Source organism: Pelodiscus sinensis, chromosome 7 (genome assembly GCF_052426305.1).
Source record: "Pelodiscus sinensis isolate ZL-2025 chromosome 7, ASM5242630v1, whole genome shotgun sequence".
Taxonomy (NCBI): domain Eukaryota; kingdom Metazoa; phylum Chordata; order Testudines; family Trionychidae; genus Pelodiscus; species Pelodiscus sinensis.
The window spans coordinates 2,227,804-2,296,127 of record NC_143058.1 but is presented as its reverse complement, the minus strand read 5'-3'; the positions used below and the strand labels follow the sequence as shown (position 1 = coordinate 2,296,127).

The following is a 68,324-nucleotide window of genomic DNA, read 5'->3' as shown; positions in this document are numbered from 1 at the left end:
CTGTCCTGCAGAGGAGAAATGGGCCAGTGACCCGGCATGACACCACGAGGGGCACCACCCCACGGGCTGCACCCATCGCCAGCATCCCCGGCTGCCTTCTGCCAGGGCAGGGGGCTGCCGTCAAAACCCAGCGGGGCTGCTTGGATTTTGTTCCCCTAAATGCCCTGCCTTGCCCCAGCAGTTTCCCTCAGCCAGGCTGGAGACCCATTTCCACTCCCCAGCCCGAGGGTTTGCGTTGCTGTGAGCGGTGACACGGCCGTGGTGCTCCACCCCAGAGGTAGCTGCATTGCGGCAGGGCACTCCCGGTGCTCAGGGCTCTGGCGTTGCCCAGGAGAGAGAGGGTCAGGCTGCGAAGGCCTCGGCAGCTGGAGGCGAGTGAGCCAGCGAGGCAGGTCCCAGCCCAGAACGGGAACAGCGGGAGGCTCGGCGGGGCCTGGCGGGGCCGTTCCCCTGCTCCCGGGGCAGCTGCCCAGCCCTGCTCATTCCTGCGCGGGTCCCTGGCCAGGGCTGGGGAGGAGGGGCCGAGGCCAGGGGCGTGGCGTGTTAATTATAGTCCCCCGGGTGTGCAGGGGGACAGGCTCGGGCAGATCCGGGAGGGAGCTCGCCAAAGCAGTAGCAGTTTGGCAGCATTTTTCTCGCTCCCTCCCCCCCCCACCTGGAAAAGGGAAACAACTCGCTGGTCCCGGCATCGGCCCCTGGTGCCAGGCAGGAGCCCGGCGGAAATGAACGTTGAAGCGCAGCTCCTGCACCGTCCTGCCCTGCCCTGCCCCTCGGTCGCGGGGCAGCAGCCTCAAGGGGGGAAAGGCCTTGGGGGGGGGTAGTGCTGGGCTCTGGGCTGGGCTGGCCAGGAAGGCGGGGGGGGGGGGGGTAGCGCTGGTCTCTGGGCTGGGCTGGGCTGGGCTGGGCTGGCCAGGAAGGCGGGGGGTGGGGGTAGCGCTGGGCTCTGCTCTGGGCAGGCCAGGACGGCCGGAGCCCGACGGGGGCTCTGAAGACCCCAGCCCTTGCCGGGCTGCACTTTCCCTCCCCGCCAGCCCAGCCAACCCAGCAGGCCGGGGTGAGCTACAGTTCAACATTTGCTCCCGCGGCCCTCGGGCTGCTCCCTGGCTCGCAGCTGAGCACAAAGAGGCCTCTTAATGCAAGTCCGGGCCCCGCTGGTGCAGCCAGCCAAGCCTGCAGAGCCCCTGCCAATCCCGAGGGCCTGACCCCTGGGCCACCGGCCCCCCCCCAGCTCACTCCAGCGCCTGCGCTCGCTGGGCGGGGCAGCCCCGGGGTTCGTGACTCGCAGAGAGACCGCGGGCCAGAGAGGAGTGAGCAGAGGCCATTTGTCCTTCCAGCCCAGAGCTGGGGGGCATACGGTGCAGGGCTGAAGTACGCCGTACGGCAAGCTTGGGGGACATCAACCCCCTCTGTGTGCCTCAGTTTCCCACCTGCAAGCCGGGGATCGCCATGCTCTGGCCCCATGCTTGGGAAGTGGAGTCTCTGTAAGAGAGGCAGGGTGCACTTTGGGGGCCCTGGAGGAAGGATGTTTGGAGAGGACAAGGCATTGTATGCATGTGGCCACTGTGCACACATGTGTGCATGTGTATTTGCACACAGGTGTGTGTATGTGCATGTGTATGCATGCGTGCACATGTGTATGTTCATGTGCACATGTGTTTGCATACCGATATATGTGTGTGTGTGTGTGTGTGTGTGTGTGTGTGTGTGTGTGCAGGTGCATGCGTGCGTGTGTGTTCACGTGCACGTGTGTGTGCAGGTGCGTGTGTGTGCTCGTGCGTGTGTGCTTGTGTGAGTACATGCCACTGTGCTGGGCAGGATAGCCTCAGAACGGCGCCGTTGTGGGCCAGAGGCCCCTGTACTGGGATTCTGTGATGCAGGCGCCGCGAGTACAAAACGCTTCTTCCAGGGCAGCTGCCTGGTTCTTTGCCCCAAGAACTATCCCATAGCCTGGCTCAGCCGGCCTGAGCACTGCAGGGGGAGCGGGGGTTAATCACCTCTCCCTTCCTGCCCTGTGGCCCTAGTCCCTCCTGGGAGGCGGTGCTGAAAGGCAGCCGCCGCGCCCCAGCCCAGAAGTGGCTGCATTTTACTGGGTGCAGGCGGGACGGCGGCACTCGGCGTGTTACTGGCCAGTTTGTGGAGGGCATTGGGTGTCGCTGGACCCTCGCGAGAGGGGAGCCACGCCGCCTCTGTGCATTTAAGGAACTAGAAATGTCCATGTGTCGGCCAGACCCAGCTGGGGGCCGTGCCTCAGTTTCCCTACAAGGCCCCCAGTTTGCAGTCTTGTCCCGGGTAAGTTGGTGCCTCCAGCGGGAGGGCAAGCGCTCCCCTTCCCAGGCAGCATCACCCGCTCTGGGCCTCTGGCACAGCCTGGGAAGTCCTGGACTGGCATGCGGGGCCTGGGAAGGGGGTGACGGCAGAGGGCTGGGGCAGGCGCTCAGGGTCCCTGGCCTCCCCCACGCTGCTGCCAGGTGTGGCCTGGGCACCGTGACTCCAAGCTGCCACACCCGGCTTGTCCCATCCCCGAACACCCTCTTGTCTGGGACCCCCGGAGTACACTCAGTAATAACCCCCCCCCCAAGGGTCCTGCCTTGGCCGGTGGCTGGGCAGCTGATGGCCCAGGAACCGCCAGGCTGGCCGGTCTCTCCCATCACTTGCTCGCCCGGCCGCAGCATCCCCTGACCTTGTCGCTGGAGGTGGATGCTGGGGCATCGGGGACTGGGGCGGGGAGCAAACATGGGAGCTGGGGAGGGACCTGGAGAGCAGCCAGGGGGCTTCCTGGGGCGTTATCGCGGGGCAAGGTCGTTCACTCTTCTCCCACAAGGTAAACAGAGAACAGCCCCTGCTGCAGGCACGCTCCCTCCCCCGGGGAGGAGACATTCCGGGAATGCGTGGCACGCCGCAGCCCGTCCGGGCGCTGCCCACCTGGGGCTGGGACCCAGACGCCATGGAATCCAGGGCTGGGCTGCACTGGGCCACGGGGTCCGTCGTGGTCGCCTCCACCCCCTCAGGCTGTGCAGCCCCCTGGGGAGGCTCCTGAGTGAAACAAATGGGGCGGAGAGGGGAAACTGAGGCACCGAGCCGGGACAGGTCTTGCCAGGGGCAAAGCTGGGCCCAGACGCCAGTTCTCCTGATGCTCAGCCTGGTGCATGCGCCATTGAACCAGGCTGCCACGCGGCATACCCTGGTCTCTGCCGTGCCTGGCTAAGGGCCTGCAGGCCAGGAGCCTGAGCATATGGCCCTGCGCAGCTCTGCCGAGAGAGGCCAGGCCACGGGCTGATCTCAGCCACACTCGTGTCTCTCCGGGGCATCCCTGTTATCCAGCAGGGGTGGGTGCCACGCACGGAGCAGCCCCCCCTGCGCCAGGCGCCCTCGCAACCCAGACCGAGGGGACTGGCACCGCAGTGACGCCCCAGTCACGCCCGTCCGGCAGAACCGGATCAGGCCCTCACCAGCCACTGTCTGCGTCAGATCCGGGGCCGTTCCTAGTGTAACTGTCTGGCTTGGGAGGCCTTGCACCACGTCTGGATTTGGGCCTGTGGCTGGTGGGCGGGGAGAGCCCCAATCCACAAGGGCTTCCTGCTACCGTGGAGCAAATATGCAGGCAGGGAGGGGCCAAGGGACCAGGCAAGGTCCCCTCGGGTCAGGCGGATCCCCCAGCGCAGGGCGGGACAGGCGCTCCCTGGCCCTTTCCTGCCCCGTCCCCTCGCTCACTTGGCACCTGCTGCAAACTTCTCGGAGAGACGGGGGACGGGACGACCAAGGGAGCCCAGCTCCAGGGGGAAAGCTGCTGCTGTGAGCAGCCCAGGTGCCCCCAGGGAAAGATGGCACCTCGCTACCCTGCCATCACCAGCCCGGCCTCAGGCGAGGGGTCTAGGGGCTGTGCGGGTTCTTGACTGCCCCCTGGTACCCACGTGGCATCAGCAGCATCCCCCGTCTCTGGGGAGTCGAGGCGTCGCCCCTCGAGGCCCTGGCCATGTGTCCTGCAGAGGTGGCTGGCTCGGGGAGTGGACTCCGGGCACAGGGGAAGGAACATGGAGGTGGGGCGGGCAGGCGGCAGGCCTGGTGGGTGACACGGTGCGAGGTGAGAGAGGACGCGCTGGGAAGGGTGCTGGACAGGAGGGCAAAGGGGGTGCCCTGCACTGGGCCATGGGTGGCTCTTTGGCTGAGGAGGGCTGTGGCACTGGGTCTGCGCTAGCCCACTGGGGAGTAGCCCCCTGCCCCGCACGTGGTCCCCGGCTGCTAGAGCGCTGGCCTCCCGCTCTCCCCCCTGCAGGGCAGTGGGCAGCCCCCTGGTCATGGACCCCAACAGCATCTGCCGGAAGACGAAGCGGCTGGCGGGGAAGCAGGCGGAGCTGTGCCAGACAGAGCCTGACATCGTGCAGGAGGTGGCCAAGGGCGCCCGGCTGGGCGTGCGGGAGTGCCAGCACCAGTTCCGCTTCCGCCGCTGGAACTGCACCAGCCACAGCAAGTACTTTGGCCGCATCCTGCAGCAGGGTAAGGGGCACCCTGGCCACCCTCCACCCCCACCCTCCTTGGAACCCTGGGATCAGCTGGAAACTCTTCCAGGCCCTCCTCTGCAAGGCTCTTCCCAGCTCTCTGCTCCTAGGGCCGGGAAAGGGGCTGAGGGGAAACGGGTCCCCACCTGTCCAGAGGCCATCAGCCAAGGGACGATGTGCTGTCTCGGGCGCGAGCTCTGCGCTGGCTCCCTGGGGTGAGCCGGGCTGGGGTGCCGGCTAGTGCTCTGAGGCAGGGATTTACCGTGCCCTGAGGAGGCGCCCTGCTCCCTGCCTGCATCTGCATGAGGGTGGGGACAGCTGGGGATATCTTGCCTGTGGGAAAGGGAGGGTGCTGCTAGGGAGCCGGGGGTGGGCAGGGGATCTGCCATGAGGAAGGGGCACCGGGCTGGGCAGTGGTGGCTTCTTTCTTGCCCTTGGCTGGTGCCTGGCCCAGCTGTAGCCAGGTCTGCCCCTCGCCCCCCCCCCCCACTCCCCAGTCCAGGTGCCACATAGGCAGTGGGGTGGGCAGAGTTCTGCACCAGATGGCAGGCCCTGCAGGGGGGCTCGCCCCCTCCCCACTATGCCATGCTGCCCTGGCCCTGCCTGGCTTGGCTGTCCTTCCAGGGTGCCCAAGCACATGTGGGACCTGAGTTGATATGAAACCCCTGTGGGGACCACAGGGGAATTTAGTGCCCCCTGGCTGCAGCTCAGCTGTCACCTGCACTGACCATACTGCCAGGAACTAGCACACAGGCCCCTGCCTTTCCAGACACTGCCCTTTACTGGTGGAACTGTGTGTCATAAGTCCTATAGTGCTAAGAGCTTCTGGGGATTCTCCTTTGCTGCAGAAGTCTGGGTCACCTGGGTTTTATGAACAGACTCTTGTTGACTCTACCAGGTGTTGGACCAGGCAGAGCTGCGCTCCCTGAGCAGCAGTGGAGGCGCCATGTCCCAGCATGCAGTGCAGCTGGGCTGGCTGGATCAACATGGAGCATTGCATGCTGGGAGCTGTCACCTCTGCAGACCTCAGCAGCACCTTAGGGCTGCCCCACCTAGCCAATAGCCAGCCCATCCCTGCAGGTGCATGCAGGCCTGTGTGGGGCTGTGCATGGCACTGCCTGGCATGCCCAGCGAGGTGCCCACCTTCCCGGGGCTCCTGCTCCCTCCAAGGACCCAGCTCCTTGCAGGGCCCGGGGCATCTTGCTCGGGTTTGGAGCACCCCCTGCTGTGGAGACGTTCGTCCAGTGGGGCCAGCTCCCAGGCTTCTCAGGAGGTGTCCATCCCTGCCTGCTCTGAGGCCAGTAAGTTCTCGGGGTGGAGAGGGGGAGGGATAGTTGGGGAACAGCAAAGTCCCCACCAACGGGCCTCAGAACACTAAATGTCCCAGTGCCCCGTGTGTAATGCCAGCTCTGGCTCTGACGGCTCCCCCTGCAGCTGGCCTGCAGGGAGTGGGGGGGGTTAGCTGGCACCCCACAATGTATGCAGTGGCCCGATGCACATGCACCATGCTGGATGGGCATAGTCTCCACCATCTGGCTCCATCTAGAGCAGGGCTGGGGCCCAGGGGCAGGATCCGGCCGCCCGCCTAACACTGTGACCCGGCCCGTGGACTGCACCTGGCTGTTTTCTGTTTGTATCCTGCTGCCCAGGCCACCGAATTTCCAGGCGGTGGCTCAGGCAGCAGGATCCTATTGAAATGGCTCCTGGTCACAGCAACCCCGGGCAGCTGCCAGGTGACATGGTAGTGGCGGAGCCAGGAGCCCGTTGCTGTTTTAACTTCAGAGTTTCTAGCCCCAGACAACTCTGGGGGGAGGCAGGTCCCAGGCCCCTGCCCCTTCGGGGGGTGGAGCTGGCCCGGGACCAAGTCCCACCATTCATTAAGTGCCCCCCCTGCAAAACTTACTGCTCACCCTGGGTCTCGCTGGTGAGAAGCCCCTTTCGGCTTGTGCCGGGCCCCTCGCCGGACAGAGCCAGGCGGCTCTCACTCTCAGGCAGGTTCTTCAGCCCTCGCCTCCCCGCACCCTTCTCCAAGCCCTGTCCCCGGCCGCGCCATCCTGAGCCTCGGGAACGGGCCCGGCGCTGGGCTGGCGGACGCTGCAGGAGCTCACCAGGAGACCTAGGTCCTTGGCAGAGTCGCTGCATTGCCGGGAGGCCACGAGAGGGCACAGCAGAGCCAGAGGCAGCCCGCTTAGGCAGGTTGGGGTCTGGAAGTCAAGGGGTCTCCTGCTTTGACCACAGCTGTCTGGGGGCGGATCGCCGGGCAACTGCTGCCGCGTGTTCATGGCCCAGATGCCCTCTCCTGCTGCCCCCTGCTGCCCCCAGCCCCGCCGTGGCCCTCCCTGCCCACAGGGCAGGTGGCCTTTAGCCAGAGACAGGTCCCTCCCTGGGCATCTGGCCATGGGGGCAGACACCCTGAGCACAGCAACAGGGCGGGGCCCAGGGCTGCCCCCCACTGCCAGCCCACAGCCCTGCCAGGCCCAGGAGCTGGGCTCCAACGTGGGCCGCAAGCGGAGGGTGGGGGCTTTGCTGAGTGCTGGATGGGCCCCGAACCCTGGCGCCACAGCCGCTGGGCTAAGGCGGCGGAGCCCCCCCGGTGGGACTGCCAGAGCAGGTCCGGGCAGGGGAAGGATGCTTGGAATTCGTGTCCCGGAGCAGAGACGGGGAGAACATGCTAATAATAAATAATCCTGTAGGGCGGAGGCTGGTGCCAGGGGAGCGGGGGGGAGGGGAGCGCCCCGGCGTTGCCCCACCGGGAACAGCTGCAGGAGCGGGAGATGGGCCCTAGCAGGGCCTCCCCAGCTCTGTCGCTGCCCACCCAGCCCCCGTTGGACTCTCGGGGGGGGGGGGGGGGTTGAAGCTCTGGGCGGGGAGTGGCGTCCCACTGGGCCATTAGCTCCCTGGCGCCCCCCAGGGCTCAGAGTCGGCACTGTCCCGGTGCTGACAGGGAGGCAGGTTACAGCACGGAGCTAATCACCCCGCCTGCTGTAGGCTGCCCTCAGAACTCTTCAGCTGTGGTCAAAAGCCCTGTACTGCTTGCATCCAGTGGGGAGTCGCTTAGCTGGAGGTGGGGACCCAGACTTTTCGGGACTCAGAGAGGCAGGGGCAGAAGGGCAAGCGATGTGGAGATTCCATGTGGCGGAGGTGCTGCACAAGGGGGCGGCCTCTGGTGACATCTGTCTCTGGGCTCCCTTGCTGGTGCTAAAAGGTGCCCTGGGGATGGGGCAGGATTAACCCTCCCTGGGGGGGCAGGGGCTAGGAGAGCAAAAGAAACCTGGGCGAGGTGGACAAGCTGCAGCATCGCATAGCTGCCATCCCATCTCAGGGCATGAGTGCAGCCCTCCCCACAGCTCCAGCCATGAGCCCCTGCCCCCCGTCAGCCTGCCCCCCAAACAGCCCAGGGCTAAGTGCAAGGAGTGATCCCCCTGGGGGGGGGGGCACAGGCCCTGCAGCTTTCCCAAGTACCTTTCTTGTGGCACATACCATTGCAAACCAGACACAAGGGTCCCCTACCCCTCTCCTGGCACAGGGGACAAGCAGCCACCTCTGGGGCAGCGCAAAGGACAGGTGGGAAAGGGGGACGGGTGAGTGGCACTGCCCAGGCCAGGAAGCAGAATCACTTCCCAGCCCCTGGGAAATTGCCCAGACCGTCAGCACCCCCTGTGGCACAGCACCCCCTGCGATATGGAACCCCCTGCACCATAGCACCCCCTGTGGCACAGCACCCCCTGCGGCACAGCACCCCCTGCACCATAGCACCCCCTGTGGCACAGCACCCCCTGCAGCACAGCACCCCCTGCACCATAGCAGCCCCTGTGGCACAGCATCCTCTGCTGCACAGAACCCCCTGTGACGTGGAACCCCTGCACCATAGCGCCCCCTGCAGCACAGTGCCCCCTGCTGCACAGAACCCCTTGCACCATAGCGCCCCCTGCAGCACAGTGCCCCCTGCGGCACCGCATCCCCTGCAGCATAGTGCCCCCTGCGGCACCACATCCCCTGCACCATAGCGCCCCCTGCAGCACAGTGCCCCCTGCGGCACCACATCCCCTGCACCATAGCACCCCCTGCGATATGGAACCCCCTGCACCATTGCACCCCCTGTGGCACAGCACCCCCTGCAGCACAGAACCCCCTGAACCATAGCGCCCCCTGCAGCACTGCGCCCCCTGCGGCACCGCATCCCCTGCACCATAGCACCCCCTGCAGCATAGTGCCCCCTGCTGCACAAAACCCCCTGCACCATAGTGCCCCCTGCTGCACAGTGCCCCCTTCACCACAGCGCCAGCTGCAGCACAGCAGCCCCTGCACCATAGCGCCCCCTGCAGCACAGTGCCCCCTGCGGCACCGCATCCCCTGCACTATAGCGCCTCCTGCGGCACAGTGCCCCCTGCTGCACAGAACCCCCTGCACCATAGCGCCCCCTGCTGCACAGCGCCCCCTTCACCACAGCGCCAGCTGCAGCACAGCAGCCCCTGCACCATAGCGCCCCCTGCTGCACAGCGCCCCCTTCACCACAGCGCCAGCTGCAGCACAGCAGCCCCTGCACCATAGCGCCCCCTGCAGCACAGCCTCCCTTGTAGCACAGCACCCCCTGCAGCACAGCGCCCCCTAGTGCTACTTGCCTGCTATCCCAGAGTAGCCAGCTGATGCTGCTTCCTGCCCGCAGACATCCGGGAGACGGCCTTCGTCTATGCCATTACGGCGGCGGGCGTGAGCCACGCCATCACCCAGGCCTGCAGCATGGGCGAGCTGCTGCAGTGCAGCTGTGCGGCGACGCGGAGCCGGGCGCCTCCCCTGCCCACGGCCGGCCCGGGTGCCGAGGGCTCTGCCTGGGAGTGGGGTGGCTGCGGGGACGACGTGGAGTTTGGCTACGAGAAGTCCCGGCAGTTCATGGACGCCAAACGGAAGAAGGGCAAGAGCGACATCCGCACCCTCATCGACCTGCACAACAACGAGGCTGGGCGCTTGGTAATGCCCCCACCCCCGGGCCCTGCCCTGCCCCCGCTCCCTCCTGCCAAGGCAGGAGCTCCATGGAGCACCCCTGCCACATCCCGAGATGCCCAGGGGGGCTGCCCCTTCCCTTGCCACTGCCAGCCTGAGCCACGGCCATTTCTCATGGGAGTCACAGCCCTGCCCCATACAGCGCTGTGCCCCTCGCGCACCTGCCCTGCTGGGTTACAGGACGATGGCGGTGGCTGGCCCAGGGGGAAGGAGCTGTTCCTCCCACTGACACACCCCAATTGCCCCTTCTCATGTGCCCCTCGGGGGCTGGCATCCTGCTAGGGTTTGATCAAAGGCTCTGGGTAGAGGCCGGGCAGTGGATCCCCAGGGCGGGGGGCAGGGTGGTGCCGGGGGATGGTCAGTGGATCCCTGGAGTGGAGGGGGGCAGGGCAGTGCTGGGGGACAGGCAGTGGATCCCTGGGGCAGGGGGGTGGTGCGATGCCGGGGGACAGGCAGTGGATCCCCGGGGCGGAGGGGCCAGTGCGGTGCTGGGGGACGGGCAGTGGATCCCCGGGGCAGGGGGGATGGTGCGGTGCCGGGGGACGGGTAGTGGATCCCTGGGGCAAGGGGGATGGGCAGTGGATCCCCGGGGCGGGGGGCAGGGCGGTGCTGGGGAACGGGCAGTGGATCCACGGGGTGGGGGGGCAGGGCAGTGCCGGCGGACAGGCAGTGGATCCCCGGGGCGGGGGGCAGGGCAGTGCCGGCGGACAGGCAGTGGATCCCCGGGGTGGGGGGGCAGGGCAGTGCCGGCGGACAGGCAGTGGATCCCCGGGGTGGGGGGGCAGGGCAGTGCCGGCGGACAGGCAGTGGATCCCCGGGGCGGGGGGCAGGGCAGTGCTGGGGGACAGGCAGTGGATCCCCGGGGCGGGGGGCAGGGCAGTGCCGGCAGACAGGCAGTGGATCCCCGGGGTGGGGGGGCAGGGCAGTGCCGGCGGACAGGCAGTGGATCCCCGGGGTGGGGGGCAGGGCGTGGATCCCCGGGGCAGGGGGGCAGGGCAGTGCCGGCGGACAGGCAGTGGATCCCCGGGGCGGGGGGGCAGGGCGGTGCTGGGGAACGGGCAGTGGATCCCCGGGGTGGGGCGGGGTCTGTGGCCCATCCCCGCTGAGCAGCCCTGTCCCCCCAGGCAGTGCGGAGCTACATGCGCACGGAGTGCAAGTGCCACGGCCTCTCGGGCTCCTGCACCCTGCACACCTGCTGGAAGAAGATGCCCCACTTCCGCGAGGTGGGCGACCGCCTGCTGGAGCGGTTCAACGGGGCCTTCAAGGTGATGGGGGCCAACGATGGGAAGACGCTGCTCCCCGTGGGCCGCAGCATCAAGCCCCCCGACCGGCAGGACCTCGTCTACTCGGCCGACTCGCCCGACTTCTGCGCCGCCAACCGCAAGACGGGCTCGCCGGGCACGCGGGGCCGGGTGTGTGAGAGCGCGGCGCCGGGCGTGAGCGGCTGCGACCTGCTGTGCTGCGGGCGCGGCCACCGCGCCGAGACCCTGGTGCTGGAGGAGAACTGCCTGTGCCGCTTCCACTGGTGCTGCGTGGTGCAGTGCCGCCAGTGCCGCGTGACCAAGGAGCTCAGCCTCTGCCTCTGAGCCGGCTCCCGACACCGGGTGCCCGGCAGCTCCCTCTCTCCGGACGCGGGCGCTGGGGGAGGGGCTTGGCCAGGCCCCGCCCTGCCGGCTAGAGGCACCTAGGCCTGGGGGGTGACACACAGACTCGGCGGGAATGAGGACCGACTTCCTCACTGGTTAATCCTCCTCAGGCCAGGCTGGCGCCCAGGCTGTCCCCTCCCCCGTGGCCTCCTCAGGCTCCTGCGGCCACCAGCCCCGGGGCGCTGCAGGCAGGGGGGCGACGCTAGTAAAGGTATTTGAAGAGAATCCTGCCCCTCTTGCTGGAGCCGGCACAGAGCTCAAAGGCCAGGCCAGCGTGTACCACACCCCAGAGGGGATGCTGGGCACCCAGCCACTGCCGCACCCCACAGGGGAGCTCTGTTCGGGGCCCAGTCGGTTCGTGGTCTGCATGTGTGCTTGGGTTAGGCCCAGGGGCTCTGACCTCTCTGGCCATGCAGAGTCCCCAAAGGCAGATGAATTGTAATGTTGATACATGCAAAACAATGCACATGCCATGTACAAAAGGGTGGGACGAATTTAGCTACAGCCACTCAAGCGAGATCTTGGAGTCATTGTGGAGAGTTCTCTGAAAACACCTGCTCCGTGTGCAGTAGCAGGCACAAAAGCAAACAGCATGTTGGGAATTATTAAATAAGGGCTAGAGAATAAGACTGAGAATATCTTAGTGCCTCTGTATAAATCCATGGTGTGCCCACATCTGGAATACTGCGTCCAGATGTGGTTGCCTCATCTCAAAAAAGATCTATTGGCCTTGGAAAAGGTTCAGAAAACGGCAACAAAATGGTTAGGGGTTTGGAACAGGTGCAGTATAAAGAGAGATTAAAAAGACTTGGACTTTTCAGCTTAGAAAAGAGGAGACTAAGGGGGGATATGATAGAGGTCTATAAAATCATGACGGCTGTGGAGAAAGTGAACAAGGAAAAGTGCCTGGCTTGTTCCTATAACATAAGAACTTTTGGGCACCAAATGAAATGAATAGGTAGCAAACCAAAGGAAGTTTTTCTTCATGCAATGCACAGGTAACCTGTGGAACTCCCTGCCAGAGGATGTTGTGAAGACCAGGACTTTAACAGGATTCAAACAAGAGCTAGATAAATCCATGGAAGACAGGTCCAGCATTGGCTGTTAGCCAGGCTGGGCAGGGATGGTCTCTAGCCTCTGTTTGTGAGGGGCTGGAAATGGGCAGCAGGGGTGGATCACTTGGGCTCCCTAGGGGCTCTGAGGAGGCCTGGACCCTGCGGGTTGCTGGAGATGTGTTTTGCTCCAGCAAACAATTCAGATCCTTCCCCCTGACAGTCCCACTATGTGGCTCATGCCTGCTGGGCTGGCCACAGGGCGAGGGCCGGTCCCACCACCAGATAGCACCCCTCTGGCCACGGAGCCCCCAAGCGCTGCTGCACAGAGGGGGCAATCGTGGCCAACCTGCTGGAAGGTGGCCCAGGGCTAGTGGCAGGGTCTGGAGCTGGACCCCAGCGAGATTTTCAGACCAGTCTCTTGGGCTAGGGAAACTGGTTTCTGGCCATTGAGACAGTCTGCAACAGCCAGAGGAGGTGACTGGGTCCTGCCCCCTGTACACCCATCAGCCCAGTGCTCCGGTCTGGCTGCGGTGCAGTGAGTCGTGGGCAGCTGCCTCGGGCTGCCAGGGCTCTGCCATGGGGCTGTCGAACTGGAGCTCCGGGACCCTGCCCTGCATGAGGGATTTTCTCATTCCCCCAGATCCTGACCAAATTGGGCTCGACATGAACCAACGTTGGCTTGTTACAATTGTTGCTGGTTCTGCCCTGGCCTGCCCCTCAGCTGTTCACCCAGCTCTGCCTGGGCATTGGGACCCAGCTGGCAGGGCACACTCCTGCCCTGCCAGACATAGAGGGGTCTGGGCACGGGCAGTGGGGCAGAGATAAACCTGATCCCTGCGGGTGCCCTGAAGCAAGAGGAGCAGGGCAGGGGCCAGGGACAGGGCTCACCCTGGGTGCCAATTCAGTGGGTGCCGCCACCCCTGTGGTCTGATTGGCAGCTGGTTTTGCTCAATTGATTGGCTGCTTTCTGAAGGCTGGGTTGGCTTGTCTGCTGGGGGGGTGGGGGTTCTTCCTGGGGGTGCTCTTGAGGAGGCAGGATGGTGCGGGCCAGGGTTCTCCTCGGAAACATCATTGCAGAGGCCATAGCCACATCTACTCCTTTGGTAAGTTCTTTGCTTCACCAATGTGTCCTGCAGCAGTGAGTTCCGCAGGCTAATTCAACACCTGCAGACAGCCATTTCCTTCGCGCAGGGGCGGCTTGCTGGGCTGTGGACTCTTACGGGGACCCTACAGGGGGCTGCAGAGCTGTGGGTGACGCCCCTCGCCCACTAGCAAGGGACGTGCCACTCTGGGGATCACAAAGCACTGTGGTGGAGGGTTGGCACTGCCCCGAGAGGCTGGAGCGGGTGCTGTGAGATGGGCCAGAGCTTCTACAGCCCAGCATGGGGGACAAACCGCGCCTCCGAGTCTGCCCAGCACCACTGCTCGCAAAGAGGTGGGCAGGACGAGCCAGGGATGGGGGGCTGGCGGAGGCTCCCCTAGGACCAGAGCAGAGCCAGGTCCCCTCGGCTGCCAGGGGGCCCGGGGTGGCTGCAGGGTTCCTTTGTCCTCACTGCAGCATCCTGGGCGTCTCCATAGTAGCCCCACACCCCTGGTCTCAGGGTCACCGGGAGATTCCCCAGAGCCAGCTGCTCCCGGCTGCTCAGCACGCGGCCCATGCATGTCCCCTTCTGGCCAGCAGAGGGCGCCCTGGGCTGGCCCCTCCCCCCCATGCCAGGCCTGTCTGCCCGCTCCAGCTGCTGCAGGGTGCCCTGGTGCTGCCCGGTGCAGGCTGGGGTGGGCAGAACAAATGCCCGTGGGCTCGTTAGTGCCACCAGTGGAGCCACCTCGGGGCAGGGACCTCCCAGGTGCAGGGACTGAGCTGGGCTGTTCCCGGGGCTGGTGCCCTAACCCCAGAGCCAGGACGAGCCAGGGATGGGGGGTGTCCCAGAGCGGAGGCTCCCCGAAGACCAGAGCAGAGCCAGGTCCCCTCGGCTGCCAGCTGGTGCCCTAACCCCAGAGCCAGGCAGGCACCAGGCATCTGGGAGCCGCTAGTCTGGACCCTGCAGTCTCCTGCCACTAATGGGGAGCTGCTGTCTCGCTATGGGGGGAGGGGCAGAGCAGTGTTTCAAGGGTCGTGCACACGCTCGCACGGACACTCACAGAGAGGGGCCCATGGACACAAGCGCCCGTGCCTTCAGAAAGGTAAACCTGCATATACACAGCAGTGCATGGACACGCACACACACACGCAGTGCACAGAGACACACGTGCACATGCCCCAAGATGCACACGCAGGCGGGCGTGCACGCACACCCACGTGCACAAGCCCCAGCACACAGCTGTGTTCTGCACAGGTGCATATCGCCAGCCAGCAACTCCACAATGACAAGCCCCATCAGCCAGTGATGCCCAGGCCAAAGGAGCGTTGGCGGAGGCCGGCCCGGTGTGTGGTCCCCCGGCCTTGGCTGTGGGACAACTAGCCAGAGCCTGTGGGGCCAGGGTGGCTGTGTGGGTTGGACACCAGCCCTCGTGCCCAGTGCCAGGCAGGCTTGTCTGTGGGCAGCAGAATCCCAGGACTGTGGCTGCCAATCAACCAGCAAGTGCTGCCAGCTACGCCGGAGTACTGGGGCCCCTGGTGGTCAGGAACATGCCTGGCTGTGAGGGGCCTGAATGCCAAGTGCATGAGACGGCAGGGTGCCCCTGGAACCTGCACCCCCAATGCCTGAGCACAGTGGCTGGCACACAAGGGGCAAGTGCACCCCCAGGCATCTCAGGTGCATCCCAGAGCCTGGCCCAGCAGGGAGCAGCCCCCCCTCTGGGCGGCTGGACCAGTCCCACCTGGCAGGGAGCTGCCCGGGCAGCCTGAGGCCTAGGGACAGCTGAGAACCCATTTCAGTGGCAGGGGAGCTGCTTCGTCGTGGCTCCCCATGCCCACGGCCCTGCTGCCGCTGCCCCCGGCTCTGAGCTCCGGCTCCGGCTCCCCTCCCAGCTGTGCGGCTGCCGCGACTTGTTCTGCCAGCAGCAGAGCCCGGCTCAAGGCCCCAGGTGCCCAGGTCTGGAGGCAGCAGCGGGGCCGGGGCTCCTAGTGGACACATACAACCCCTTGCACACCAGAATCACACAGCAGTGCACACACAGGTCACTGGGCATGCCCCCATGCACACCTGCACCCACTCAGTCACAGGCACACACAGACTTACACACACACTTGCAAAGAACCCCGCACGCACACGTATGCATGAACACGTCACTGCACCCCCATGCGTGCCAGGATCCACTCAGAATCAGCCCCAGAGCACAGCCGGGCACACGCAGACCCACACTCACTCTCACACGCTGGGGCTCCCAGCAGTGAGCAAACGGGCTGCTCAGGGTGTCACCAGCCCCCCCTCCCCCAGCCCCAGATGCTCCGAGGGGCTGGCTGACAGGGCTCTGAGTCACACCCAGGGTGAGTCACAGCCATGTCTGCACACACAGCCCTCCTCCTGTGGGGCTGGACCTTCCTTGTTCACTGCCCCATGACTCATCACTGCCCCCTCCCCTGGGAGTATCATGGGCCAGAGCTCAGTGGTGCAGGCCCAGTTACCCCGGGCAGATGAGTGCCATGGGTGTGGGGGGAGGGGTGCCAGGATGCTTTTGGTCCAAGGTGCACCTGGCCTGCCGCTCACCCAGCCCCTGGGTGCTTAGCTGAGGATGCTGGTTTGGAGAGGGGCCAGTTAGCACCTAGATCCAGGGGAGGCTGGTGCTGGAATGGGGAGACCACAGAGCCAGGCATAGGGCAGGCAGATTTTAGGGTCCCCTGCTAGCCCAGCCCTGGGCTGTCCTATACACACAGCCCTGCTGATGCCCTCACTCCCAACCTGCAGCCCTTGGCTCCCCCTTCCTCCTCCCCTGGCCCTCACTCATGTATCCTTACGCCCTCTGTGCTATCCTGCCCTGCCAGACATAGAGGGATCTGGGCACGGGCAGTGGGGCAGAGAGAAACCTGATCCCTGCGGGTGCCCTGAAGCAAGAGGAGCAGGGCAGGGTCTCGGGACAGGGCTCACCCTGGGTGTCAATTCAGTGGGTGCCGCCACCCCTGTGGTCTGATTGGCAGCTGGTTTTGCTCAATTTATTGGCTGGACTGAACCGGCTCCCTCTGCCAAGGTCAAGTCAAGCTCTGAATCAGCAGGACCTGGTGGCCCTGCTGCCCTTGTGTGTCGCTGAACTGATTTCATCCAGCCGGTGGCAGGAGCTCCCATGGGGATACTGACATTGGGCCAGGTGACTCCTGGGTGACCGGTGCAGCTCTGGGTGTGGACGCTTTGATGTGGCTACAAACCAGGCCTATACTGTGGCAGGCTGTGCCTCTTGGGGCCCTGTTCAAACCCATCCACCTGGATCCACACCCGGAGTCACTCTGATTTGACTAACCTGGCGTTAAAGCCCATCTTCGGTGGAATCTGTGCAGTCTGTGTGTCTCCACCTGTTTCCTTCCCATTTACCCCGGCAGCATGAGATCTGGCGTGTGGGGCGGCCCCGCTGGAACCGAGGGCCCGGCTGGTAGGACATGCTGCACATGCAGAATGGGAAGTGACTATCTAGGAAGGAGCCCTGCAGAAAGGGATCTAGGGGTCAGATTGGACCACAAGCTAAATATGAGTCAGCAGTGTGACATGACTGCAAAAAAACCAGACATGGTTCTGGGCTGCATTAACGAGAGTGCTGTGAGCAAGATACGAGAAGTCATTCTTCCGCTCGGCTCTGCGCTGGTTAGGCCTCAGCTGGAATATAGTGTGTCCAGTTCTGGGCACCACATTTCTGGAAAGAGGTGAAGAAGCTGGAGAAAGTCTAGAGAAGAGCAACACAAATGATTCACGTTCTAGAAAAAGGACGGAAAGACTAAAAGAACTGGGTTTGTTTACTTCAGAAAAGAGCAGACTGAGCGGGGACATGAGAACAGCTTTTATGTATCTAAAAGGGGGTCACAAGGAGGAGGGAGAAAAATTGCTCTCCTTGGCCTCTGAGGACAGGACACGAAGCAAGGGGCTGAAACTGCAGCAAGGGAGGTTTAGGTTGGACATTAGGAAAAACTTCCTGCCTGTCAGGTGGTGAAACCCTGGAATCAATTGCCTGGGGAGATTGTGGAATCTCCATCCCTGGAGATATTGAAGAGCAGGTCGGACACACACTGGTCAAGGATGATCAGACGGTGCTTGGACCTGCCATGAGGGCAGGGGACTGGATTTGGTGACCTCTCTGCCAGTTCTAGGGCTCTCTGATTCTATGTTAGTCCAGAGAGCAGAGAGCTGGGGACCGTGTCCAGCAAGCGAGGAGGCGAATTCTTCCGGGCACTGTGCAGAGGCCTAGCGAGGAGCGAGGAGACTGGCCGAGGGAACCCGGAGGCTGGGCTTTGGTGGTGGGGATAGTTGGGGGGTGAAATGTGCGGGCCGTGGAGCTGCCTCACCCGGGGAAAGGCATCCCCTTGTGTGGGACACGTGATCCTTGGCGAAGTGCTAAAGAACGGGGGCTGCTCTGACGGATTGTCAGTGTGCTGAGTCCAGCCTGGGGAGGGCAGGGGGCGGTTTCCATCTCTCCCTGGGATTCTGCAACTGCCCGTAGCTGCTTGCAAGCCCCATTCGCTCCCTCTGTGGCCTGGGGTGTGTGAAAGGTCCCTGGGATAAACCCAGCTCCAGGCAGTGCCCACCGCTGCTGGCTCCATCGAGCAGCGAAGCAGTCAGCAGCATCGTGTCTGGCCCCCTTGCACGGCTTCGGGGAAGCAAAGCTAGTTCCTGGGCAGAGGGAGATGTTTCCCGGCAGCCCAGCACCCCAGCAGCGCTGTGGCTGGACACCACATCTGCAGCTAATTTCCCAGCATCCGAGCCTGGCCAGAGCCCAGCTGTCTGCCAGCTGGGACCCAGGAGAGAGCCCCAGCTCGCTGGGAACGCGTCTGCTTGGAACGCGTCAGCGTGCGTGACTGCAGCACCGGCCTGGCCCCAGTCCCCCCTTAGTCACTATGGCCAGGGTCAGAGCAGAGAGGATGAGTCATGGCAGCGGCCCCTGGGCTGTCCCCCTCAAACTGGCTGCTCCCTCGGGGCAGGACGTTCGCTGGAGATGCCCCTGGGGTAGAGCCCTGTATGGGATTAATCATGGGCTGGTTCTATGGCATCTTTCCTAAGGATCCCAAAGGACGTTGGAGCCAGACAATGTGCACACAGCGCTGAAATGCAGCCACCTATGGGGGTGAGCAGCAATGTTCCCTCCAATTTTCTTTCATTTGGGTGCAGAATAAATTTTGTTCTGTGCACCAAGGCATGTGCAGATTTGCACCACCAGGAGAAACACAGGCTGCCAGCTGTGGGCGCTCTGCTAATCAGCTGGGCGGCATTGGAATCTCTCCTGGGCAGCTGCTCGGCTTTTAGGGAATCCTGGAGGGCAGGGCCACAGCTGTTTGGCAGCCACATAGCAAGCGTCAAATAGGATCAGAAACGGCCAGGGCAAAGGAAAGCAGAGAGAGCTGAGGTGTGGCCAGGACCAGCCCTTGGGCAAACGGCCCAGCTGGGGCCATATGGCAGCAGCTCCAGAAGAGTTGGGGCCGCCTGGTGCAGCTGCCAGTGTTTTCGTACTGCTCTCCTAGCTCCCGCGTGGCCAGGCCCAACCCCTGTTAAGATGCTCCCACTTCAATTCCATGGTATGATGGAGCAAGAGCAGCCCTGGGGAGTAATAACCAGGCCCTGCATTAAGGGGGAGCTGTCAATCAGCCACCACGTCCACCCCAGAGGGGGCTGCATTTCCATGCTGGGTGATGCCAGCGGCAGTTTGTAGTGGTTGGGTTGACGGGTGCTATGGAAACGGAGATTAGTGTCAGCCAATCAGGGCCTCATAGCTGCAGCCAGGGGAAGGCATCAAGAGCCTGGAGAACCCTCCCTGGTGATTGGCTGGTGACAAGGTCACATGATTGATACAGGGTACAAAAGCCAGGTGGCTGGGTTATTTGCGCTGCAGCAGTGCTCAGAGCTGCTGGTGTGCAGGGGGCCTGTGGACAGTGGCTCAGTCCCCGCTCGCAGCACCCCACAAACAGCTGGATGTCAGCACCTGGCAGGGGTGTGTGTGTTGCAAGGCTGGTGGGACACCCCTCCCTTCACTGAATTAACACAGCAGCCCTGCCCAGTGGGCCCTGTCTGCTCAGGGCCCCCCCGCTGTGGTGCACACATACCCAGGGGCTGCGTGTCGTCTGCCTCTCGTCCCGCGGACGTCGGCGGGTTTGGCTCCTTAGCCGCGTTGCCCTCAGGGCCCCGATCTGGTTCTATCCCACGCCTGCTTCTTCCCACAGCTGCGGCCCTTTCAAAGCAGGGCCCCGTGCTGGCCCCCGGGCCGTGCTGAGCTAGTCCCTGGGTTAATGTCCTTCTCGGAGAAGAGTGTGCTAGAGGCAGTGGGCTGCTCCGGGAAGCCCCGGACAGGGCCTCAGCCAGAAGCACCACGAGACGCTGTCCTCTGCCCTGCCAAGCCAGGCCTGCAAGTAGGGACCGATGCCAGGTGACTCGCGTGGCCTCACTGGCCACGAGCCCCAGGCCACGAGGCACCTGAGCCTTTCTCCTTGTGACAGCTGGTCAGCACACAGAGCCAGGCTCCCGCCCCCGGGGGTCTGAGCACTGCAGCCCGAGGCAGGAACACCCTAGCACTCAGCAGCTGGGTCTTAGCAGGAGACATAAGGCAGCAGATGCTGATTTTGGCTTCCCAGATGTTAATCCAGAGCAGCCCCCCCGGAGCATCTGGCATTGATTCTCCGGGGTCCTGAGATCAGCGGGACCTGAAGGGTGGTGGAGGGGAGGGGTGGCCGGGTACTGACACTGAACGGGGGTGCACAGGGAATGTAACTCACACACCGGGGAAAGGGGTGTAGCAGGAAAACCCAGGGGTTAGGAGAATCAGCCCCCTATTTTATCCCCATCCCGCCGGTAGGCCCTGGTCCTGCTGTGTGCCCCCTTTGTCGCTGGGTGGCTCCGTTACGCCCCGTTGGCAGGTTCACCTTGTCCAGAGAGGGGCAGCCGAGACCAGTGGTAGGGCCGCACGCGTGCGATGTCATGTCAGTAACACTGGTAGGAAAAAAATTACTCAAATGGGAACCGGCAGAATCTGGCAACATGCCACACGAGCAGCCATCAGCAGCATGGCTCATGGGCCACTGGCAGGCTGTGTGTGGCCTGCCGGCCACAGGTCACTTGCCACTGACTCTGCACCAGCTTTTTAGTGCTTGGGGAACTGGGACTCCTGGGTGACATCTCAGCTCTGGAAGGGGAGTAGGGTTTAGTAGTTAGAGCGGGGAAGTCAGAGGGGTTTTTTTACTCTGCCACTGACTCCCTGTGTAACCTTAGTCAAGTCTCTTGACTTTGTGGGGCCTAATTTACACATCTGTCTAATGAGGACAATGCCCCTCCCCACTGGCAGGTCTCCCGCAGGTGGTGACTCGTGTGTAGGGTACACGGTGGCAGGGGAGATGCTGCTGGGAAGACTGTGTCCCTGCCCCTGCCCCAGCATTCACCCCCAAGGGAACGGGTCCAGCCTTCCTTGTCACCATCCCCGCAGACAGAGCTGGGGGCCTGGGCCGGGCTCTGCTGGGGACGAGGGTCTCAGATCCAAGTCCCGAGGCAGAGGGAGGGGTGCCCAGGCCCATGGGGCCAGCATGGCCTGTATGCTTAGTGGGCACCCTGCTGTCCCCCTCCTGGGCAGGACTGGGGGTGGCGAATGCGAGCTTTGCCAGAGCCTTTCTCCAGCCCTAGCCTGCACGTCCAGGACCCCCTGGGGCTGCCTATGGGCTTGGTGCCATGAGGACAGACGCCCCCTATGGCTAGCTGGGCTTAGGCCTAGAAGGGACCTGCAGAAATCATCACAACCAGCCCCTTGCACTGAGACCAGCCCGTGGAAACACGGACTGTCCTCGGCAGGGTCTGGAAACCCTCCGGCCCCGGGGATCCCCCGGCCTCCTGGGGCGCCGATTCCCGAGCCGAGCTGCCCCGAGAGTGGGTTGTGTTGCCAGGTGTCCGGTATTCACCCGGACAGTCCGGTAGTTTTGGCTCCTGTCTGGTAAAAAAATTCAGAGAATACCGGACACCTACAATGTCCTAAAACCGTGGTCCCCAACACGGTGCCCGCGGGCGCCATGGCCCCCGTGGGGGCATTTGTGTGCGCCCGCCAAGTGCTCGGGGCTGGCCTGGCCCTGGGCACGTGGCGCACGGTGAGTGCCGTCCCCGGGAGAGCTGTGGATTGGCTGCCCGCGCTCTGGGCGCGCGGCACTTGGAGGGGGCGCCAGCCCTGGGCATGTGGCGCTTGGCTGGGGGAGCGCCGGCCCCGGGCGCGCGGCACTTGGAGGGGGCGCCGGCCCCGGGCTTGCGGCTATGGGGGGGGCTGCCCCAGTGCCCGGCGGGCGAACGGCCACGCCCCCTGGTGCCCGGCAACCTCAAATGGTTGGGGACCACTGTCCTAAAATGTCCGGTATTTTCTGAATTTTTCCCCGGCCAGGAGGCGAAGATGCTGGGCACCTGGCAACCCTACAAACACTCAGCGCCCAGCCTCCCCCCGACCCCTCCTCTGGCCCCCAACATCCCCAGCCCCCCATGCTTGCCTGGTTCCCAAGGCTGCAGGCACACAATGGCTGCCAGCCAAAAGACCTAGGGGAAGGCAATGCTTCCCCTGGGTCTTAGTGCTCAACCTCTCCCCTGTTCCTATCCCTGCACTTAAAGGGGACATGCTATTTTAATGCTGTTTTATTAACAAAAATTGTTTTGGCTTAATAAGTCCTTGGATTTTTTTTCTCAACAACTTTGGTCTCCCCGCCCCCTTTTTTTCCCCTTCAACAGAATTTTTTCCCGGTGGTTTTTTTTTTTTTTTTTTTTTTGGAAAAGGGTGTTCGGTATTTTTGTTTCAACCATCTGACCACCCTATTTCCCCAAGCTCCAACCTCAACCCCCTTTGTGGCAGCTCAGGCCCGTCACTGCCTGTCCTGCCTTCCGCCGGCACGGAGAACTGCATCCCCCTTCTATCAGCCCTGCCCCGAGCTGAGCCCTGTTCCCAGGGGCCGGGTTCCTCTCCAGGCTGAGCGTGCCCAGGGGTGGGCTGGTCCTCCCAGTGCAGGCTCCTACCCCGGGATCAGTTTTGTTGCTCTCCCCTGGATTGTGTCCGGTTTGTTCCCTTCCTTCCTGACGCGTGGCTCCCAGACCTGGACGCAGGACTCCAGCAGAGAGTGGCCCCCCCATGCCTCCCCTGGTAGCACCCTCCGAATGAGACCGCCTCTTCCCCAGCCACACACACACACAGCTGTGGTCCGGGTAGCCCCAGACTCCTCTCAGCAGCTCTGCCACGGAGCCAGGCAGGCCCCCGGCCGGGCAGGTGCACTGAGCTTTCCTCCCAAAGGGCCGTGCTTTGCACTGACCCCCAGGTAACCCTGCGTCGAATTCAGGCCCATTCTGGAACGACCCAAATTCTACCCCTATTCCCATCACTTTGAACTCCCACACTGGCCTCTTAGGAGCTTGCAACCACTGCAGCGACTGCACAGTTCTCAGCCAGCTGACCACGCCACTATCCACCTCCTTGGGGAAAGTGTGAAACGGGGACCCCCGCGGGTCACACCCACCCCATGTGGAAGCAAGTACAACCCTGCAGCCCCTTGTCACCCACCTTTGCGGGGTTCCATCGAAACCACCGACAGCCACAGCCAGATGGGGGGGCCCTGAGAAAATGGGCACCCGGTGCCCCAACCCCCTCAGCCCCTGCCGTGTGCCTGCCAGGAAGCAGAGGAAACCCCCGTGCCCTGACCCCATTTCCCTAGCAGGAGCATCATGGGGAGGGATGTGGGGGGACTGCAGGCAGAAGAGGTGGGGAGGGGCTCCCGCTTGCTCTGGCCCAGGGCCCCGCAAACCCCTAATCTGCCTGTGACTGTATGTCCCTAGTTTGATTATGAGACTGTCCCGTGACCCTGTCCAAAACATGCCGGGTCTCTGAGGTCCGGGGACCAAGGCGTCTGGCGGTGAGGGACTGGGATGAGAAAGAGGGCTCAAAACCACCAAGGCTGGGAGCTTCTCTCCTGGCCAGCCCCAGCTGCCCCACAGCCCGTGGGTCCCAGAGCACTGGGGCTTCCAGCCGAGAGCTCCTCCCCGCAGCTGGTAGCCCCCAGTGCCTGGCCTTGAGTCCAGCTGCCAGCTAATACCTGCAGCGCCCCTGCAGAGGGGGGTGGGACACGCACCGGGGTGCCCAGTCTGCCCAGCTTCTGTAGCCACTTCTGAAACTCTGAGCCAGCCCTGGAAAAGGCCTCAGTGGGTAAGGAGGGATGAGCCATCGCGGAGGAGAGAGAGCCCACCAGAGTCCAGGCGGAGTAGGAATCTGGACGGTGCTGGGTCCTGCCGCGAGGGCAGGGGACTGGACTTGATGCTCTCGAGGTCCCTGCCTGTTCTCGGATTCTATGATGTCAAGGATTAACCGCTTACCTGGTAAGTGAGTTAACCAGCCGGGCTGGAGCGACCTGGGAAGGGTGATACTTACCAGGTAAGCGGTTAACCAGCCGGGCTGGAGCAGCCCCCTGCCTGCGAGATCCTGGTTAAACGTCACTTTTAGCTGGTTAACTTATTAAAGGGGATTTTCCATCTGGACTGGGCAGGCGCCTGCTTCTCCCTGCTCGGCCAGGCTGCTCCCGCGAGGCTCCTCCTGATGGAAGCTGTTCTGCCCAGGCCCTGCCGGCCTCGAAGCATCAGTCAAGTTCGGTGCAGCAGCGGTGGCTCCAGGCGCTTGCCCAGGCCCAGCCCCGGCATTTGAAGTGCCGCCCGGTGTTAGCGGCCAGCCCCCGCCCGTGAGAGCCGGGCGTGGCGCAGGGAAGCAGTGAGGAGCCGCTGGAGAGCAGCGGGGCGGGAGACTCAGAGGAGCCGCTCGCTGATGTGGCCTCCTGAGCTCTCCAGTCGTGCTGGGCCAGCAGCCCCCAGGGGATTCCAGGCTACGGACAGGCTGGTGTGGGTCAGCCCAGTTCCTGCAGCACCTCTCCAGGGTACCCGGCAGGGTCACACCCCACGGCGCATCTGCTGGGGCTCTGTGCAGGCCAGCTGGACATGTCCTGAGTGAGGGGGGGCCCAGCCCTTCTCTGGAGGATGAGCTCTGACCCATCCCGCTCCAGAGAACAGCCGGCCCCCTCCCCGCCCCCTGGGTGTGACTCCCCACTCCAACACCCCACCTTGCCTGGAAGTGTCCTGCGATTCAGCCCATCTCTTCCCTGCAGTGACACAACCCTGCTGGCCGGCTTAGCCCGGCCTGGGTCACCCCAGACAATTCCTCTCCCTCCTGGATGCTCCTGTCACCACACTAGAGGAGCGTGGGTCTGTGTGCCCCTCTAGTGGCTGCTCCCCTGCTGAGGAGAAGAGTCTACTACTGCTACCTGCCAGCGAGAGGAGTGACACCCTCCGCTCCAGCGGCAGATCCCAGGCTCAGTTCCCACTTGTCCGTGACGCCGGGAGGCGAATTGCTTTGGCCGTGGCAGCAGGATGCGCTGGGGCAGAGCAGGCTGTGACGTAGTGGGGGTATTGGGCTGCTTTCAATGCTGGCTCTGTGGTAACCCCACTGGCTGCTGCCGGTACCATGGCCCAGAAGGGCAGGGGATGAGTCATTATGCAAAGAGGGTTTCAACCTGTCCAACCAGCTACCCCCCATGGAGAGAAACAAAGGAAGGTGGATGCTGCCCTGGCTGGGGGGCAGAGCTGGAGGAGGGTTAGTTAGTTTCTGTCTGGGAGCATGGAGGAAGCAGCCTCAGCAACAGGCTGGGGGGTTTAGAAGCCGAGACCCCCCCATATCAAGGGGGGCTGAGGCATCCTAGGCCTGCCCTGTAACCTGGTGACATCTGTGCTGGGCTGTATCCTGGAGAGGCAATAAACTCCCTCTATTCTACTGGCTGGTGGAGTCTGTTCGTGCCATTTCGGGGGTGCAGGAGGCAGGGAACCCCAACGTGTCATCACACAGGCAAAGATCCCAGCATCCCTGCGCTCCCCAGCCTGGGACAACAACACCTGACCTCGGCCTGGCCAGCTCCCTGTCAAGCAATGAAATGCAGCCTGGTGCGATTGTCCCGCCTGGGCTGTATCTGCCATTGCCTGGGGTGAGGTGGGGGGCACCTCGGGTCGGACGTGCCTCTGGGGGGCTGTGCAAGAGCCACGAGCACGGGGTGGGGACGGCCTGGAGGGAGCCAGGCTGAGGTGCGGGGGGGTGGGTTGCCCCCAGCTCCAGCTGGTCGGGAAGGGCTGGGGACCGGGCATGGGCCGCGTCCCAGGAGGTGACACATTTGCCTGAGTCAGCCGGGGGCTGTGACGCAGCAAGATGAGCCAGCGCCGCTCCACTAGGGCCTCCGTCTGCAGTGACTAATGGCGCAGTCAAAGGCCAGGCCATCCCACGCCCTCCTGAGGACATCAGAGCGGCCAGGCTGGGTCAGTCCACAGGCCCATCCAGTCCAGGGTCCTGTCTGCCCACAGCGGCCAATGCCAGGTGCCCCAGAGGGAGGGAACTGAACAGGGAATCGTCACGTGATCCCTCCCCTGTCGCCCATTCCCAGCCTCTGACAAATAGCTAAGGACACCATCCCTACCCATCCTGGCTAATCGCCATTGTTGGACCTAATCTCTATGAGCTTATCCAGCTCTTGTTTGAACCCTGTTAAAGTCCTGGTCTTCACAACATCCTCTGGCAAGGAGTTCCACAGATGCTGCCTGTGAGCTGCCTGAAGAAAAGCGTCCCTTGGTTTGTTTTAAAGCAAAGGATCAGCCTGGCCTGCAGAAGGGAAGAGTGAGGGGGGATTTGATAGCAGCCTTCAACTTCCTGAAGGGGGGTTCCAAAGAGGATGGAGAGAGGCTGTTCTCAGTAGTGACAGATGCAGAACAAGGAGCAATGGGCTCAAGTTATGGTGGGAGAGGTCCAGGTTAGATATTAGGAAAAACTATTTCCCTAGAAAGGTGGTGAAGCACTGGGCTGGGTTCCCTAGGGAAGTAGTGGAGTCTCCATCCCTAGAGGTGTTTAAGTCTCGGCTTGACAAAGCCCTGGCTGGGTTGATTTAGTTGGGATTGGTCCTGCCTAGAGCAGGGGGCTGGACTTGATGACCTTCTGAGGTCTCTTCCAGTTCTATGATTCTATGATTCTATGATTCAAGTCGGACAGCTCTTCCCTTTGGCCCTGGGAGCGTGGGTGGGGGGTTCTGGAGCCATTGGCCACCCCAGTGGCTGGGGGGCAGGGCCTGGGAGCTGGGAGCTGGTCCGGGGGAAACATGAAGAGAAGTGACTAAGTGGAGTACTGGGAGCTTGGGGGTCTGTGGACCCCTCCCCCAAGGGGTCTGAGGCTGCCTGGCCCCTCACTTCAAAGCCCACATAGAACCCGGGCTGGGCTGTTCCTCCCAGAAGCAATACACCCTCCCTATTCTACTGGCTGGAGGAGTCTCATGGTGCTGGAAACGGGGTGCAGGGTCAGGATGGACCCAACGTGCCGCCACAGTCTGGCACACCCATCCCTACACTAGGCTGTGGGCGAGGAACCCCCGGCCACTGACAGCACCCAATTAACAACAGCCCGGCACGAACCACCCCATCGGGTGGCTTGATTTGGTAGCACTTGTGAAGAGGTGGGAGAGGACTGGGGTTAAAGAACAGTCGCTCTGTTATATTCTGGTTTATGTGCTAGTTAAGAACATGAGGTGGCCAGACTGGGTCAGACCAAAGGTCCATCCCACCCAGGGTCCTGTCTGCCCACAGTGGCCAGTGCCAGGTGCCCCAAAGGGAGGGAACACAACAGGGAATCCTCTCGTGACCTCTCTCCAGACAAACAGAGTCTAGGGACACTATTCCTACCCATCCAGGCTAATAGCCATTGAGGGACCTGTCCTCCATGAATTTATCTAGTGCTTTTTTGAACCCTGTCCAAGTCCTAGCCTTCACCACATCCCCCGGTGAGGAATTCCACAGGTTGACTTTTCCAGCTCTCTGCTACCAATGGTCAATCACTGGTTGTCAGCCCTGGGTTGCCAGGTACCAGTGATCATCCTGGAAACATACATGGCCTGGAGGGAGCCAGCCCCCCTCAACAACCCCACCTTTCGTGGTTTCTCAGTTACACTATTGTAACCATAGAATCCTAGAATTGGAGGGGACCTTGAGAGATCTAGTCCAGCCCCCTGCCCTCAGGGCAGGATGAAGACCATCCCTGACAGGCGTGTGTCCAGCCTGCTCTTCAATATCTCCAGGGATGGAGATTCCACAACACTCCCCCCCCCCCCCCCCCCCCGGCAATTTATTCCAGTGTTTCACCTTCTGACAGGCAGGAAGTTTTTCCTAATGTCCAACCTCAACCTCCCCTGCTGCAGTTTAAGCCTGTTGCTTTCTGAAGGGCTTGTGTGACTGGGAGGGACAGGAGGAGGGGGCTGTGCACTGACCCGGCCTGGAGTAGCTCCTGAAGCCAGCAGCAGCAGTAAGTTGTTATCCGCTAGCGGCGTGGCCACCAGAGGGTGGTGCAGTCTGCCATCTGTCCATGTGCTGGATCGGTTAATCTGTCTGGATACAGCCCCAGACAACCCTGCAGCGCCGGGCCACCTCTGTGCTGTGGGGTTTCACTGGAGCGAGGCTCAGGGTGTGGGTCCCAGCCAGCTCTCGCAGGCCAGGTGGGGTGTCCGCCCCTTCCATGCCGCTGCCTCTGGGGCTGGTTTCAGGCGCGCGGGGGGTGGTTATGTGATTTCGGGTGGGCGCGCCTCTGATCGGCCTTTGGACTGACCGCCATGCACGTCCCCCCTCCCCCTCCAGTCTGCCTGCCCAAAGCGGGGGCCACATCGCCTGGCAGGACCCCCCGCAGCAACCCCCCCCAGTCCGCGGGCGCCCTGCGTGGAGGCGCTGAGCAGCGAGGCCAGGAGCACGCGGTGGAGTTGCCCCCCTGTGCAGATGCCACCCGCAGGCAGCACCCCAGGGGGCCCTGGCAAAGCCCCCCTGCCCGAGCTGGGACTCGCCCAGAGCCAGGCCCCGCAGGCAGGGAGGGGACAGCGCTGAGACACGCCCCTCCCCCACCCCTGAGCGGGAGCTGCTGGGCGGGGGGCTGGGGACAGGCCCCCGGTTATTTGTCAGTTACCCCCTTAGCGGGCACCTGGGCTTCCCGGTGCGTCCTCGCAGACAGGATGGCTGGAAAGGACCCTGCGGCGCAGGTGCAGCTGGGAGCCTGACAGTGCGGGGGTCTGACAGTGGAGAGGTCTGAGGGGAGGGCCTGACAGTGGGGGGGGGGGGGTCTGACAGTGGGGGCGGTCTGAGGAGGTGTCTGACAGTGGGGGGGTCTGAGGGGGTGTCTGACAGTGGGGGGGGTCTGACAGTGTGGACGGTCTGAGGGGTGTCTGACAGTGGGGGGGTCTGACAGTGGGGGCGGTCTGAGGGGAGGGTCTGACAGTGGGGGGGTCTGACAGTGGGGGCGGTCTGAGGGGTGTCTGACAGTGGGGGGGTCTGACAGTGGGGGCGGTCTGAGGGGAGGGTCTGACAGTGTGGGGGGGTCTGAGGAGGTGTCTGACAGTGGGGGCGGTCTGAGGGGTGTCTGACAGTGTGGGGGGTCTGAGGAGGTGTCTGACAGTGGGGGCGGTCTGAGGGGTGTCTGACAGTGTGGACGGTCTGAGGAGGTGTCTGACAGTGGGGGCGGTCTGAGGGGTGTCTGACAGTGTGGACGGTCTGAGGAGGTGTCTGACAGTGGGGGGTCTGAGGGGGTGTCTGACAGTGGGGGCGGTCTGAGGGGGTGTCTGACAGTGGGGGGGGGTCTGACAATGGGGGGTCTGAGGGGGTGTCTGACAGTGGGGGGGTCTGACAGTGGGGGCGGTCTGAGGAGGTGTCTGACAGTGGGGGGTCTGAGGGGGTGTCTGACAGTGGGGGGGGTCTGACAGTGTGGACGGTCTGAGGGGTGTCTGACAGTGGGGGGGTCTGACAGTGGGGGCGGTCTGAGGGGAGGGTCTGACAGTGGGGGGGTCTGACAGTGGGGGCGGTCTGAGGGGTGTCTGACAGTGGGGGGGTCTGACAGTGGGGGCGGTCTGAGGGGAGGGTCTGACAGTGTGGGGGGGTCTGAGGAGGTGTCTGACAGTGGGGGCGGTCTGAGGGGTGTCTGACAGTGTGGGGGGTCTGAGGAGGTGTCTGACAGTGGGGGCGGTCTGAGGGGTGTCTGACAGTGTGGACGGTCTGAGGAGGTGTCTGACAGTGGGGGCGGTCTGAGGGGTGTCTGACAGTGTGGACGGTCTGAGGAGGTGTCTGACAGTGGGGGGGGGGTCTGAGGGGGTGTCTGACAGTGGGGGCGGTCTGAGGGGGTGTCTGACAGTGGGGGGGGGTCTGACAATGGGGGGTCTGAGGGGGTGTCTGACAGTGGGGGGGTCTGACAGTGGGGGCGGTCTGAGGGGTGTCTGACAGTGGGGGTGTCTGACAGTGGGGGGGTCTGACAGTGGGGGGGGTCTGAGGGGTGTCTGACAGTGTGGGGGGTCTGACAGTGTGGACGGTCTGAGGAGGTGTCTGACAGTGGGGGGGTCTGAGGGGGGGTCTGACAGTGGGGGGGGGTCTGAGGAGGTGTCTGACAGTGGGGGGGTCTGACAATGGGGGGTCTGAGGGGGTGTCTGACAGTGGGGGGGTCTGACAGTGGGGGCGGTCTGAGGGGTGTCTGACAGTGGGGGTGTCTGACAGTGGGGGGGGTCTGACAGTGGGGGGGTCTGAGGGGAGGGTCTGACAGTGGTGGGGATCTAAGGGGGCTGTGTGACAGCGGGCGGGCGGGGGGGGGGGGCTGCCATGGCCCAGCAGGCCCGGGCTGGCCGGCCACCCTGGGACGGGGCAGCTCTCCGAAGCACGTAGGGAAAGTGGCAGGGGAGCCCAGACGCGGCCTGTGCGAGGGACCCGGGCGGGGCGCGGTGTAAAGGGCCCCTCGGCCTCTCCCCACACTGGGCGAGGGCGGGGCTGGAGAGGAGGAGCCTTGGCACAAGCCCCTGCTCGGCCTCCCCGGGCCGCGCCGGCAGAGCAGCCTGCAGGACTCAGGCCCGTAGGCTGCGGTCGCCCCTCGGTCCCTCTCGGCGGGCGGCGCCTGGCTCTGGGCACCTGGGCAGAGCTGCGGGGAGCCCCTTCGGGAGGGGGCGGGCAGCGTCCGAACTGCGCCTGTCCTGCTGATGGCAGGTGACTGACAGGTGACAGGTGACTGACAGGTGACAGGTGACTGACAGGTGACAGACAGGTGACTGACAGGTGACAGGTGACTGACAGGTGACAAGTGAATTCTGTCTGCACCTGTCCCGGCACCGCCGCCTCGGCCCGGGCTCCTCTACGGCCCATTTCCCGGCGGAAACACCTCCCGCCTCCGGCCCCACTGGCAGCACCAATGGGCGGGGAGCCCCGTCGGGGCCGGGGACAGAGGCGGCTCTTTACACAGCAAATCCTAACGGGGCAGGGCAGGACCCGAGGGGCTTAGCCCCGCCCTCCCATCCGCCCCCCCAAGCGGGACCCCGAGTTCTCTCTCGCCCCAGGGCACGGGCCATTGTGGGGGGACAAGGGGCCGGACACCGCAAATGCGCCCCGGGCTGAGGCCCCGATCCCTCAGCACAGGGACTGGCGGCTCCTTCCCACTGGACTGGGCGGGGCTCCGCAGGCCCGGGTCCCCCCCGCCGTACCCGCAGCCCTGCGGACGGGCCGGCGGGGTGGCCTGGGCTGGGGCCCAGCTGGGCAGGGGCCGGGTGGCTGCTTGCAGCAGCTGGGGCAGGGCCAGGCCGGTGCTTCCAGGGAACAAGGGACGCCCAGCCCGCGCAAACAGCCCCCCCCCCGCTCCGCTATCCCCCATCGCTACCCGCCCCCCTGCGCCCAGAGCCGCAGCGCCGGGGCCCAGCGGCAGGGAATGTAGGGGCGTGAGAAACGTGCAAGGCCACGGCCAGGGGCCTGGCGAGGTGAGACCCCCGCTCATCCCCCAGCCTGTGGTGAAATGCAATTAGCTTCCTTCGCACCCCCCTCCTCCAGCCCACGCGTGACAGGCGGCCCCCCACTATCTCCACCCCCTCCAAGCTCATCTCCCCACACCGCGCACTCAGTGCCTGCAGCTTCAGAGCCTAAGGCCAGGCTGGGTCAGCCCAAAGGCCGGTCCAGCACAGTGTCCTGTCTGCCCACCCTGGCCAGTGCCAGATGCCCCAGAGGGAATGAAGGGAACAGGGAGTCTTCACCTCATCCCTCCCCTGTCGCCCTTTCCCAGCCCCTGACAAACAAAGGCCAGGACCCCATCCTTACCTATCCTGGCTAATAGCCATCGATGGACCTAACCTCCGAGAATTTATCTAGCTCTTTTCTGAACCCCCTGAAAGTCCCAGTTTCCACAACATCCTTTGGCAAGGAGTTCCGCCGGTTGACCGTGCTGCTGCCAGAAGAAATACTGCCTTTGGTTTGCTTTAAACCTGCTACCTATTCATTTCATTTGGCGACCTCGAGTTCTTGTTATGGGAACAAGTCCATCACTTTTCCTTAGTCACTTTCTCGACACCAGTCATGATTTTATAGAGCTCTGTCCTATCTCCCCTTAGCCTCCTCTTTTCCAAGCTGAAAGGTCCCAGGCTTGTTACTCTCTCCTCATATGGCAGCTTTTCCAAATTCCTCAACATTTTGTTGCCCTTTTCTGAACTTTTTTCCAGTGCCAAGATCTCTCCTTACCTGCCCAAATCCATGCACCTCCCCCCCCCCACAAATGCACACACATGCACACTCCATGTACCCGTACACGCACCTCCACAAGGACATAGGCATCCTCGCACTCACAGCCACCCTTCTCTGCACATCCACAGCTGCCTCCACTTCTGGGTCCCTGCGCACGCACGGGCGCACACACAGCTCCCTGCCCACCCCCTGGATCCACGCAGCTCACACGCCCAGGCACAGCCCTACACAGAGCCACGCACCCCCCCCCCCGCATGCCCACGAACACACACACTGCGCACCCCCAATTACTCCGCACGCATCTGCAGCCACACCCGTCTAGATCCTCGCGCGCACCTTATATATTCATCCACCCACCCAGCCGCCCCACCCGCTCACAACCCCCCCCCCCTCCGCCCCGCCTGTCCGCCGAGCCGCGCGCGGCAGCCTCCCCCGCGCCCCGCCCGCCGCCTCCCTCTGGCCCGCTCTCCCTCCGCGGGCTGGCTCCGGACGTGTCGGGGCTCGGGAGCTGGGAAGGCAGCGCGCGGCGCGATCCCCGCTGCGAGCGCGGCCGGACCCCGGGCCAGTGGCGTCTGCGGGGCGCAGGGAGGCGCTGAGCGGAGGCAGCTGGAGCAAGCGGCGCGGAAGCTGGGAGCAGCCGGGGCTCCACGTGCGCCTGCGAGATCCAGGGCAGCCCCCACCCCGCGCAGCCGGGCCCGCAGCGCCGTGAGCCGAGCGGAGAGCCCCGGGAGTCCCTCGTCTGCCTTCGCCAGCTCTTGTAGCAGGCCCCCGCCAGGGGCAGTACCTGCCCCATGGAGGCCGGCGTGCGAGCGGCTCTTCCCCCTCCGAGCGCCCCGCAGGTGCCCGGAACGCGGCTTCCCTGGTAGGGGGAGCGGCCCTGCCCGGTCCATGCCGCTGGGCTCCGGCTTGGGGACTTGGGGGCTCTGGGCTGCCCGCGGCCAGGATGGCGCCGTGCTGCTGGGACCGCCAGCCCCCCAACCCAGGCGGGGGGGCCCTGCGGCCCTGACGAGCAGAGGGAAGGGCACGAAGCTGCAGCGAGAGACCAGGCGGCCCGGCCGCACAGCAGCCCCGAGCCCGGCCCGGCCCCCGGAGCCGGCAGGAGACAAGATGGGACCGACCCGGCTGCTGCCCCTGCTCCTCGTCGGCCTCTGGGTGCCAAGGTAAGAGCCGTCCTGCCGCCTTCCGCCCGCGCTGCCTGCTAGGCCCTTGCCCGGGCCAGGAGCCCCGCGCCCCCTCCGAGGTCTGGGGATGAGCCCCCCCCCCCTCCCGCCCCGGGCACAGCTGTCACCTCTGCTGGTGACAGGCCCCCGCGCCTCTCCCACGCAGCGTGCGACCCGGGGCCTCTGGCTGCTTCCCCGGCTGGGGCTGCTCGTCCGCGCCCCCAGCTCTGACCCACGGAGGGGCAGTTCTCCCCCAGGGGTAGGGCAGCTCGGCCTTGCTTCCTGGGGCGGGCGCTTGGGGTCCCAGCCGGGGCCTGACGCCCCCTCGCCTCCGCCCCGGCGCAAACCCGCCGCAGCTTCCCTGGAGTTAGCGGGTCTGGACCGCGGGTGGAACCGAGCTCAGAGCCGGGTCCCCGCTGGGAGCTCTCGCCGCGCCCGGCTCCTGCTGCAGCACGTGGAGAGAGCGAGCGAAGAAGCGACCCGCCAGCGGCGTGTCTAACGGCGGGTCCCCCCCGCCTCTCTGCAACCGGGCCAGGCCGGGGCTCTGGGTCCCTTCCCGGCTCGCTCGCTGCCTGGCCGAGGCGGCCCGAGCCCCACGGCTAGTAGAGGTGGGTGTGTGGCGGCTCCGGCGTCCCTGTTTAAAGAACAAGCCGCCAGTGCCCGGCAGCCGGTTAGACCCGGTGTTACGCGGGCGTCGGGCCGCTGAGTCAGGGCTGGGCCGGGTTTCGAACACAGGCGCGGCCAAGCCAGGCCCCTGGAATCTGTCTGCCTTTCCCAAGCTGGACAAGGGGGCCGCCTTCTCTCTGCCTCTGCTGGCGGCTTTCTGGGGGACGAGCAGCACCATAAGAGCATCCGAGGGCCAGACTGGCTCAGCCCAAAGGTCCATCCAGCCCAGTGTCCTGCCTGCCCCCAGTGGCAGGTGCCCCAGAGGGAGGGAACACAACCGGGAACCATCACATGATCCCTCCCCTGTCGCCCATTCTGGGACTAGGGACACCATTCCTGCCCATCCTGGCTAATAGCTACTGATGGACCTAATCTCCAGGAATCTGTCAAGCTCTTTTTTGAACCCTGTGAAAGTTCTAGCCTTCACCGCATCCCCCGGCGAGGAGTTCCACAGGTTGACTCTGAGCTGAGTGAAGAAAAACTTCCTTTGGTTTGTTTTAAACCTGCTGCCTAGTCATTTCATTTGGTGACCCCTAGTTCTAATGTTATGAGAACAAGTCAATAACTTTCCCTTATTCACTTTTCCCACACCAGTCATGATTTTACAGACCTCTGTCCTATCCCCCCCTTAGTCTCCTCTTTTCTAAGATGAAAAGTCCCAGTCTTTTGAATCTCTCTTCATATGGGACCCGTTCCAAACCCCTCATCATTTTTGTTGCCCTTCTCTGAACCTTTTCCAGTGCCAAGAGATCTTTTTTGAGATGAGGAGACCACATCTGGATGCAGGATTCCAGATGTGGGCGTATCATGGATTTATACAGAGGCACTAAGATATTCTCTGTCTTATCCTCCATCCCTTTTTAATGATTCCTAACATCCCATTTGCTTTTGTGACGGCCGCTGCACACAGAGGGGTGTTTTCAGAGAACTCTCCACAGTGACTCCAAGATCTCTCGCTTGAGTAGTTGTAGCTACACTAGTCCCCATCATCTTGTACCTATCGTTGGGATTATTTTTTCCAGCATCTGTGTGGGGCCCTCCAGTGCCTTCTGCGGCCCTAGCAATGGAAGGAGCAGCTGGGAGCTGGGTGTGGCTCTTGTTCCAGGGAGATCTCAGCCCCAGCCCACGCAGGGAGCACCTGGCAGGGAGCTCTGCACCCCTGGGGCAGCCTCCCTCCAGGCTGCATCCAGGAGGGGCTGCAGGACCAGGGAGAGCCAGGAAGGGAGCAGCGCTGAGGGGCAGGAGGCCAGGCCAGGTTCCTGCTTTCCCTGTAATCCCAGCCCTGGGGGGATCGGACATGTGTGGGGATCTGGGTCTGAGTGCACGTGGAACACCTGGGCACCCCAGTGCCCCCCTTGGCTTGCCAAGACCCCTCTCCCCCACGTCTGCATCACAGGCCGCTCCAGGCATCTTCCTTTGATCTCCCCGCATCCAGCTGCCATAGGCCTGGGCAGGAAAGGGTTAACCTCTCCCTCCTCACCTCCTTCCCTTTGGCTTGTTCCAGCCCTGGTTTCTAGGCTGGGTTTTTCCTTCCCCTTCAAACAGAATGTGGTGGCACTGGAACGCGTGTTAATTAAAGCAGCAGCCGCGGCAGCCTGTGGCCCGCAGGCCTTTCACCGCGAAATCCTGTTAAAGCCCCGTAGTCCCATGGCGAGGGGGATCAGAATAGAAATGGCAGTGGCTGCGTATGATGTGCTGTCACCCTGCCCCTAGATCGGGGCGAGGTGGGGGAGGGAAGGGTGGAGCTAAGGGAGAATGGGGGGGGGATGTGGATGATCCAGACGGTGCTTGGGCCTGCCGGGAGGGCAGGGGGCTGGACTCGATGGCTCTCGAGGGCCCTGCCGGTTCCAGTGTTCTAGGATGGAAGTCAGGCATGTGTGGGGCTGGGAACCCGGACGCCTCTTTGCATGGGGCAGGTCCAGCAGAGCACTGCGGCGGGACTGGTCCCGATCTCCCGGGCGGGTGGGAATCAGGCGCCACAACCTGGGTCAGGACTCCGGGTGGTCCCCTAGTCACTGGGTTGGCACCGGAGCGAGCTGCCCACTGACAGGAGCTCACTGGGTGTAAAGCAGCCCCCAGGGAAAAAGCCGGGCCTGGCTGTCCAGATGGCAGAGCCTCCCTGTGATGTAGTGTCACAACCTTGCTGGTCACTATGCTTGGGCTGTGGGTGACCCCTACTGGCCCGTATCCAGAGCATTGCCCAGCAGGCGGGCTGCCTAAGACCCAACCGGTCTGACCGGTTGAGGGCAGCGAGGGAACTAGACAGTGAGGTTTGGGGGAAGGGTCAGTCTGGGGCTGGAATCATGAAGGAACCAGTCTAAGGAGGGGGCTGGAATCTAGGGGCCCAGGGACCCATCTCAAGGGGTCTGAGGCATCACGTCTATGCTGGGCTGTATCCCGGAGAAGCAATAAACCCTCTATTCTACTGGCTGGTGGAGTCTGTTCTTGCTGCTATGGGGCTGCAGGATCAGAGGAACCCCAACCCGTCATCACTCCCCCTTCCCCAGTGTATTCCAACTGGGGCAGGGGGTGGCCAGCCCCTCTCCGACCGAGTCACTCTCCACCCCTGGCTCCCCGCTGTGTCTGGGCAGGACAGTGTGCATGCTGCTCAGCAGGCAGCAAGGCCTCTGAAAAACCGGAGCTGTGGGGATCATCTCTCCTCTGGCCAAGCAAGGGAAAGAGCAAGGAAAGGTGCGGTGCTGACTGCCCTGCAGGAAGACCTGGGGCCCCTGTGAGGAGCCTGCGAGGCTGGTGCCAGGTCTGACTTGGACAGGCCCTGGCAGCTGGGCCCACCTCTGGAGCTCAGGAGGGGTCTCTGGCTAGGCAGCAGGGTTAAAACAAACCAAAGGAAGCTTTTCTTCATGCAGCGCAGTCACCTGTGGAACTCCTTGCCGGGTGATGTTGTGAAGACCAGGACTTTAACAGGGTTCAAAAAAGAGCTAGCTACGTTCACAGAGGACAAGTTTATCAATGGCTATTAGCCAGAACAGGTAGGGAGGGTGTCCCTGGCCTCTGTTTGTCAGCAGCTGGGAGTGGGCAACAGGAGAGGGATCACTGGATGATTCCCTGTTCTGTTCACTCCCTTGGGTGCACAGTGGGCAGACAGGACATGGGGCTACATGGACCTTTGGGCTGACCCAGCCTGGCCGTTCTGTTTTTACGCTATTAAGGGATGAGGCTGTGCTGTCCCGGCCGGGCTCTCTGACACTGCCTCTCTGGGACCAGGTCCCTGCCGCTGGGTGAGCTGCAGACCTCAGGGACCCTCCCCCGTGACCCTCCCCTGCCCCCGCACTGTGCTTTGAGATACTTCCCCAGCTCCGGAAACTAACCTCGGCAAGGCAAGCAGCCTGGCCTCGAGCCGGGGGAGGGCTGTGCCCAATGGGTGACCCGTCCGGGAGCCCCATGCTGTCCCCAGCGGAGCTGGCTGACACGGGCACTGACACAGCCTGGGAGCCCGGCCTGGCAGGGACATCGCTGGGGCAGCCCCGCGGGTGTCCCAGAGTGGGAAGTGGAGGGGAGGTGCCTGGTAAAGTTCCCGTGGGCTTTCCCAGAACCTGCACAAAGCCTCTGGCCAGAGGGTCTGGAGGCAGGAAGCCGCTGGGGGTGGAACCTGACTTGGTCGCCGGCCAGGGAGCCAGGACAGGGCCATGGTCACCTTTCAGTCAGAACAGCGCCACTCCCCGGGCACCTCCCCCTGGTACCCACAGCCACGGTATCTCTCCCTCTCCCCACCCAGCTCCATGACCTGGGCTAGGCACAGCAGGCAGCCCTCCGCTCCTGGGGCCCCCAGGGTGGGGGGGTCCTGCTGTCCAGGAAGGGACCAAGAGCATCCTCAGGGCTGGACCCTGAGTGGGGAGAAAAGGAAGGACAGTCCCACCCTCCCCACCCGCAGCTCCCTATAGCGGGGCACTGACCCAACACAGACATGGTGCAAGAGAGACGTTTCAAACCCAACCGTCCCATTACCCCCCCTTCCCAGCGCTCAGAACCCCCCTTCCCAGCACAGAACCCCCCTTCCCAGTGCTCAGAACCCCCCTTCCAGCACAGAGCCCCCCTTTCCAGTGCTCAGAACCCCCCCTTCCCAGCACAGAGCCCCCCTTCCCAGCACTCAGAACCCCCCCTTCCCAGCACAGAGCCCCCCTTCCCAGCACTCAGAACCCCCCTTCCCAGTGCTCAGAACCCCCCTTCCCAGCACAGAGCCCCCTTCCCAGTATTCAGAGCCCCCCTTCCCAGTGCTCAGAGCCCCCTTCCCAGCGCTCAGAACCCCCTTCCCAGTGCTCAGAACCCCCCTTCCCAGCGCTCAGAACCCCCTTCCCAGCACAGAGCCCCCCTTTCCAGTGCTCAGAACCCCCCTTCCCAGCGCTCAGAACCCCCCTTCCCAGCACAGAGCCCCCTTCCCAGTGCTCAAAACCCCCCTTCCCAGTGCTCAGAACCCCCCTTCCCAGCACAGAGCCCCCCTTCCCAGTGCTCAGAACCCCCCTTCCCAGCACTCAGAACCCCCCTTCCCAGTGCTCAGAACCCCCCTTCCCAGCTCAGAGCCCCCCTTTCCAGTGCTCAGAACCCCCCTTCCCAGCACAGAGCCCCCCTTCCCAGCGCTCAGAACTCCCCTTCCCAGCACAGAGCCCCCCTTCCCAGCGCTCAGAACCCCCCCTTCCCAGCGCTCAGAACCCCCCCTTCCCAGCACAGAGCCCCCCTTCCCAGCGCTCAGACATCCCTTCCTGCATGACTACAGGGTGCCCAAATACAGGTTGGACCTCTCTAGTCCGGCTCCCGGGGACATGCCTGGTGCTGAACCTGAGACTTTGCCGGACCACGGGAGGTCAATGCTGTCTGGCAGCATCACCAGCTCTGCCACTGCCCGCTGGGCTCTGAGAGGACACGGAGGGGTAAATTCGAGCTAAACAGCAGCTCGGAGCCCGGAGCGCCAGGACTGGTGGCGGCAAACGCACTTCATGGGACTGCGGGAAACCTGGCCACACCCCTGGGAAGTGCCACCCCCGTCAGGCCGGCCCAGGGGTGTTGCCGAGCCGGGGAGGCTGGGCCCGCGCTGCGGTGATGGGCTGGGACCAGACCTGGGTGAGAAGAGCGGAGTCCAATGCTGTGGGAGCACAAGGGGCGCTGGGAGGCTGCGGCGGGGGCTGCCAGCTGGCAGGGCGCTGGTCCCTGGGCCCTGGCAGCAGCCCGGGGGTCCCCTGAGAGGGGGTACGGGGGGGGGGAGTTTCTGCCTCTGAGCGTGTCTGTTGCTGACTGGGAATGGGCAGGGAGGCTCTTCTCCCCGGGACTGGCGCTGGGATCCCCAATTGGCCGAGCGCGTAGCCCCCCCCTGCCCCTTTGCAGCGCCCTGCAGTCCTGTGTCTGCCTCCTTATTCCCCCCCCCCCCCCCCCATGCCCGGCTCAGCCCTGGTTTCCTCGCCACCCCCCCGGCCCTGCACAGAGCCGCCGGGCTCCACCCCACGCCTGGCTGCTCCCTCCCGGTGGGGGCTGTCTCCCTGCGGGCTGGTGCCCTGCCGGGGGGGGGGGGGATACAGGGCGCTGAGCCTGGCTCTCTCTGGCCCCCGCAGCTCCTGCTCCAACGACATCCTGGGCCTGCGGCTGCCGGCGGAGCCGGTGCTGAACGCGAACACCGTGTGCCTGACGCTGCCCGGGCTGACGCGGCGCCAGCTGGCCGTGTGCGTGCGCAGCCCCGACGTGACGGCCTCGGCCATCCAGGGCCTGCAGATCGCCACCCACGAGTGCCAGCACCAGTTCCGCGAGCAGCGCTGGAACTGCTCCAGCCTGGAGACCAGGAACAAGATCCCCTACGAGAGCGTCATCTTCAGCCGAGGTAGGGCCGCCGCGCCGGGCCCTGGGGCCGCCGGAGAGCTGCCCGGCCCGGCCAGCCTGGAGAGCCAGCGGGGCCGCGACGTGTGGCCAGCCCCAGCCCCGTTTCTGCCTCCCTCGCTCCCCCCAGCAACGTCCTCACGGACCGCATGCGCAGGGGCTGCTTCTCCCGCCCGGGGGCAGGGGGAGGAGAGCGCGTGTTCTCCTCGGAAATGCAGCCAGCTCTGGGGTGGGACGTGGCCAGTGGCAGCAGCGCCGCAGACGAGTGTAGGGCAGGAGGTGAATGGGAATCGCGTTATCCACTAGGAACGGCAGGGGCGGGAGGGAGAGTCTGGGGGACCAAATGTAACCCTCGCGGGGGGGTCTGGCCCGGGGAGTGGGGTCACCACCATTCCCACCTGTCACCCCCCCCCCCCCGGTTCCTGCGAGTCTGTGTCTAGGGACGGAGCCGGCTGCCCGGAGAAAGCTCCAGCATATCTCGCAGCCTCCCCCCCCATCCGACTTTCTGCTCTGCCCCCCATCGCGCCCCATGGATTGCTCCCGGAGCCAGGAGAGGCACTTTCCTCTGCGACCCCCTCCCCCCAGCCAGCCCTCCCGCTGGCTCAGTGCCACGTGTCTGGCGGGCGGGGGGGGGGGGACACAGGGCCCAGCCGGGTAGCCGCGTTCCCTGCCCTCCCTGAGCCCATGCAGCGCTCGGCCCCCTCCGCTGCTTCCAGACAGCTCCAGCCGCGGCCTGGGCTCGGAGCTCCCTGCACGTCCCGAGCCGGCGCGGGTTGCCCCTCTGAGCGCAGCCCGGGCCGCCTGCAGCCAGCAGCCCAGGGGCCCGGCGGAGGAAACGTCCCGGGAAGGCCCCGGCGGAGCTTCGAGCGGCGCTTCCCGCTGCCGCCCAGGGCTGCGCTCCCGCCGCTGGGAGACGCTCTGGTGGTCCGGGCGCGTGAGAGGCACCTGCCCACCCCCGCGCCCGGAGCTCCCGAGGCCGCCACTGACCCCTCAGGCCCGATCCCCGCCCGGCTCGGGCCGGCCGGCTGGACACGCGCTCCCCGGGGCGCAGCGGCGGCGCTTCCCGCTGCCCCCGGAGCAGTTCTGCGAGGGGGGGCTGCGGGGACCGAGGTGTTTCCAAGCCGCGTCTGCCTCGGGGCGGGCCCGAGCCTCCTCCGGCACCGGCAGCCGGCCCTGGCGGCGGATCTCCCCGCTTCTCCGCGTCTTCAGGCGGCGCAGAGCTGGGTGCGAGCGCCTCGTGGCAGCTGTTCCTAGGACGAACACACCGGCCGGGGGGGGGGGGGGATCGTCTCTCCCCGCGCCCCCCGACGCTGCGCTGCAGGCGCTAATGCACGTGGCTCCCACGGGGCCGGTTTCCACCTCGTGCGCCGCCTCGCCCGCGGGAGCCCCGCTCGCCTGCAGGCCGCGTGCTCCTAACCCGAAGTGACGGCCCGTGAATGTTCCCTCCGCCCGCCCGCGGCTCCTGCCATCAGCGCCGCCTGCTCAATTATTGGTAGAGCCGGCGCTCCCCCCCCCCCGTCCCTCGGCTCTGCCCCCCAGCTTTACCCTCCCCCCCCGTCCCTCGGCTCTGCCCCCCAGCTTTACCCCCCCCGTCCCTCGGCTCTGCCCCCCAGCTTTACCCTCCCCCCCCGTCCCTCGGCTCTGCCCCCCAGCTTTACCCTCCCCCCCGTCCCTCGGCTCTGCCCCCCAGCTTTACCCTCCCCCCCCCCGTCCCTCGGCTCTGCCCCCCCAGCTTTACCCTCCCCCCCCGCGTCCCTCGGCTCTGCCCCCCAGCTTTACCCCCCCCCCGTCCCTCGGCTCTGCCCCCCAGCTTTACCCTCCCCCCCCCGTCCCTCGGCTCTGCCCCCCAGCTTTACCCTCCCCCCCCGTCCCTCGGCTCTGCCCCCCAGCTTTACTCTCCCCCCCGTCCCTCGGCTCTGCCCCCCAGCTTTACCCTCCCCCCCCCGTCCCTCGGCTCTGCCCCCCAGCTTTACCCTCCCCCCCCCCCCCCCCCCGTCCCGTCCCGGCTCTGCCCCTGCCCCCCAGCTTTACCCTCCCCCCCCCCGTCCCTCGGCTCTGCCCCCCAGCTTTACTCTCCCCCCCCCGTCCCTCGGCTCTGCCCCCCAGCTTTACCCTCCCCCCCGTCCCTCGGCTCTGCCCCCCAGCTTTACCCTCCCCCCCCCGTCCCTCGGCTCTGCCCCCCAGCTTTACCCTCCCCCCCCCCCGTCCCTCGGCTCTGCCCCCCAGCTTTACCCTCCCCCCCGTCCCTCGGCTCTGCCCCCCAGCTTTACCCTCCCCCCCGTCCCTCGGCTCTGCCCCCCAGCTTTACTCTCCCCCCCGTCCCTCGGCTCTGCCCCCCAGCTTTACCCTCCCCCCGTCCCCCCCCCTCCCCCCCGGCTCTGCCCCCCAGCTTTACCCTCCCCCCCCGTCCCTCGGCTCTGCCCCCCAGCTTTACCCTCCCCCCCCCCCGGCTCTGCCCCCCAGCTTTACCCTCCCCCAGCAGCTCTGCCCCCCAGCTCTGCCCCCTGCCCCCCACCCTCCCCCCCGTCCCTCGGCTCTTCCCCCCAGCTTTACTCTCCCCCGTCCCTCGGCTCTGCCCCCCAGCTTTACTCTCCCCCCCCGTCCCCCAGCTCTTGGCGCGCTGCCCCCCCAGCTCCGTCCCCCGGCTCTCGCACTTTGTTCGCCAGCGCACGGGGCCGACGGGCCGGCGGGGGAGCCAGCGGGAGCGAGCAGGCAGCGGGGCTGTGACAAAGCTGTGAACTAATCCCCGGGCCCCCAGCCCCTTCCTCCCTCTGCTTAACAGCCCCCACTCCAGCTGCAGGACAAGGGGCTGGGGCTTAACATCAGGGCAGGCCAAACCCGAGCCAGGGTCTCCTGCTAGCAGCACCTGGGGCTGGGGCCCTTCGCACCCCTGGCGTGAAGGCTGCCTCGGCCATGGGGCTGGGGCTGGCCAGGCAGCGCCACCCAGCAGTGTGGGACAGGGAGTGAAGAGCAGCGCCCTGCTCCGCAGGCAGCCCCTGGCGTGGGACCTCTTCCCAGGGAGGTGGCCCGTCCACTGGCCTGGCCCTTAGCGCCCCGGGGCTGGGAGGAGCGCACCAGGCCTTTCCTGGGGAGGCCTCCCATCCCGGTGCCGCCCAGGCTGGGCTTCCAGCAGCATGAGATCACAGCGCGAGGCCGACCAGCCGCCAGCAAAATGCTTCTCGGAAACTTTGGGGGGCTCCTGTCAGACTCCTCCCCCTCCCCGGCTCCCTCTTTCTAGCCCTCAGCCAGCCCCTGGCGCCAGCTCCTGTCCCAGTCTCTGCCCCTTGCTGATGCTCCTAGCTCTGTCCTCTGGGCCCTGGCCTGCAGTGTCCCTCAAGCCCCCTTTACTAGGGCTTTTCTGGCTTGGAGAGACGCCCACTCCGAGGAGACAGAAGGTGGGATTGTGACGGCGCGTTGGGGGTTCCCCGCATCCTGCACCCCCAAAATGGCACGAACAGACTCCACCAGCCAGTAGAATAGAGGGAGTTTATTGCTTCTCCAGGGTACAGCACAGCACAGGTGTCATCTGGTTACAGGGCAGGCCTAGGATGCCTCAGCCCCCCTTGATATGGGGCAGGGGTCTCGGCTTCAAACCCCCAGCCTGTTGCTGAAGCTGTTTCCTCCATGCTCCCAGACAGAAACTAACTTAACTCCTCCAGCCCTGCCCCCCCCCCCCCCCCAGGGGCAGCATTCACCTTCCTTTGTTTCTCCCCATGGGGGGTGGCTGGTCAGACAGGTTGACACACCCTTTGCATAATGACTCATCCTGTTTTGCTGGGCCCTGGTACCAACTGCAGCCAGTGGGGGTTACCCCAGAGCCAGCAGCATAGAAACCAGCCAGGTACCCCCCCCCCCCCATGTCACAGGGATGAAGTGGGGATTGTATCCACTCTGTTTCCTTTGTTCCGTTGCATGTGATTTCCACTGTCCTGTAGTAACCCCGCGTGCCTCAGTTTCCCTAACACTATCTAGATGGGGCTGGGGCTTTCAGGTGTGACTCACTGAGGTATGATCAGCTCCTCATACAGACAATGGCCAGGCTTCCTGTAACCTGAGCCTGCCAGGGGTGTGACCAGGTGACCCCTTTTGCCGGGGAAGCTGGACAAAAAGGGAGGTGGGGTGGAGACTGGGAGGCATGCTGCTGGATGTGGGGGGGAGGCCAGTTGGCTTGGGGGGGCAGACCCTGGGCGCTGGGCTTCCCTCTCCCCAAGATGGATTGTACTGATGGCTCCTGGTCCCTGAGCTAACAAGTCTGTTCTGCGCTGTGTACCTGGGAACCAATAACCCTGCTGTTCTACCTGCCGGCTCAGAGTCACGCCTGGGGGTGCAGGGCCTGGTGGCTCCCCACCCCTCAGTGGCAGAAGGCAGCTGGCTGGACCTGCTGAGATGTGTGTAGTGGTGGTTTGGGGGGGACTGTTTGAGATGCAGGGTGAGGCATTAGCAAGTCCTTTGTGGGCCAGGTTCCACCGAGTCAGCCCTCTCCTCACCTCCATGCCTGCCAAACCGGTCCCTGCTGCTCCTATTCAGGCACCCAGGCCGGTGGCATGTGCAGGGTACCCAAGGCGACCTATCGCAGCCCGCTGCCGGCCGGCCTGGGAGTGGTCTCCTATGGCGGGGCAGGTTTCCTAGCGGAGGGGCCATGTCAGGGAAGGCGAGTCTCTTCAGCCCTGGTACAGGCTGGGGGAGACCCATGTTTCATGCTGTACGGAAGAAAGACAGGCCCGGGGGGGGGGAGGGGAGTGCCTAAGCCAGGCAGGCAGCTTCTCCGCCAGCACACGGGGCTCTGCCTGCGGACTGGGACCCTGCTCACGGCTTGCACAGGGCAGACCGGCTCTGTCAGCCTTGTGCCTGGTGGTGCTCACCCCGGCGGCAGGCGTGTCTCTGCTGTTTGTTACTTGTTAGAACATGAGAGCGGCCAGGCTGGGTCAGCCCCGAGGCCGACCCAGCCCAGGGTCCTGGCTGCCCACATGGCCAGTGCCAGGTGCCCCAGAGGGAGGGAACACAACAGGGAACCATCAGTCCTCCTGAGTCACATTTTGCTTGTGATGTGTGTTGAAATTCCTGTCGATTAAAAGCATTTGAATGAGGTTTTAAACTAGTCAAACGAACCTGCCTTGAACACGCGGATGCGTAAGGCCTGAGTTGCTCAGCACATCCTGCATTTAGGAAGGACTGAGGGACCAGGGAAAGCAGGACCCAGCGTTAGGGAAGTAAGGGTATGTCTACACTGCCACCCTAGTTCGAACTAGGGTGGTTAATGTAGGCAACCGGAGTTGCAAATGAAGCCCGGGATTTGAATTTCCCGGGCTTCATTTGCATCTCGCCAGGCGCCGCCATTTTAAAATGTGAAACGAGGAGTAACAGTAATTCAGAATAGGAAGCCTAGTCCGAACTACCTAGTCCGTGCCGCGTGTAGCCGCGGCACGGAGTCCGCACTAGCGGACATTTAAAAATGGCGGCGCCCGGCGAGATGCAAATGAAACCCGGGAAATTCAAATCCCAGGCTTCATTTGCAACTCTGGTTGCCTACATTACCCTCCTAGTTCGAACTAGGGTGGTAGTGTAGACATACCCTGATTGATTGTGTTGGTGTGGCGGCATGTTGGGGACCCCCCGATCCTGCACCCCGTCTCCAGCAAGATGAGACTCCACCAGCCAGTAGAATAAGGAGGGTTTATTGCTTCTCCAGGATACAGCCCAGCACAGACGGGATGTGGACATAAGGAGTCAGCGGCTGGTAGCTCTAGACCCCTTGGGGCAGGCGTGCACTGACCCCTCAACTCCCAGCACTCTGCTTAGTCTGTTCTCTTCATGGTTTCCCAGCCAAAAAACTGCCCAGCTCCCAGACCCTGCCCCCAAACCAGGTGTTCATCTCCACCTCCTTCCCTTTGTCTCTCCCCTTGGGAAGAGCCTTGTTATCTGCTCAGGATGAGACTAGGTGTCTGGGCCAATCCACATGTGGGTGAGTCAGTAGGAATCTCACATCACAGCGTAGGGGAACCCCGGGATACAGAGCAGACAGCCCCCCCCCCCCCACTACGTCACAGTTGGGTGCCCATCTCCTGGCAGAGTTTAGAGCTAGTAGATCTCGGCCTGGGTTTTATGTGTCTCTGGGAAGGGGAAAGCAAAACTCCCAGCTTTATCACATCCTGGGTGCTTCCATTGTAGATGGCTGGACTGAGCTAGTGCACTGGATAGGACTAGGGGCAACCAGCCCCACACACCTATGCAAGGCTGCCAAAGGTGGGGTTTCCCCTGAGCCCACAGCTCCTGTCCGTTTGGCGTACTGGGGCCCGTTCACATAGCAAGCGACTGGCTAGGAAGGAGCCCTGCACAAAGGGATCTAGGGGTCAGCGTGGGCCACAAGCTGAATGAGGCAACAGTGTGACCCTGTTGTGAAAAAAGCCAACACAAGTCTGGGCTGCAGGAACAGGAGAGTGGTGAGCAAGACACAGAGTCGTTCTCCCGCTCTGCTCTCAGCTGAGCAGGCCTCAGCTGGAGTCTTGTGTCCAGTTCTGGGCACCGCGTCTCAAGAAAGAGGTGGAGAAACTGGTCCAGAGAAGAGCAACCAAACCGATGAACGTGAGCTAGGAGGGAGGCGGAAGGAATTGGGCTTGTTGAGTTTAGAAAAGAGCAGGCTGAGGGGACAGGAGAGCAGCTTTCAGGTATCTAAAAGGGGGTCACAAGGAGGAAGGAGAAAACTTGTTCATCTTGGCCTCTGAGGACAGGACAAGCAGCAAGGGGCTGAAACTGCAGGAAGGGAGGTTTAGGTTGGACATTAGGGCTGTGTCTAGGCTACACCTTTCTGTCGACAGAGAGATGTAGATTAGGCACGTCAAAATTGCGAATGAGGCAGGGATTTAAATACCCCGCGCTTCATTAGCATAAACATGTCCACCGCTTTTTTTCAAAACGGAGCTTTTTGGAAAAAACCCGGCAGTCTAGACGCGGATCTTTTGAAAAATAAAGGCTTTCTCGAAAGACCCTGGAAACAGAGAGGTGTCGTCTTGACGTACCCTAGGAAAAACTTCCTGCCTGTCAGGGTGGTGAAACCCTGGAATCAATTGCCTGGGGGGCTGTGGAATCTCCATCCCTGGAGATATTGAAGAGCAGCTTGGACAGACGCCTGTCAGGGATGGTCTAGACCAGGGTTCCCCAACCTATGGGACTGGACCCAAATATGGGTCACCATTACATTTCCAAAGGGTCACCAGGTGTCTCCCCAGGTAGCTCTTAAGGAGCCATTCACAAATTTTTTGAATTGCCCTGGGTCACCAAGTCTTCCTGAATTGTCAGAATGGGTCCCCATCTGGAAAAGGCTGGGAACCGCTGGGCTAGACGGTGCTGTGTCCTGCCGTGAGGGCAGGGGACTGGACTTGGTGACCTCATGAGGTCCCTTCCAGTCCTAGTATTTTATGATTCCAAGAGATCCCAACTTATTTCCCATTCCCAGCCCCTGACAAACTGTGGCTAGGCACTCCATCCTGGCTAATAGCCACTGATGGACCTAGCCTCCATGGGTTTATCTACTGCTTTTTTGAACCCTGTTAAAGTCCAGGCCTTCTCCACATCCTCTGGCAAGGAGTTCCACAGGTGGACGGTGCACTGCTCGAAGAAAAACGTCCCTTTGTTTGTTTTAAACCTGCTCCCTGTTCATTTCAGTTGGTGACCCCTCTGCTATGGGAACAAGGAAATAACTTTTCCTTATTCGCTTTCTCCACACCAGTGATGATTTTATAGGCTGATCATATCCTCCCTTAGTCTCCTCTTTTCCAAGCTGAAACGTCCCAGTTTCATTAATCTCTCCTCCCACGACAGCCGTTCCAACCCCCTCATCGTTTCGTTTCCCTTTTCTTGCTGGTGTCCAAGCAGGGGCGGGGATATAGCATCCACCCTCCATTTCTTTCCAGCCAGCTGGCTTGGGAGAGGAGGAGGCGGGTCCCAGAGTGAGTCTCTTGTAGCACGGAGCCAGGGCGGGTGTCGGGTGCAGGCGGCTGCGCTCGGGCATGCCCGGCCAGTGCTGGAGACAGCGTGGGCAAACCTGGCACTGCGCTGGCACGTGAGGCCCCCACTGGGATCGGGGCCCGGGGTGCTGGTGCTGCACAAGTCCACGACACCAGGTTCCAGAGCAAAATCCAAATAGGGCAGACAGAGGGGAGAAGTGGTGGTTGGGCGTCTCTGGAGCCCCACTGCAGTGCTCTGGCCACTAGGGCCTGGCTCCACAAAGGTATTTAGGCTCCTCCTAGGACTGAAGCCCATGGGAGTTAGGCGCCTACGTGTGCTTGTGGAGCTGGGTCTGGACCACACTGAGAAGCAGCAAGCAGCCCTGGGCGGTCGCTCCAGTCCCAGGCCGGCACAGAGCACCTGCGTTCCCCGAGCAGCGTGTTCGGAAGGTGCGAGGAGGCAAGTTCCGATCTGCACGGAGGAATTTCGGGTCTGGCACCTTGCCACGGCCTGGTCGGTTCACCCGCAGTTTAATTAGGAAAAGGGGGAGGGGGAGGGAGGAGGAGAGAGAACAGGAAACATGTTGCAACTGGCTGTCTCCCCAGTCCTCGGAGGCCCTGGGCACCCGCTCGGCCTCTCTGGGCAGAACTCCCGAAGCAGGGCAGCTCCTGGAGAACCATCGGCCGGGCAGGGTCTGGAGCTTAGTTGAGCACCTCAACTCCTGGGAACTTCCCATGTGCCTCCTGACCAGCCCAGAAATCCTGGGGAGGGAGGTGGGAATCCATTGACCAGCCGTTCCCAGCCTGGTCCCAAAGCGCAGAGACCTGGTCGCAGGAAAGGTGATGGGAAACCACAGAGAAAATATCGCCAGCCTCAGAGGACTGGCTGGGTCGGCCGCAGGTTCTGGCTGGTTCTGATCTGGGCCCAGAAAGCCCCACAGCCCTTTCCAAGGGAGAGGTGACTGCAACTCCACTTGGCCTGCACCACCAGGGTGTCCAGACACCAGCTGGGTGTCTAGGCTCCATCATGCAACACCCTCGAAACAGGCCACATTGCATCCTGGGAGTTGTAGTCTCTCCAGACTGCTTCCACATTCAAGGGGAAGGCAACTATAATTGGCTCCGTTTAATGCAAACGAGCGAGGGGAGGGATCTTTTTCAGACGTTCAGCAGAAGCAGGATTCTGGCCGAACAGTGAGCCAGGCCGCTGGAGGATGGAGGCGCTAACGGATGCTCAGGAAAGAGCAGGCTGTTGTGGAGAAGCTAAAGGAATTCTTTGCATTGCTCTTCCCTGCAGAGCACAGGAGAGAGAGTTTCTGGTTGGGGGCAGATCTGAGGAGCTCTCCGGACGGAGGGGCCATTGGAGGGGGCTTGGAGAAAAGCTGATACACTAAACAGGAACTCAGATCTGAACGAGCAGAGCCACTCACCGGGGTGTGCAGCCTGTGGCTGAAACCTGCCTCTGCCAGAGGTCAGCAGGGTAGCTAACGGGGTGCAGAGTTTTTAAGAAGGCTCCCACGGTGATCTCGGCAGTTACAGGCCAGGGGCCCTAACGTCAGTACCAGGCAAACGAGCTGAAGCAATAGGAATGAACAGAACTGCCGATGAACACCACACTGGGGAAGACCCAATACAGCTTTTGCCAAAAGAATCAGGCCTCGCCAATCTGCTGGAATTCTTTGACGGTGTCAAGAAGCATGTGGCCCAGGGGGATCCAGTGGGTACAATGTGCTTGGATGCTCAGAAAGGCTTTGACCACGTCCCTCACCTCCGGCCGGGGAGCAAAGGAAGCTGCCCTGGGACGAGAGGGAAGGCCCTCTTGTGCCTGGGTAACTGGTTAGAAGACAGGCGGCAAAGGTAGGCGTAACCGGCCAGCTTTCCCATGGGAGGTGGTACCAGTGAGACGTCTCAGGGATCTGTACGGGGGCCGCTGCTATCCAACCGCTTCGTAAGTGATCTGGTAGAGGGGGCAAACAGGGAGGGGGCAGTTTGCAGGGGACACAGGAGCACAGGGGATAGTTAAGTCCAAACCTGAGTGCCAAGGGTTCCCCAAGGATCTCAAACCACTGGGCGACTGAGCACCAACACGGCAAGTGGAATTCAGTGTTGATCAGTGTCACGGGGCATGGGGAGGTCCCCGGGCCCTGCACGCCCATCCAGGGGCTCTGAGCCGGCAGGTAGAGCGGAAGGGACACAGCGTAGTTCAGACGTCTTGTGACAGGAACCAGAAGCCGTCAGCGTGGCCCATCTTGGCGAAAGGGGGGCCCAGAGCCTGAGCTCTAGCTCCCCTGCCAGCCCCCCAAGCTAGCGAGGCTCCTTTCTCCCTCCAGCCAGCAGAAAAACTAACTCCTGCTCCCAGCCCCCCATCAGTCCTGCCTCCTGCTTTGTCCTGCGTCCAGGCCCAAGGTGTTACTTGCTGTCACCTGGGCCTCAGGAAGTGAGAGACTTCCCCAGTGAGTCATGCCCGGCCTCCCCCACTTTGTGCAGATAGTGCTGCAGTGCCCAGGGAAACTGAGGCACACACACATGCACAGAGGCACTGCAGAGCAGCGCAGGCCAGTAGGAGTCACACACAGCACAGCAAAGCAACCCGTGAATACCACAACAGTGTGAACACAGGACAGCAAGAGTGGACAACCCCCCACCCCGCCGACGTCACATTCAGGTTCAAGTCATGCCCCTTGCAAACCATCATCTCAGCTCTCCGTGCACGGTGGCAGGGTCCAGTTAGCTGGGAGCCCTCCAGACAGAGATGGGAGCCAGCGCAAACATCCACGCCCTGCGCCGTGGCAAAGAGAACGCCGGGAACCCTGTGGGAAGAGCCGGGGGGGAGGACAGAAATCCCATAAAGCCTCCATGGAAATTCAGGGCCCAGCCGGACTGGTTGCCTTGTGTAACAACGATCCCGGACTTGGAAGAGAGACAGAGGGGCAGCGGGGACGAGCAAGGGCGTGGAACCTCTTCCATAGGAGGAGAGGTTGGAAAGACTGGGGCTGTTCAGCCTAGGAAAGAGGTAACTACGGGTTTCAAGACAGAAGCAGACTGTGAGGGACTCCAAGAAGATCTCACCAAACTGAGTGACTGGGCAACGAAATGGCAAATGAAATTTAATGTGGATAAGTGTAAAGTAATGCACATCGGGAAAAATAACCCCAACTATACGGACAGTATGATGGGGGCTAATTTGGCTACGACAAATCAGGAAAGATCTTGGAGTTATCGTGGACAGTTCTCTGAAAACTTCCACACAGTGTGCAGCGGCGGTCAAAAAGGCAAATAGGATGCTAGGAATTATTAGGAAAGGGATAGAAAATAAGACCCAGAATATCTTACTGCCCCTGGATAAAACTATGGTACGCCCACATCTGGAATACTGTGTACAGATGTGGTCTCCTCACCTCAAAAAAGATATTTTGGCCTTGGAAAGGGTTCAGAAAAGGGCAACTAAAATGATTAGGGGTTTGGAACGGGTCCCATATGAGGAGAGGTTAAAGTGACTGGGACTTTTCAGTTTGGAAAAGAGGAGACTGAGGGGGGATATGATAGAGGTCTATGAAATCATGAGTGGTGTGGAGAGGGCTGATAAAGAAAAGTTATTTATTAGTTCCCATAATAGAAGAACTAGAGGACACCAAATGAAATTAATGGGTAGCAGGTTTAAAACTAATAAAAGGAAGTTGTTCTTCACACAGCGTGTTGTCAACCTGTGGAACTCCTCGCCGGAGGAGGCTGTGAAGGCTAGGACTATAATAGAGTTTAAAGAGAAGCTGGATAAATTCATGGAGGTTAGGTCCATAAAAGGCTATTAGCCAGGGGATAAAATGGTGTCCCTGGCCTCTGTTTGTCAGAGGCTGGAGAGGGATGGCAGGAGACAAATCGCTTGATCATTGTCTTTTGTCTACTCTCTCTGGGGCACCTGGTGCTGGCCACTGTCGGCAGACAGGATACTGGGCTAGATGGACCTTTGGTCTGACCCAGTACGGCCGTTCTTATGTTATGTTCTTATGTTCACAGGTGTGTAAAATCACGACCAGCGTGGAGAGAGTGAACCAGGTGTAATTTACCCCTTCACGTAACACAAGAACCGGGGGTGCAACCCATACTCTGGGCACCCCTAACTGTCAGTCGCTAGGTGTGTAGGTGGATCGCTCTATGGGTGCCTGGTTCTGTTCTTTCCCTCCCAAGCACCCAGCACCAGCCACTGCCGGAAGTCAGGCTACAGGGCTAGGGGACCCACTGGAGAAGGCAGCTTTCCCATGGCCTTTCCACTAGTGTCTGCACAGGCTTCGGCTGTAACGGCCGTGTCATCCCAGGAGGGCTCTGGTGACCCGATGCGGGGCCTCCTGCGGTGTAACCCCAACCCTTCCCTAAACACGCCGCAGTGTGTCAGGCTCTTGTGCGCCACCAGGAAGAAGGTTTTGTGGCCGTGGCCTGCAGCCGTGCTGCTCCCGGCCTCTGACCCCCGGGGCTGTGGTGGAACGTGGCACGGCCAACCGTGCTTCCCACGGATCCGTGGTCTCAGCACAACAGCGGGGCTTAGCGACCCGCCGGCCTGGCTTGCCCAGGAGTTCCCATTCTGTGCTCAGAACTTTCCAAACTTTCTCCTTTGAGCCACGGGTGTTCGACTTTGTGCCTCGTCCATGCGAGACTCTTCCTGGAAAGTTTGAGCAAAACTGGGCCCCCTGTTTGTGCGAACGGGGGGGAGGGAGAGACACCGGACCTCATCCCCAGTGACAAACACCACCGGGACCCCTCCTCTGAAGCCGGGGTGGGGGGGGGGGTTAGAAGAGGAGGGTTTGGCGGAAAAGTAAGCTTTGGGGCTAAGAAGTACGTGAGCGCTGGGGAAAGTGTCCTCGATTGGCCTGGATTATCAGGGGTAGAAGGAAGCTTGGATGCGCTGGAGTTAGTTTTCCAGTACGGATGACGGCGCTTTGTCCAGCATCCTCGGCCAAGGGATCTCACCGCGCCAGCTGCGCAGTGGAAGCATCACAGGGTTAGTCTAGAGCTGTGAAGGAGGGAGGGGAGGGGACGAGTCCTGATTGCTTTCACGCAGCACCTCGTTAATGTGACACCAGTGCCTTTTAAAAATGAATGCACGAGCCGGCCGCGCGGCGTTCGTGGTGCATCTCCTTCCCCCGCTAATAAGATCACAGCTGCTTGCTCGGCAGAGGGCAATGAATCATTGAAGCGACCTGAGGCTTTGGGAAGCTGGCTAAGTGCACCATAAATGCACCGGGGGACATTTCACGCTTGCGCCCGCAATCTAAGCGGGGTGGGGGAGGCAGAGACGTTTCACCTGCAGCCACACGGCCAGGGCTGGAAATCAGGCGGGCTGCATTGCGGCTTCTCCGGTCTGCGCCCCACAAGGGACTCTCTGCCCCAGCGCCTCTGCGGAGCGGGCTGGGCCCACGACGCTATTTGTGGTTTTGTTAGTCAGGACGGCTCCCCGGTTTTACAGTTCCAGGCTCACACGGCTCCCCCTCGGACAGGCCTGCCGTGCGCGCAGCCAGAGAGCCAGGCTCCTGCAGGTGGAAACACGCTCGCTCCCCCGGTCCCAGTCCCACACTGGAGCTGCTCCAACGGTTTCCAGTGAAAAACACTTTTTGACCCCCCCCCCGGATATTTGACACTGTGACGGTGCGTCGGGTCCCCCCCAACCCTGCACCCCGTCTGCAGCAAGATGAGACTCCGCCAGCCAGTAGAACAGGGGGGTTATTGCGTCTCCGGGATACAGCCCAGCATAGATGGGATGTGGATACAGGAGTCAGGGCCAGGGTGCCTCAGACCCCTTGGGGTAGGGGGTCCACTGGCCCCTCAACCCCCAGCACTCTGCTTAGTCTGTTCCCTTCATGTTTCCCAGCCGAGACTGCCCCTTCCCCAAGCCACCCCCTCCCTTCGTTCAGACCCCTTCCCTGCTCAGGTGAGAACTGGCTGGGCCATGGTCTACCTGACATGAGGGGCCTCAGGGCGACCCCTCCCCCCCCCCCCCCCCCCGGGCCATGCTTACAGCTGCAGGCCAGTAGGGGTCACCCACAGCCCAAGCATAGCGACCAGTGGGTGCCCAGCCAGAGTGTATAGCACCTCCCTCCCCCCCCCCCGCTACATCACAGGCACCTCCCCCCCAAGAACATAAGAATGGCCGTACTGGGTCAGACCAAAGGTCCATCTAGCCCAGTATCCTGTCTGCCGACAGTGGCCAGCACCAGGTGCCCCAGAGAGGGTGGACCGAAGACAACGATCAAGCGATTTGTCTCCTGCCATCCCTCTCCAGCCTCTGACAAACAGAGGCCAAGGACACCATTTTATCCCCTGGCTAATAGCCTTTTATGGACCTAACCTCCATGAATTTATCCAGCTTCTCTTTAAACTCTGTTCTAGTCCTAGCCTTCACAGCCTCCTCTGGCAAGGAGTTCCACAGGTTGACTACACGCTGTGTGAAGAAGAACTTTCTTTTATTAGTTTTAAACCTGCTCCCCATTAATTTCATTTGGTGTCCTCTAGTTCTTCTATTTAGGGAACTAATAAATAACTTTTCTTTATTGGCCCTCTCCACACCACTCATGATTTTATAGACCTCTATCATATCCCCCCTCAGTCCCAGTCGTTTTAACCTCTCCTCATATGGGACCCGTTCCAAACCCCTAATCATTTTAGTTGCCCTTTTCTGAACCCTTTCCAAGGCCAAAATATCTTTTTTGAGGTGAGGAGACCACATCTGTACACAGTATTCCAGATGTGGGCGTACCATAGTTTTATCCAGGGGCAGTAAGATGTTCTGGGTCTTATTTTCTATCCCTTTCTTAATAATTCCTAGCATCCTATTTGCCTTTTTGACCGCCGCTGCACACTGCGTGGAAGTTTTCAGAGAACTGTCCACGATAACTCCAAGATCTTTCCTGATTTGTCGTAGCCAAATTAGCCCCCATCATACTGTCCGTATAGTTGGGGTTATTTTTCCCGATGTGCATTACTTTACACTTATCCACATTAAATCCCAAGCCTTCCATTCTGATCAATACTGCTTGGCGGATGCGGTGAAAAACCCAAGGCCTGAAAAGCCATGAGAAGGAAAAGCGTCAGGCTTTTCAGCAGGGATGCGAAATACGGCAGCCACGCGGGGAAAGGCCCGGCTGGGGCACCACACACGGATGGGAAAATGCAGCTTCCCGGCCGCTTGGCTCAGACTCTCCAATGGAGGAGCCTCCAGGAGGAAAACTCCTGCCCCCGCTCCCAGGCAGAGCAGGGGGCTGTGGTGGGTGGGGCTCTGGGGCAGTTCTGGGCAGGTGCCCCTCCCTCAGCTTTCAGCCTTGTGGGGGCGCGGAGCTGGCGAAGGCCAGGCCTTGGATGCCCTCACCCTGGGGCGAGCTTTTTGACCCCCTCTGCTCCCATCTCTTGCCTCCCTTCGGGGAATCCTTGGGGAAGGCACCTCCCTGCTCCAGGCTCCAGTTTTCCAGACCCACCCTTTGCTGGGGCCCGGCTGGTTCTTAGCACCCGTGCAGCGCAGCGCAGACATGGGGGTGGGCATCATGGGCCAGGGGAGCCGAGGAGCAGCCTCCCCAGGCCCACGCTCCGCCCAAGGCTCCGTCCTCGCTCCCGCTCTCCCCTGCAGCCTGAGCCTGGAGCTGGGGTGGGGGGCTGGTCCAGGCTGGTGGACAGCTTGGTGCAGCTTGGGCTGACTGGCAGCCCTGGGTGGTTCAGCAAGGGCTCCTCCAGCTAGGGAGGGGCCCTCTGGGCTCTGGCGAGTGGAGGGGGGGCAGAAGGAGCGAGACTGGGACACTAACCTCCCCAAAGGGGGATTCACACCAGTGTTGCCGCTAATTATTTTTCCATCTGTGTGTGGTATAAATTTTGTTCTGTGCACCAAGGCTTGTGCAGATGTGCACCACCAGTAGAAGCACATGCTGCCAGCTGAGAGTGGCTGTGGGTGCTCTGGGCAGCATCTGACTCTCTCCAGGGTGGCTGCCCAAGCGCCCAGCTTGCAGGGAGCCCTGGATCACATGCTGCCCATCCCCAGGTGTGGGGTGCAGGTCGGAGCGATAACCCAGTTCGGGCCGGGGAGTGGAGGCAAACTCTGATCCCTGCCCCAAGAAACTGCCTTCGAAAGGATGGAGCAGAGCGCCCGCCCCAGAGAGATGCCCCAGTGGGAAAGCCGCATTCTTCACCCCACCTGCTTGGGTGGGGGGGAGCTGCAGCTCCGGGAGCCAGGACCTGAGGGGTGTGCCTGAACCAGGAGGGAGCCCCTCCCCCTCCGGAATGAAACACGTTAATTAGGTTAGTCGGAATGAGTCATTGAACAATGTCAACAGTTCCCTGCTGCCACGGGCCTTCCAGCCTGGTAATCTTCCGCGCTCTGACGCCGGAAGCTTTTCATCAGAAATAACCCAACACGGTGAGCGGGAAATTTGGAAGAAAAAAAAAAAGATTCACCCACCCAAGGCAGAACGATGCTTCCAGGCCGAATGCTTTCCAAAGCAGACAGAGGGAGGGGAAAGGTAGCCCAGTGGTTAGAGCAGCAGCCGGGGATTTGGGAAACCCTGGCTTAGGTCCCCGTTCTGCCACAGATTTCTTGGGCAAGTCACTTGATCCGGCCTGGATGCCTCAGTTTCCCCTCTGTGCCATGGGCAGTGGTGACGCAGAAAGCAAACATCTGCAAAGCAAGCCGCATCCTGCAGCCACTGCTGCTGGGCTGTTTCCTTGTTCTCCCACCACTTGTGGGCTCTTGTCTGGGACTCAGCTGTCGTTTTAGCCTGGGTTTGTACATCAGAAGCAGGAAGGGGCCCTTGAATGATGAAGATGCTAAAGAGAGCACTCAAAGATGATAAAGTCCTAGCAGAGAAGCTGAATGAATTGGGGAGATTCCCAAACCTGAGCCATTCTTTTTAGGTGACAAGGCTGAGGAATTGTCTCACACTGAGGTGTCAGTAGAGGAGGTTTTGGAACAATTTGATAAACTGAACAGTGACAAGTCACTAGGACCGGATGGCAGCCACCCGAGAGATCTGAAAGAACTCCAGTGGGAAATTGCGGAACTATTCACTGTGGTTTGTAACCTGTCCTTTCAATCAGCTTCTGTACCTAATGACTGGAAGACAGCTAATGTGATGCCTATACTTAAAAAGGGCTCTAGAGGTGATCCTGGCAATTACTGGCCGGTAAGTCTAATGTCAGTGCCAGGCAAATTAGTTGAAACTATAGTAAAGAATAAAATTGTCAGACACATGGATGAACATCATTTGTTGGGGGAAAACCAATATGGTGTCTGTAAAGGGAAATCCTGCCTTACTAATCCGCTAGAGTTCTACGAGGAGCTCAACAAGCAGGTGGACAAGGGGGATCCTGTAGATATAGTGCACTTAGATTTCCAGAAAGCCTTTGACAAGGCTGTGGCGTAGTGGGGGGGGGGGGTGTCTGCTCTGTGACCCAGGGTCCCCCTGCGCTGCGATGGGAGATTCTCACTGACTCTCCCAAATGTGGATTAACCCAGACACCCAGGCTCAGCCCCCCAGGGAGAGACAGAGGGAGGAGGGCGGAGACCAGCACCTGGCTGGGGGCAGGGCTGGAAGGGATTTTTGGGAGTTTCTGGCTGGTATCATGGAGGAGGCAGCCTAAGCAAGGGGCTGGGATTTAGGGGCCCAGTCTCCCCCAGCTCAAGGGGGCCTGAGGCATCCTAGGCCCTGGAACCAGATTCCATCTGTGCTGGGCTGTATCCTGGAGAAGCAATAAACTCCCTCTGTTCTACTGGCCGGTGGGGTCTGTTTGTGCCACTACGGGGTGCAGGAAGTGGGGGAACCCTGATACGCCACCACAAAGGTCCCTCACCAAAGGCTCTTAAGTAAAGTAAGTGGTGATGGGATAAGAGGGAAGGTCCTTTTGAGGACTGATAACTGGTTCAAAGGCAGGACACAAAGGGTACGAATAAATGGTCAGTTTTCCGAGTGGAGAGAGGTAAGTAATGGGGTCCCCATTGTCTGTCCTGGGACCCATCCTAGTCAACTTATTTATAAATGATCTGCAGAAAGGGGTAAACAGGGAATTGGCAACATTTGCAGATGGTACCAAACTGCTCAAAATAGTTCAGACCAAAGCAGAATGTGAAGAGCTTCAAAAGGATCTCACCAAACTCAGTGATTGGGTAACAAAATGGCAAATGAAATGTAATGTTGATAAATGCAAAGCAATGCTCATTGGAAAGAATAATCCCAGCTCTTCCTACAATGTGATGGGGACTAATTAGTCTACAACTACTCAAGAGAGAGACCTTGGTGTCATTGTGGAGAGTCCTCTGCAAACATCCACTCCGTGTGCAGCGGCAGGCAAAACAGCAAATGTTCGGAATCATTAAAAGAGGGACAGAGAATAAGACAGAGAATATCTTAGTGCCTCTGTATAAATCCATGGGACGCCCACATCTGGAATCCTGCGTACAGATGTGGTCACCTCATCTCAAATCAGATCTCTTGGCCTTGGAAAAGGTTCAGAAAAGGGCAACAAAAATGGTGAGGGGTTTGGAACGGGTCCCATATGAAGAGAGATTAAAAAGACTGGGACTTTTCAGCTTAGAAAAGAGGAGACTGGGGGTGGGGGTGGGAGTAGGACAGAGGTCTATAAAATCATGACTGGTGTGGAAAACGTGAATAGGGAAAAGTTATTTACTTATTCCCAGAATAAGAACTAGGGGACACCAAATGAAATGAATAGGCAGCAGGTTTAAAACAGACCAAGGAAGTTTTTCTTCACTCAGGGCACAGTCAACCTGTGGAACTCCTCGCCAGGGGATGGTGTGACGGTTAGGACTTTAACAGGGTTCCAAAAAGAGCTAGATAGATTCCTGGAGGTTAGGTCCATCGATGGCTATTAGCCAGGACAAGTAGGGATGGTGTCTCTGGCCTCTGTTTCTCTGGAGGTGGCTGACGGGAGGGAGCACGTGAGGATTCCCTGTTGTGTTCCCTCCCTCTGGGGCACCTGTTGGCAAACAGGATCCTGGGCTAGATGGACCTTGGTGGCTGTTCTTAGTGCGTAGCCCCACAGGGCCCTGTCTTTGCAGCCCAGCCAGTAAACTGTGGCGAGCGTCACAAACATGCTGCAGCCGGGCCCCGGGTGCTAGCAGGAGGAGGAATAGCTCTTTGAACCCAGGGCCTTTCTCTTGCCTCTCAGATGAGCGGGCTGTCCCAGCATCGCCCTGCGGCTGGCGAGCCAGTGGGGGCAGCAGGAAAGGCCCTCATGGAACAGGAGAACGACCCAGGCAGACATCCGGGCAGGACCCAGCTCCGGCCTGTGGTGCTGCCCAGACCCACGGCATGCTGTAGGGCAGTGCCCAGGCCATCCCGGTCTCGGCCCCCGAGGCACATAGCGGAAAGGGTGCAGCAGCAAGCATGGCTCCTGGCGCTTGGCCGAGTCCCAGAATGGCAGGGCTCTGGCGGCGCTGGGCACGGGCCACGTGGGCAGACACAGGGCTGAGAGCAGGAAGCGGCAGGGCGGATGCAGGTGGCCTGTGGACTCAGAGAGCTCCGAGCGGGCTTGTGGTGGCACGCAGGCGGCACAGGAGCATGGTGTTGCCCCCTTCTCGGTCACAGCCTTACTGGCAGGGCCGGGATGAGTCCCTTGCCTTGCCTCAGTTTCCCCGCGCTGCGCCATGGCAGTGGTGATACCACCGGCTGTGGACTCTAAGGAAGGAAGAGCTGCATGGCAGGGGGAGGGGGAGGAGGAGGGGTGGCCAGCATGGGCAGAGGTAGAAGAGGCAGGGGAAGGTAACGCCTTCCCAAACAGCCAAGTATGCCCCCCCCCTCCCCCACACCAGCCACGCTGCGGCTAGGGACACCGAGAGGCTCCCCTTCCCCGGGGAGGCACATTGGGGGCTGGAGATCTGCCCTGCCGTGGGGGGGGGGGGGAGGGCTTGGTTCCTGTAGGGGGCGGGGTCTCAGGTAAAAGAGGCGGGGCTGGGGGTTACCCACTGACCATGGTGGGCGGGGCAGCCAGCAGGCAGGAGCCCGGGGGTCGGAATGGGGCAGAAGGAAGGAGACGCTGGGGCCTGGGGTGGAGGGGCCGGGAAGAAGGGTGGGAAAGAGGAGCCCCAGGCTGCTCGGTGCTGGCCAGGGCCCTGGTGGGGTCCTTGGAAAAGGGGTCGGGGGGAGGCTCAGCACAGAAAGACACAGAGCCCCCTTCAGCCTGGCCCCTGTGGGGTGCCCGTGGGCCTGTGCTGTCCTTGGTGACACCCGGGCAGCCCGGAGCTCACTCGTGGGGCCTGATGTGCTTCCTTGGAGGGGCTCCTGTGAGGGGCCAGGTTCTCTGCAGGTCGCCCCCCACCAGCACCTCCCAGGGCCGGGGGAGGGGCTCAGGGCCGGTGTCCCCACCTCGCAGAACCTCCCAGCCTCACTGGCCCAGGCTAACCGGCCTGCGCGCCGGAGACGGCAGCCGAGCCCCAGGGCTGCAGGGATCCCGAGCCAGGCCTCCGGGCTGGGCAGAGCCCCACGCCCCAGCCTGCGACCGACCCCTGCCCTGTGCTTCCTCGCAGGCTTCCGGGAGAGCGCCTTCGCCTCCGCCATCGCGGCCGCCGGGGTGGTGCACGCCGTCGCCAACGCCTGCGCCCTCGGCAAGCTGCAGGCCTGCGGCTGCGACCCGACGCGCCGGGGGGACGAGGCCGCCTTCCGCGCTAATCTGCAGCGGCTGCAGCTGGAGGCCATGAACCGGGGCAAGGGCATGGTGCACGGGGTCCACGTGGAGCACGTGCTGCCTGAGGCCCCGGGGCAGCAGGACTCCTGGGAGTGGGGGGGCTGCAGCCCCGACGTGGACTACGGGGAGAAGTTTGCCAAGGATTTCCTAGACTCCCGGGAAACTTACAAGGACATCCACTCCCGCACGAGGCTTCACAACAACCGCGTGGGCCGGCAGGTGAGTGGGGCTGTTCGGGTGCAGCCGTGGGCGCTCAACCCCAGCTCCCCTGGGGGGCGCCGGGGGGCACAGGGGCAGCAGAGGCAGGGGCAAGAGTCTCCGCTAGGGGAGGTACCGGGAGGTGGTAGAGGGGAGGGAAGCGTCTTGCACCCAAAGCTGCTTGAAGTTTTGTTGCTGAAAGAAAACGTTGCCCAGAACGGCCTTTCCCCGTCGGACGAGCCGGCGTTGCCGCAGAAAACTCCTATTTCCACGGCGTCATTTGGTGCCAATGCCCGTGTTTCGTTTTGGTGGGGGAATCCCCCTCTCCCTCTCTCGCCCTTTGCTTTTCAACCCCTGTGCTCTGTTCCCGCCGCCCAAAAGCTTCCGAACGAAGCAGAATTTGTGGGGAAAGTCGGAATGCAGCGAAAACGACAAAAACGCTCGTTTCTTGCCCCGTTTCGTTGCCACATCCGCCGGCCCTTTTCCAAGCTGGCTGCCGGGGCATTCTGGGTTGTCTAGCAGAGACGAGCAACGGGGTTTGGTTCGGCGCGCCGCCTGGGACTCCCCCAGCTCGCAAACATTGCGCCCAAAGTCCCTTCCGCTCGCCCGCGGGTGGCACATCTTTACTAGGAGAGCCGCGCCGTAAGGAGGGGCTTTCTCCTCGCCGCGCCCGGCCACACGTCCGCACAGACCCGCAGTGGCCTTGCCGCAGCTCTGCAGTTTCCCTCCTTATCGAGTAGTCGATGGAAATTGCAGGACTACTCGATGAGCTGATTAAACGCCATTTAACATCCCTTGCCAGGCTCCAAGGTTAGTGACCAACGGCTCCGTGTCTGGCTGGCGGTCGGTATCAGCAAAGTTCCTCGAGGGTCGGTTCTAGGGCTGCTTTTGTTCAACATCTTTATGCATGACCAGGAGGAGGGGCTGGATTGCACCCTCAGCGAGTTCGCGGGTGACTCTAAGCTGGGGGAGAGGTAGAGGGGTTGAGGACAGGGACAGGGTCCAGAGTGATGGGAAGGGCTAGAGGCATATCAGATAAGAGGCAGCAAAGGCGGGGGGAGAAGGGGGTACTTCAAAGCAGCAGCGCTGCACAGAGCCAGTACCCCGGCCTCCGTATGCACTGCCGCTTGGAAACGCCTTGGCAGAGGAAGAGCGGAGGAGGAAAACGCAGCAGGGACAGGAAGGGGTGCATATGCCCTGGGTGCGTCCCGCTATTTCCCAGCTTTTGGCTGCTTAACTTTGCAACTACGCTGCGGGACAAGGCTTTTGTGGTTCACGGGGGCTTAGCTCCCTCCCCTTGACAGCAGTTTTGCTGGGGCAACTATTATGCGCAGTGCTTTGCAGGCAGGCGGGCACATGGCCAGCCCCTTGTAGGGGGGATGGAAGTTTTTTTGTCAGCAAAAGTTTGGACAAACGGTGTTTATACTGCCTGACATTTAATGCGCCGGCTCAGCGTGTGTGTGGAAGTGGGTGTGACACTACAGGCGCGGTTAGCGGGTTTCACGCTGGGGTTTTATTTCAGTGTTCAGTTATCTTTTGTAACTAAACACAAACAAAAGCGATGCAGGCAGGAATGAAGGGACTTCCATTGCAAACTGCTGTGGCGCTTGGCTGTGACCAGTTAATCGGCTGCCGTGTCCCACCCCAGAGGTGGCAGCATTTGAGTGAGGGGTGCGGCGAGGCCTGGGGCTCCCTGGCGCCAGGTTCACCCTGCAGAGGGCGTGGCGAGCGTGAGAGAGAAAAGGGGGAAGAGAGGGAGTGAGGCTGTGGCGGCGTGTCGGGGTTCTGCACCCTGCCTCCTGCACCCCTGTAATGGCACGGACAGACCCACCCAGCCAGTAGAACAGGGGAGTTTATTGCTTCTCCAGGATACAGCCCAGCACAGATGGAATCTGGTTCCAGGGCCTAGGATGCCTCAGCCCCCTTGAGATGGGGGAGACTGGGCCCCTAAATCCCAGCCCCTTGTTTAGGCTGCTTCCTCCATGATTCCAGCCAGAAACTCAAACTCTCCTCCAGCCCTGCCCCCCAGCCAGGTGCTGGTCTTCGCCCTCCCCCCTTTGTCTCTCCCTGGGGGGCTGAGCCTGGGTGTTTGGGTGAATCCACATTGGGAGAGTCAGTGAGAATCTCCCATCACGGAGCAGAGGGACCCTGGGACACAGAGCAGACACCCCCCTGCCACGCCACAGGGGTGCCCATCTTGCTGGCTGTTGGGCATGCAGGCGGGGGCGGTACTCCTGGCATGGCTTGGGGGCGGGCGCCGTGTGGAAGCCACCCCAAATGGGTGCCTATAAACCTCCGCCTGGCTCCATGCGGCCGGGGCGTGGCGCCGGGGTCTCAGCGATGTGACGCGTTTTGATTGGCACTGCCTCCACCTACACGCCCCGGCAGGCTGCAGGCCCAGCTGGCCTGGGACACTCCCAGCTGAGAAACCGGGAGGCCTGGGCCCGGGACCCCGCATGGAATTTCTGCTTGGCCTCAGAATGCAGCGACCTTGGCACCTGACCTCGGACCTCGGCACCATGGGGAGGGTGGTTTCTGCACCGTTGCACAGCCCTGTCCCTCCCACCTCTGCAGGGACAGGCCAGCGGAGCCTGGGGCCGGCGGGAGGGCTCAGGACGGGACCCCAGAGCCCAGCTGCCGTGTGTTTTATGGAGCACACAGGATCGGGGCTGAGATGAACGGGGAGCAGGAGCTGCCTGTTCATCTCACCACCAAGGCATCCCAGCAGTAAAACGCTCAGGGAGCCTGCGCAGGCCCGTGCGAGGCCACGCGGGCCGGGCACCACAGGGCAGAGGCGTGTCCAGGCCCAGAATGCTGGAGGAGCTGGTGTTAATGGGACCCCAGAGGCCTGGGTGTGAGTCCCGCCCCGCCTGGTGGGCCCGTGTCGAGTTTAGCTTGCATGTTGCCACACTGTGCTAGCAGGGCCCAGCCCCGCTCCGAGCATAGACCCACGGCAGCCCCGGGAAGCTCGACTTTGCCGGGTTGGCCACGCTGCAGGCTAGTGGCTCCGTGCCTCAGTTTCCCCGTCTATAGCCCAGGGAGAACAGCCCTTCTTTGCCGATGTGGGTGGTGAGCTCTTGCCTGGCACACAGGCTCTGTGCCACAGCGGGGGAGCTGTGGGCTTGGGGGGGGGACACATGTCCCATTGGCCCCTGCGCAGGAAACCAGCAGAGTGCTCCGTAGAGCCGGGTGCCGGCTGCAGTGTCACACCCCACGCCCAGGCCAGGGCCCTGCTAGCCGGGAGGAGCCTGGCGCTGGCTGCAGCCGAACCTTCCGCGCCCAGGGCCGTGCCTGAGGGAGCCAGGGCTCAGCGGCCCCAGCGCACACGGCGAGGAACAGAACAGGGGGGCAGGGCAGCAGCGTTCCCTGACGCACCCTGGGTGTGGAGCCACGCGGGGAATCCCCAGGGCCAGGCAGGGGCCCGAGCTGGGGGAGGGAGGCGTAGAGCAGCCAGTCGCTGTAGTGCCCAGGCAGGGGAATTCCAGCAGCTGACTCCAGGGCGCCCAGCTGGGAGCTCACCCCACAGAGGCAGGGCCCCTCCGACGCCCCTCGCTGCGCTGGCCCCGCAGCCCCAGGAGGGAGCGGAGAAGCAGGGGACCGTGGGGAGCAGGAGGCACCAGCCCTTCCCCAGGATTTGTAGCCCTCGCCGATGGGCTGCAAACATGGGAGGAGACGGAGGCTCTGAGCCCGGCTCCTGTCCCTACTGCAATGGAGCAGCTCTTGCCCAGAGGCCTGGGGGCATCTGCCCCCCCCCATGCTAAGACCAAGGGGGTCCGGTCTCCCAGGACCTGTGCTTTGTCCTTCCTGCGCCGCCCAACTGCAGGGCCGGGGGGCGTCTCGGGTGGCTGGTGTCAGGCCCCTGGCAAGCAGCGACCCCGCGCAGGGAGCTGAGCCCAGTGCCAAGCCGGCGGGTCGCGGGGCCCTGGAGAGGGTGCGTGGCAGGGTTCTCGTTCCGCGGCGCCAGGGCCACGGGGGGCAGCCGCAAGCACGTGGCTGCTAATGGGAGAGGGGGTGTTGTGCCCACACGTTCCTGGGCATGCAGTGGGGGAGCTGGGGGGGACCTGGGCGTGGCTCCACGGGGCACAACGGGGGTGAATTTGACCCAGGATGCTCGGAGAATTGGGTTTGGAGAAGCCTCAGGCGCTTGGGTGAACCGAGGACTCCCTGGCGCCTCCTCCCTGCTGCTGCTCCTCAAAGGGCCTTCCGCTGCCCAAAGGGGGCCCCCCCTGCACCCACCCAGGCGGTACCGGCTCAGGGCAGGGGCCCTGCCCGCACGCAGGAAAGCCCAAGCGCCGCAGAGGGGTGAGTGCCTCCCGGCGCTTCGTGATCTGTAATCGGGGGTGCTGCTTTGCCTAAAACCCTCATGGCTCTGTTGTAAACATGGTGGAAGTACAACCTCTGTATGTGTGTGTGTGTGGGGGGGGTGTTGTATTGTAGTGGCTGGCTGGGTCTCTCTTGCCCTGTTTGTGGGCCAGAGAGGCTGCTGCCCTCTGCTGACTGGAATCCAAAATGCTCAGAAGTGTGTCCTATGACCTATACAGCAAACAGCTCGGGGAGATTTTCCTTTTGCTCGCGCAAGAGAGGCCACCTCTGCTTTTGGAGCAGGAGAAGCCAAGTTACCGGGGGGAGGGATCGCTCAGTGGTTTGAGCATTGGCCTGCTAAACCCAGGGGTGTGAGCTCAGGCCTTGAGGAGCCATTCAGGGGTCTGGGGCAAATCCTCTGTCAGGGATGGTGCTGGGTCCTGCCGTGGGGGCAGGGGGCTGGACTCGACTTGACGACCTCTCAAGGTCTATGAGACCTCCGGCCCTTTGCCTTGGAGCGGCGTCCCCCAGGAAGCCCCTGCTTGCTGGGCAAGGAGGGGCACTAATGTCACGGCATCCCTTCTTCTACCCTGTATCCTAGCTCCACAGAACGGGGGGGGGGGGGCACAACAGGACTTGGGAGGGAGTGCCGGCTGCTTCTGGGAGTGGTGCAGGGCCAGGGCAGGGGGGAGCCTTAGCCCCACTGCACCCCTCCCCCAGGAGCCATCTGAGATAAGCAGGGCCCAGCTGGAGCCAGCTCCGAACCCCTGACCCAGTCATGAACCCCCCTCCTGCACCCCAAACCCTGCCCTAGCCCTGAGCCCCCTGGATCCGATCTCCCTTACGGAGCCTGTGGCGGTGCGTCGGGGATCCCCCGATCCTGCACCCCGTCCTCAGCAAGATGAGAGTCCGCCAGCCAGTCGAACGGGGGGTTATCGCTTCTCCGGGACACAGCCCAGCACAGACGTGAGGTGGCTACAGGAATCAGGGCCAGGCAGCCTCAGACCCCTTGGGAGAGGGGTCCCCCGGCCCCTGAGCCCCCAGTACTCAGCTTAGTCTCTTCTCTTCTTGGTTTTTCAGCCAAAAACTGCCCCGCTCCCAGGCCCTGCCCCCCAGCCAGGTGTCCGTCTCCACCTCCCTCCCTTTGTCTCTCCCCTGGGAAGAGCCTTGTTACCTGCTCAGGCTGGGACTGGGTGTCTGGGCCAATCCCCATGGGGGTGAGTCAGTGGGAATCGCACAGCCCAGCGCAGGGGGACCCCAGGTCACAGAGCAGACCCCCCCACTACGGCACAGAGCCTGTACCCTGAACACCCTCCTGCACCCCAACTCCCTGCCCCAAGCTCAGCTCAGAGCCGCTCTCTCACTCCAAATCCCCAAGACCAGCGCCTGTGCCCCAACCCTCTGCCCCAGCTTGGAGGGAGGGGGAACGGTGTGAACGGGGCGGGGCCTCGGAGAAGGGGCGGGAAGGAGGCGGGGCCAGGGGAGTTGGGTGTGAGGTAGAGCCTGGATTGCACTTGCATTCAAAAAGTGATCTTGTGCTTAAAAAGGCTGGAGCCCCCTGCTCTGAGCTGCCCTGCCACGCCCCTCGGCCCTGTGTCCACCCTGGGCTGCCGAGAGTGCGGGGGAGAGCCGGGTGTGTCCCACGGGCCCGCAGCTGCCAAGAGACCTGGGGGCGCCATCCTCTCTCCGTGATGGGGCCTTTGTTCTGCAGCTGCTCCGGGCCCTCCCACGTCGCCCTGGCTTCCCCCTGCACAACCCCCCCGGGAGGGAATGGCCCCGTTTCACAGCTGGGCGGCCTGGCCCCGCCAAGGGGCTGCAGGCGGATCAGAGCTGGGGGCGGATCAAAGCCGGCTTGCGTCACAGGAGCAGCCGCCCGCGGCAGTGGGGGAACCCCTGGGCTGGATCCAAGCTGGGCGGGTGTGTAACTTACACACCTAGTGTGGGTCACTGCCGCATGCAGTGGCAGCTAGACCACAGCAACAGCTAAGAACTAGAGACCTCTACAGCACGGGCTGGGAGCCAGCTGGCTTTTAGCTCAGAGGGTAGAGGCTCCTGTACTAAGCTCCAGAGGTCCCAGGTTCAAACCTGCCCGGTGGTGGTTACGTGTGGAGTCCGCGGGTGCCACTGACCCGGGGTCACAGAGGGCCCAGCTCCAAGCGATCCAGTGCCAGCAACCCTCTTCCCCAAAACCCAGGTCAACGGGCCTGCTAGCTCGTTTGTCTTCGCCCTCGGCCGGTAACCCAGCAGGAGCCGCAGCACGTGGCCGTGCCGGGTGCTCCTGGCAGTAGCGCATGGGGGCTGGGCTGCTCCCTGTGCAGCTGCAGCGGGGGGGCGCTCAGGCTGGGCTTAACGCAGCCCTGTCCCCGCAGGTGGTGCTGGAGAACATGCGGCAGAAGTGCAAGTGCCACGGCACGTCCGGCAGCTGCCAGCTGAAGACGTGCTGGCAGGTGACGCCCGAGTTCCGCCTGGTGGGCGCCGTGCTCAAGGAGCGCTTCTGGGGGGCCACGCTCATCCGGCCCCACAACCGCAACACGGGCCAGCTGGAGCCAGGCCCCGGGCGGCCCCGGCGCCGAGCCGGCCTCGGCAGCCTCGTCTACTTCGAGAAATCGCCCGACTTCTGCGAGCGGGAGCCGGCGCTGGACTCCTGGGGCACGCGGGGCCGGCGGTGCAGCAAGAGCAGCCCGGGCACGGGTGGCTGCGAGAGCCTGTGCTGCGGGCGGGGCCACAACGTGCTGCGCCAAACCCGCAGCGAGCGCTGCCACTGCCGCTTCCACTGGTGCTGCTTCGTGGCCTGCGAGCAGTGCCGGCTCAGCGAGTGGGTGAGCGTCTGCAAGTGAGCGGGGCCAGGCGAGGGCGCCACGGGACAGACAGCCCCGGCCCCGCACGGCTGGCCTCACCTCGCCCCTTCCACTCTGGCAGCGCCTGGGGCCTGTCCCCACCAGGCGCCCCGGATCCCGGCCGTGGGCAAAGGCCACCGCTGCCCCCCACCCCCGAGGACACAGCAGGGCCGCTCCGTGGCAGGGCGGGCTGGGACGGGGGTGGGTCGTTTCCCAGCTCTGCACAGTCCCTCTTCCGTGGCAGCGTCAGCCCCCGCCCACGGGCCACCAAGCGTGGACAGGATCTGGCCACACACGGCTCCGGCCAAAACTCCCCCGTGGGGACACGCGCAGAGACCTGCAGGGGGCCAGAGACCCCGTCGGTCGCCAGCCCGCCCACCCGGCTCCGTCCAGGGCAGCTCCCCTGCGGGAGCCAGCGCCGGGTGCGCCCTGCTGCCCTGGAGGGATTTGGGGAGCCCCGCGGGAGTGAGCTCTGGAGGGACATTGACCTGGCGTTTCTCAGAGGAGGGGCCCCCGTGCCTCGTGGCAGCGCCGCGTGTGCCCGGGGCCCCGGCTGGGCACGGTAAGTTATTTTATTATTGTGAATAAAAGCGGCTTGCAGACAGCGCCCTGCAGGGCTTCAGCGCCGGGCGGGGCAGGGAGTCGGGAGGGGTGGGATGGGGGGGTAACCCCCTCCATGCTGAGTCCCCCTGGATTCCCAGGGTGCTTATGCTGCTGTGGGAAGGCAGGAGAGACCCCCTAGAACCAGGGGTGCTGCTTCAAGCACCGTAACCTCCCTCGCCCATTGGCTCTGTGCTCCCTGAGCACCCTGGGCCGACTCTCCAGGGAGGCCGGGGCACTCAGGATCCGGCCTCTGCGGGGCAGCCCAAGCAGGGG

The 68,324-nt window shown here is 62.7% G+C and overlaps 2 protein-coding genes across 3 annotated transcripts in view; both read left to right on the top strand.

The window, feature by feature from the left end:
- The window catches only part of WNT6 (Wnt family member 6), a 23,354-nt gene extending 11,582 nt beyond the window's left edge, over positions 1–11,772 (top strand). The window contains exons 2-4 of one of the 2 annotated variants that reach the window (XM_089779615.1): positions 4,274–4,464; positions 9,163–9,464; positions 10,622–11,772. In XM_089779615.1, coding sequence (XP_089635741.1) covers positions 4,274–4,464; positions 9,163–9,464; positions 10,622–11,083 — 955 coding nt within the window. In that variant the 3' untranslated portion in view covers positions 11,084–11,772. Of the gene's footprint in view, positions 1–4,273; positions 4,495–9,162; positions 9,465–10,621 lie in introns of both variants that reach the window. The other variant, XM_075932951.2, reaches the window with a different exon arrangement.
- Positions 11,773–32,305: 20,533 nt separating this feature from the next.
- WNT10A (Wnt family member 10A) lies at positions 32,306–68,052 on the top strand. Its single transcript, XM_075932945.2, has 4 exons — positions 32,306–33,013; positions 39,241–39,503; positions 59,954–60,330; positions 66,981–68,052. The coding sequence occupies exons 1-4, from the start codon at positions 32,742–32,744 to the stop codon at positions 67,446–67,448; spliced, it is 1,380 nt and encodes a 459-aa protein (XP_075789060.2). The 5' UTR covers positions 32,306–32,741; the 3' UTR covers positions 67,449–68,052.
- Positions 68,053–68,324: the final 272 nt, after the last annotated feature.

Coding starts and splice junctions, on each gene's coding strand:
- WNT10A (XM_075932945.2), top strand. CDS start 32,742: ATGCCGCTGGGCTCCGGCTTGGGGACTTGGGGGCTCTGGGCTGCCCGC. Junction 39,504..59,953: donor GAGCGTCATCTTCAGCCGAG/GTAGGGCCGCCG, acceptor GCTTCCTCGCAG/GCTTCCGGGAGAGCGCCTTC. Junction 60,331..66,980: donor ACAACCGCGTGGGCCGGCAG/GTGAGTGGGGCT, acceptor CTGTCCCCGCAG/GTGGTGCTGGAGAACATGCG.